This window comes from Mus caroli, chromosome 10, assembly GCF_900094665.2.
Source record: "Mus caroli chromosome 10, CAROLI_EIJ_v1.1, whole genome shotgun sequence".
Taxonomy (NCBI): Eukaryota; Metazoa; Chordata; class Mammalia; order Rodentia; family Muridae; genus Mus; species Mus caroli.
Window position 1 is genome coordinate 70,231,964 of NC_034579.1, and position 57,205 is coordinate 70,289,168.

Consider the following 57,205-nt stretch of genomic DNA (forward strand, 5'->3'; position numbering starts at 1 on the left):
ATCTTTCTGTTACTATGTCCATCCATTCCAATACATGAGCATCTTCCTGTTACTATGTCCATTCATTCAGATACACTAACATCTTTCTGTTACTATGTGCCAGCTGCTGAGATGGTGTTCAGTTACTTCATATCTTGTGATTAAGTATCTAACCCCAACTCCTCTCTAGCCTCACTTCTTACTATTCTTTCTAATACTCCATAGCCGGAGAGATGCTTCAGCTTTCTTTACATACACCAAGATTCTAGGATATTGTCACAAAGACTCCTTAAGACATTTTCATGAGGCAGATCATTAGAATCTTTGCCACCATTGTGACAACTGATATTGCAATAAAGTTTTAGTTTTTTAAATGAGCCTAGGATCAATTTTCCTTCTTATAAGTTGTCTGTCAATTCTATAGTATGTTTAAATGGATCTCTAAATTGTCTTCTTATTTTTTTAAGTTCAGAAACACATTTTGTATTGAGGCTAGTAAAGGCTCTGTGGGGTATTGTATGTAAATGCCTCCCACGTTACCCTGACTTTGTCTCTTATTTTCATTTACCTTTGGGGGACTCCTTTTCAGATCTTATATAGTCAAATGTATAAATACTTCATGATCCTTCTGGCTCTTGTAAAAATTGTAATCATGGTTTACAGATATCCATACAGTGTGGGTGAAGCATTCTACCCATCTTTGATACTAGTTTATCTTTCTTTGTTTCAGACCAAACCGAGAAACCTCGTGGATGTCTCAAGAAGACTTGTGACCTATTCTGTGGTTTGCAAAGAGCTGAATCCAAGCTGACTAAAGAGGAGGAGGAAGCCCTGAAGCAGCAGCTGACAGACACAACAGAGACGCCCTTCTGGCGGACGGTCATGAACGTCAATGTCATCCTCCTCTTGGCTGTAGCAGCGTTTTTCTATGGCTATTTTGCCTGAACTCGAGCTCGTCCACAGCAATATTGGTAAAGCAAAGGATCATTTTATGCATTTTTGTTTTATACTTTATTATCTTACAGAGGGCAATTAGCAATTGGTAATTTTATCTAGTAAGATAACGTCAGACTTGCCTTTGGGGGGGGTCCTCCCTCTATGTAGATAAAATAGAGTTTATAATTTATAAAACCACCAATGTGACTTCATGTAAGTATGTGAAGTAGGCAAAGGGTCCGAAATCCTTTGTTTTTACTTTTTAGGAAATATAATTATCAACTGAAATTTTAGAGGTTTAAGAAGTATAATGTGATGATTTCGTATACGTGCTGTGGAAGTATTGCCACAACCAAGCCAACCAGTGCATCCATGACCTAGCACATTCACTCTCATGTATGACACATGGGAAAAGCATTCAATCTGCTCTCAGTGAGTCTAAAATACCCAGTACATCTTTGTTATCCACAGGCGCAACAGCTGTGTATTATTAGATCTCCACAATGTATCCATCCTACAGCGGAAACCCCTGCACCCGTCACCAGCATCTCTCCTTTATCCCACTGGAAAGCACGGCTGCTCTAGTGTACTCTGTGCCGCTGTAACAAACATAAATGTTAGGAATTCTAGAGAGTGGAGACTTAGGAGTTTGTTTGGTTCTTTTCTTCTTCAGAAAAGACAATATTTAGGAGACAGAATCTGGAGGGGAAATTTTGCTACATCATTCATGGCAAAAGGTGGGCTGTCAAGAGCATCTGTGCAGAAGGGAAAGAAATGGGAGCAAATTTGTCTTTCTATCAGGAACTTGGTCTTGAAACAACGTTAATTCATTCCTGAGGGAAGAGCCCTCATGCATTGGTTACTTTGTAGCGGCCCCTCCTCTTCGCACAGACACTCGGAATTGGGTGTTCCATAGGTGAAGCTGGAGGGTCTATTCAACTGCAGAATTCTATCCCATTCCCTTGCATTCAAATTGTATCCATTTCACACTCCAGTGACACCAAAGGTCTCAATTTGTTTGCAGAATGACTCAAAGGTAAAAACAAACAGCTCATGTAAATCAGATATGAATGAGACTCACAGCATAATCCATTCTAAAACAATCCCCTGCTGTCATCCTGGGATACTTGACATGCTATTTCCAAAGCACAATGGTGGGGTAAGCATGAGATAGATACTCTCACTTCAAAAGGGAAACAACACAAGACGTAGGGAGTCACTGGTCCCTCTTGGTCTTTTTTTTTTTTGTATCTACTCTTTTTTCAATTTTTATTAGATATTTTCTTCACTTACATTTCAAATGCTATTCTGAAAGTCCCCTATACCCTTGCCCCACCCTGCAGCCACCAAACGCAGACACTATTGCATATGCCAGCAAGATTTTGCTGAAAGGACCCTGATATAGCTGTCTCTTGTGAGACTATGCCAGTGCCTGGCAAATACAGAAGTGGATGCTCACAGTCAGCTATTGGATGGAACACAGGGCCCCCAATGTAGGAGCTAGAGAAAGTACCCAAGGAGCTGAAAGGGGTCTGCAACCCTATAGGTAGAACAACAATATGAACTAACCAGTACCCCCGGAGCTCGTGTCCCTCTTGGTCTTAAGCCCATGAAGTAATTTCTTTTGATTTTATGCCCTACTTCTCAGGCACACTGGGGCAGAGGCTGGGCCCCTGGGGCCTCAGGCAACTTTGCCTCACCTATATCTGTATCCTCTAGAAATACAAACATCCATGGGGATCTGTGTGGAAAGATGATCCCAGCTGCACTGTTTGTGGTGTCCTAAGATACTAGCCATTGCCTTTCCTTTGGAAACAAATTACTTAGTCCAAACCATACTGAGAGAAGGGTTTACACTTGGATGTAAAGAAAAAGAACAGACTACCGAGACCTTTCTTAGAAACTATGAGCCATAACAGCAACACTCAAATTAGCCTATAAAGAAAACAGAATGGGCTTCCAGTTTCTGTCTGTGCCCTGGAGCTGACCCTGTGCCACAGCTCTCCATACCCAAACCCCACTGAGAGAGAGTTGGTCTCCCAGGAATACTGACACACCTGAGAGTAAAGGTGAGACCACCATGTCTGCTCAAATTCCTGGTCCAAGAGGCACCCACCTAGAGCCATCAGGGCACAGGAACCAAGGGACAGCTGGGGACAGGATCCTTCCAGTTCCCCTCTGCACCTGGAGCTGACCCTGTGCCACAGCTCTCCATACCCAAATCCGATTGGGAGAGAACCGGTCTCCCAGGAATGCTGACACACAGGCTTACAGGAGGGACAAGCCACAGAGATAGCAAGACCAGCTAACACCCAAGATAACAAGATGGCGAGAGGCAAGTGCAAGAACATAAGCAGCAGAATCTAAGGTTACTTGGCATAATAAGAACCCAGTTCTCTTGCCACAGCAAGCCCTGGATACCACAACACACTGGAAAAGCAAGATTCTAATTTAAAATCACATCTCATGATAATGATAGAGTTTAAGAAGGACACAAATAACTCCCTTAAAGAAATACAGGAGAACACAGCTAAACAGGTAGAAACCCTTAAAGAGGAAACACAAAAATCCCTTAAAGAGTTATAGGAAAACACAGCCAAATGGGTGAAGGAATTGAACAAAACCATCCAGGATCTAAAAATGGAAATAGAAACAATAAAGAAATCACAAAGAGAGACAACCCTGGAGATAGAAAACCTAGGAAAGAGATCAGAAGTCATAGATGCAAGCAGCACCAACAGAATACAAGAGATAGAAAGGATCTCAGGTGCAGAAGATACCATAGGAAACATTGACACAACAGTCAAAGAAAATGCAGAAGGCAAAAAGATCCTAACCCAAAACATCCAGGAAATCCAGGACACAATGAAAAGATCAAACCTAAGAATAATAGGAATAGAAGAGGGTGAAGATTCCCAACTCAAAGAACCAGCAAACATCTTCAACAAAATTATAGAAGAAAACTTCCCTAACCTAAAGAAAGAGATGCCCATAAACATACAAGAAGCCTACAGAACACCAAACAGATGAGACCAGAAAAGAGATTATTATGTGCTGTCACATAATAATCAAAACACCAAATGCACAGAACAGGGAAAAAGGTCAAGTAACATATAAAAGGAGGCCCATCAGAACTACACCAGACTGTTCAACAAAGACTCTAAAAGCCAGAAGAACTTGGTTAGATGTCATACAGACCCTAAGGGAACAAAAAAACCTCTCAAATACCATACAGGGAGAAACCAAGATATTCCATGACAAATCAAATTTACACAATATCTCTCCACAAATCCAGCCCTACAGAGGATAATAGAATGAAAAATTCCAACATAAGGAGGGAAACTACACTCTAGAAAAAGCAAGAAACCAATCACACAACAACCCCCCAAAAAAGAGGACCACACAAACATAGTTCCACCTCTAACAACAAAAATAACAGGAAGCAACAATTATTGGTCCTTAATATCTATCAACATCAATGGACTCAATTCCCCAATAAAAAGACATAGATTAACAAGCTGGATATCCAGGACCCTGTAAACAGGACCCAGCATTTTGCTGCATACAGGAAACCCACCTCCATGATAAAGACAGAGACTACCTCTAAGTAAAAGGCTGGAAATTTTTTTCCAGGCAAATGGCCCCAATTAACAAGCTGGAGTAGCAATTCTAGTATCCAATAAAACAGACTTTCAAACAAAAGTTATCAAAAAAAGATGGGGAAGAACACTATACACTCATCAAAGGAAAAATCCACCAAGAGAAACTCTCAATTCTGAACATCTATGCTCCAAATGCAAGGGCACCCACATTTGTAAGAAATATTACTGAAGCTCAAAGCACACATTGAACCTCACACAATAATAGTAGGAGACTTTAACACCCACCCCACTCTCACCAATGGACAGATCATGGAAACAGAAACTAAACAGAGATACAGTGAAACTAACAGAAGTTATGAACCAAATGGACTTAACAGATATCGACAGAATATTTCACCCTAAAACAAAATAATATACATTCTTCTCAGCACCTCACGGTACCTTTTCCAAAACTGACCATATAATCGAACACAAAACAAGCTTTTAACCAATACGAGAAGATTGAAATAATCTCATGCATCCTATCAGATCACCATGGACTAAGGCTTGTCTTCAACAACAACAAAAACACCTGGAAGGCCACATACACATGCAGGCTGAATAGCTATCTACTCAATGATAACTTGGTCAGGGAAGAAATAAAGAAAGAAATTAAAGACTTTTTACAATTTAATGAAAATGAAGGTACAACATATCCAAATTTATGGGACACAATGAAAGCAGCTCTAAGAGGAAAACACACATCGCTGAGTGCTTCCATGAAGAAATTGGAGAAAGCATACAATTGGAGAAAAATTGGAGAAAGCAGCTTAACAGCACATCTGAAAACTCTAGAACAAAAAGAAGCAAATACACCTAAGAGGAGTAGATGGTAGGAAATAATCAAACTCAGGACTGAAATCAACTAAACAGAAACCAAGAGAACTATACAAAGAATCAAAAAAAAACAGGGGCTGGAGCTGGTTCTTTGAGAAAATCAACAAGATAGACCTTAGCCAGACTAACCAGAGAGCACAGAGACAGTATCCAAATTAACAAGATCAGAAATGAAAATGGAGACATAGCAACAGAAACTAAAGAAATTTTAAAAATTATCAGATCCTACTACAAAAGCCTATACTCAACAAAACTGGAAAATCTAGATGAAATGGATGATTTTCTAGACAGATTCTAGGTACCAAAGTTAAATCAGGATCAGATAAACCATCAAAACAGTCCCATGACCCCTAAGGAAATAGAAGCAGTCATGAAAAATCTCCCAACTAAAAAATCCCCAGGACAAGATGGTTTTAGTGCAGAATTCTAACAGACCTTCAAAGAAGACCTAATACCAATACTTTTCAAACTATTTCATAAAATAGAAACAGAAGTAACACTATCCAATACATTCTATGAAGCCACAGTATACTGATACCTAAACCACACAAAAACCAAACAAATAAAGAGAATTTCAGACCAATTTCCCTCATGAATATTGATGCAAAAATACTCAATAAAATTCTTGCAAACAATATCCAAGAACACATTGAAATGATCATCTATGATGATCAAGTAAGTAGGCTTCATCCCAGGGATGCAGGGATGATTCAATATATGGAAATCCAGCAACATAATCCACTATATAAACAAACTCAAAGAAAAAAAACACATGATTATCTCATTAGATGCTGAAAAAGCCTTTGACAAAATACAATATCACTTCATGCTAAAAGTATTGGAGAGATTGGGAATTTAAGGTCCATACCTAAATGTAATAAAAGCAACATACAGCAAACCAATAGCCAACATCAAACTAAATAGAGAGAAACTTGAAGCAATCTCACTAAAATTAGGGACAAGACAAGGCTGCCCACTCTCCCCCTATCTATTCAATATATGACTTGAAGTCCTAGCCAGAGCAATTAGACAACAAGGGGAGATCAAAAGGATACAAATTGGAAAGGAGAAAGTCAAGATTTCACTATTTGCTGATGATATGATAGTATGTATGAGTGGCCCAAAAAAAATCCACAGGAGAACTCCTACAGCTGATAAATAACTTCAGCAAAGTGGCTGGATACAAAATTAACTCAAACAAATCAGTAGCCTTCCTCTACTCAAAGGATAAATGGGCTGAGAAAGAAATTAGAGAAACAACACCTTGTTTACAATAGTCACAAATAATATGAAATATCTCAGTGTGACGCTAACCAAGTAAGTTAAAGATCTGTCCAGTAAGTGACAAGAACTTCAAGTCTCTGAAAAAAGAAATTGAAGAAGACCTCAGAAGGTGGAAATGTCCCCATGCTCATGGATTTGCAGGATTAATATAGTAAAAATGGCCATCCTGCTGAAAGCAATATACAGATTCAATGTAATCCCCATCAAAATTCCAAATCAATTCTTCACAGAGATAGAAAGAGCAATTCTCAAATTTATCTGGAATAACAAAAACAAAAAACAAAACCAAACAAAATAGCAAAAACCATTTTCAACAATAAAAGAACTTCTGGGGGAATCACCATCCCTGTCCTCAAGCTATACTACAGAGCAATAGTGATAAAAACTGCATGGTATTGGTACAGAAACAGGTAAATAGATCAATGGAATAGAATAGATCTTCCAGAAATGAACCCACACACCTTTGGTCACTTGATTTTTGACAAAGGAGCTAAAACCATCCAGTGGAAAAAAGACAATGGTGCTGGTTCAACTGGTGGTCAGCATGTAGAAGAATGCAAATTGACCCACTCTTATCTCCTTGTACTAAGCTCAAGTGCAAGTAGATCAAGGTCCTCCACATAAAGACAGATACGATTAATCTAATAGAAGAGAAAGTGGGAAAGAACCTCGAACACATTGGCACAGGGGAAATTTTCCTGAACAGAACATTAATGGCTTATGCTCTAAGATCAAGAATTGACGAATGGAGCCGGGCGTGGTGGCGCACGCCTTTAATCCCAGCACTCGGGAAGCAGAGGCAGGCGGATTTCTGAGTTCGAGGCCAGCCTGGTCTACAGAGTGAGTTCCAGGACAGCCAGGNCTACACAGAGAAACCCTGTCTCGAAAAACCAAAAAAAAAAAAAAAANAATTGACGAATGGGACCTCATAGAATTGCAAAGCTTTTATAAGGCAAAGGACACTGTTAATAGGATAAAACAGCATCCAACAGATTGGGAAAAGATCTTTACCAACCCTACATCCGATATATATATATATATTCAAAATATATAAAGAACTCAAGAAATTAGACTCCAGAGAGCCAGATAACCCTATTAAAAATGGGGTCAGAGTTAAACAGAGAATTCTCAACTGAGGAATCTCAAATGGCTGAGAAACACTTAAAGAATTGTTCAACATCTTTAGTCATCAGGAAAATACAAATCAAAACGACCATGAGATTCCAACTTACACCAGTCAGAATGGCTAAGATCAAAAACTCAGGTGACAGCAGCTGCTGGTGAGGATGTGGAGAAAGAGGAACACTCCTCTGTTGCTGGTTGGATGGCAAGCTGGTACAACCACTCTGAAAATCAGTCTGGTGGTTCCTCAGAAAATTGTAAATAGTTCTACCTGAGAACCCAGTTATACCATTCCAGGACATATACCCAAAAGATGCTTCAACATATAACAAAGACACATGCTCTACTATGTTCTCAGCAGCCTTATCTATAATAGCCAGAAGCTGGAGATAACCCAGATGTCCCTCAGCAGAGGAATGGATACAGAAAATGCGGTACATTTACACAATGGAGTACTACTCAGCTATTAAAAACAATGGATTCATGAAATTCTTAGGCAAATGAATGGATCTATAAAATATCATCCTGAGTGAGGTAACCCAGTCACAAAAGAACACACATGGTTTGTACTCACTGATAAGTGGATATTAGTCAAAAGAAGCTTAGAATACCCACTCACAGACCATATGAAACCCAAGAAGAAAGAAGACCACTTTGTGGATGCTACAGTTCTATTCAGAAGGAGAAAGAAAATAATCTTGGAAAGAAGAGGGAGAGAGGGATCAGGGAGGGAGAGAGGAGGGGAGAGAAAAGAGGGGTGCAGTTCAGATATGGGAGGAGATGGGGGAGGAGTACAGAGGGTCAGGAATTTGAAAGGAGGTGTGTAGCAGTGGAAGAGGAGGAACGGGGTAGCCACTAGAAAGTCCCAAATGCCAAGGACCCAAGAGGTTCCCAGGCCCCAACAGGGAGGATATTAGCTGAAATACCCAACACAGGGGGAGAAAGAACCTGTAGAGACCATATCCAGTGGATAGGCACAGCCCCTGGTTGAGGGATGGGGACACCCATCCACGTTAAATATATTAATCCAGAATTCCTCCTGTCAAAAGAAAATGCAGGGACAAAGAGTAGAGCAGAGACCAAAGGAAAGGCTATCCAGAGACTGCCCCACCTAGGGATCCATCCCATCTGCAGACACGAAACCCAGACACTATTGCTGATGCCAAGCACTCACTGACAGGAGCCTGGTATAGCTGTCCCCTGAGAGGCTCTGCCAGAGCCTGACCAATACAGATGCAGATGCTCATAGCCAACTACTGGACTGAGAGCTGGGAACCCAATGGAGGAGTTAGGTAAGGACTGAAGGAGTTGAAGAAGTTTGCAACCCCACAGGAAGAACAACAATATCAACCAACCTGACCCCCAAACATGCCCAGGGACTAAACCACCAACCAAAGAGTACACAATGGGGGGAACCCATGGCTCCAGCTGGATATGTAACAGAGGATGGCCTTATTGGGCATCACTGGGAGGTGAGCCCCTTGGTCCTGTGGAGGCTCAATTACCCAGGGTATGGGGATGCTAGAGCACTGAGACAGGAGTGAATGGGTGGGTGGGAGAGCACTCTTTATAAAGGAAGGGATAGGGGGGATAGGGAGTTTGTGGGGAAACTGGGAAGGGGGATAACATTTGAAATGTCAATAAATAAAATAACCAATAAATTTTTTAAAAATTATTTTAAAAAATATTATGTAATTATGTAATATGTAATTCATGTAATACACAAGTGGTTCCACACTGCTAGCAGGAAGCCAGAAAGGATGCTAGAGAACAGAGCTGGAGAAATGCGCCAGAGTGTGGTCTTCAAATCCCCATGAGCCAAGCCAGCCTAGAGAAGATGCAATTCCTTTGAGCAACTGAAGCAGAAAAGACCCATCACACAACTGGATGTAATTTTCTTCAAGGCATGCTATTGGTTGGAACTTTGATTTTTTTTTCTCTTCAGTTTTTGTGGTTTCATTGAAACACAAAACATGCATGCAAGCCATGTATTCGTTTTCTTTGCTGCGTAGCCTGGCACTGGGATTGGTGACCCCCAAGGCCTGCTATGCTACTCTTTCTATGATGGCTTTGCTTTTCGGTTCTTAGAGGAAACATTGTGAGCAATCTCAGCACAGTAGGACTTGTCCCATGTCTTAGTTAGGGTTTTACTACTGTGAACAGACCCCATGACCAAGGCAACTCTCATAAGGACAACATTTAATTGGGGCTGGCTTACAGGTTCAGAGGTTCAGTCCCTTATCATCAAGACAGGAGCATGGCAGTGTCCAGACAGGCATGGCGCAGGAGGAGCTGAGAGTTCTACACCTTCATCTGAAGACTGCTAGTGGAAGACTGACTTCCAGGCAGCTAGGATGAAGGTTTTATAGTCCAGGCCCACAGTGACACACCTACTCCAACAGGGTCACACCCACTCCAGCAAGGCCACACCCACTCCAACAAGGTCACACCTTCTAATAGCACCACTCCCTAGGCCGAGCACATAGAAACTATCACATTATACAACAGCAGCACTTTCAGCTACTTGACATTGTGGACTAGAAACTTCTGGAATCTGCTGGGTCAAATATGCTTGGTTTTCTTGTTGCTCCTGTAACCAGTGTTGGGCATCAAGATCTGGCCCTTGAATCTTCTCTGAACCTTGTTGTCAATACTTCTGGGTTTCTGCCAGTTTTGCTTAATTTTGACATGTCGGTCTGACTGGTGCCTGATGAACTTCTTGTTCTTTTTTTTTTTTTTTTTTTTTTTTTGCTTTTGGGCTTCACCAGAGGCGAGAGGGCAGCCATGATACCACAAAATGGTGGCCATGATACCAGATGGCAGCCACCTCGCAGGCAGCGCCAAGCAGGACCATGATGCTTTATATATCATTGCTTCTTAAACTTTTTTTTCAAACACTACCACTTGTCACAGAGAAAACTTTTATATAAATGTTGAGGTTTAATCTTTGCTATGTATTGTAATGCTAAGAACAGGCCCCCAAGACCTGGTTGTCCAAGAGATGAGAGAGTCTGCACGTAGACCCAAGTGACACTATGTGTCCTTGCCCCTAAATTATTTCTGATTGGTGAATAAAGATGCCGGCAACCAATAGTTGGACAGAAGAGACCTAGGCAGAGTTTAGTGTTCCTGGGCTTGAGGTTGGGGAGAATCATGAGGGGGAGGAGAAGGTGGGAGAGGAGGAAGCCACTATGGATTAGGTGAGGCATGGAAGCATGGTCATGTGGGTCGGCTACCTGGAGTTAAGAGCAGCCCAGATGAAACATGGCACATTATATAATGGGATTATTGGCTAGGGAATAGACATAGTAGCATAGAGGATAGATATCTGCCCAGCTTGTGTGCTGATTAAGGCTTATTATAATTATAAAGGCTTTTATCTGTGAACTAAATGGCCAAAGGCAGGGTAGAAACCCCAGATTGTGATTAAATATTTCTACAACACGTAATCATATAAGATTTTATATCAACGAGAGTGTATATTCATGTTTTATAACAGTGATACTTTTGTGGGCATCTTCTACATTAGTAGGATCTTTAACTATTTCAATAACTGTCACATAATATATGCAGCATAATTTATTTAATAAATATCATATTTTAAGTTTTTCCTAATTGTACCTTTTATAAAGAACATGGTCATTGACTGTACACTTTCTTAAAAATTCTTCCCTCATGCAATACATCCCAGCCACAGTTTCCCCTCCCCCCAACTCCTCCCAGCTCCACCCCACCCCCTTCCTCTCCCCCAGATCCACTCCTTCTCCATTTTCCTTCAGAAAAGAGCAGGCCTGCCAGAGATATCAACCAACGGCTGTCTTAGTCAAGGTTTCTATTGCTTTGATGAAACACCAGGACCAAAAATCAAGTTGGGGAGAAAAGGGTTTCTTCAGCTTACATTTTCACATTGCTGTTCATCACTGAAGGAAGTCAGGACAGGAGCTCACACAGGCAGAGTCGTGGAGTCAAGAACCAGTGCAGAAGCCATGGAGGGCTGCTACTTACTGCCTGGCTTCCCATGGCTTGTTCCGTCTGCTTGTTTGCTTGCTTGCTTTTTAAAGATGTATTTATTTATGTGTATATGTAGCTGTCTTCAGACACACCAGAAGAGGGCGTCAGCTCCCATTTTAGATGGTTGTGGGTTACCATGTGTTTGCTGGGAATTTAGCTCTGGACCGCACGAAGAGCAGCCAGTGCTCTTAACTGCTGAGCCATCTCTCCAGCCCCCAGTCTGCCTTCTATAGACCACCAGCTCAGGCATAACACCATCCATAATGGAATGGGCCCTCTTCCATCAATAACTAAGTAAGAAAATGCCTTACAGCTGGACTTTATGGAAGCGTTTTCTAAACTAAGGCTCCCTCCTTTTAGATACCTCTAGTTTGTGTGTCAAGTTGACACAAAACCAGCCAGCACAAGTGACCCCCTTGTCAACTTGACACACAAACACATACCTTTTAAGCCATAACCTTTTTCTTACTCATCCCCCAAGATCTCACATTAAAAACATAAATAACTTTAAAAGTTCTCCACTCTTTACAAATTCAAGCACATTAAAATTCCAGTCTCTTTAAAATATCCAACCTCCCTTAAAACCCAAAATCTCTTTGAAAAGTTCAAAGTCTTTCAGTGTGGGCTCCTGTAAAAATCAAATTTAAATTAAATACCTTCTTCAAGAGGGAAGAACCAGGGCACAGTCACAATCTGGACAAAGCAAACCCAAACTCTAAGAATGTAAATAACTCAATGTCTAATATCTGAGATTCACTCACTATTTTCCGGGCTCCTCCAACGGGTTTGGGTCTGCCGTCTGCAGCACACACAGCTTGTCTTCTAGGCTCTGGCTGGCTCCACTCCACTGCTGCTGCTGTTCTTGGTGGTCATCCCATGGTATTGGCATTTCCAAAACACTGGGGTCTGTTGCTGCAACTGGGCTGCACTTTCACCAATGGCCTCTCATAGGCTCTCTTCATGCTGCCAACCCTCTATTTCTCTGCATGACCCCTTTAATCCTGGACCTTCAACTGCCACTGTGACTGCACCTTCACCAATGGCCTCTCCTGGCCCCTCACAGTGCCAAGCTTCAGCTGCTCTCCAGGAACCCTTCATGCCTTCAAACCAGTACCACCTGGGTGACTCTTACACATCACAAAGTGAGCCACCAACACGAGGTACGACGGTGGCCGCCTCTAGAACACAGCTCCTCTATGCCCTCAGGAAGCACTTCCCAGAAGATTTCACCTTGTGTTGCTCTTCTCTTAGTCACCACTAATTTCTTAGCTCCAGCTGGCCAGCACCAAGTCCCAGGAACACAAAGATTTCGGGTCAGTGGTGCAGGTTTCTTGTTAATTATAACCGAAGCTGTCTCTTTATCCTCAGCTGACCAGAATGACAGAATCTTAATTCAAAACAGCAAACAGCCGTGATAGACTTTGAACATCCCTCTGGAATTTCACAAGGCAATCCTCCATCTTTTGCATGCCTCAACGCTCAATGGTTCTTCTAGCCCAGAGTTCCAAAGTCCTTCCACAACCCTCTGCAAAACAGGGTTAGATCTGTCAACAATACCTCACCACTTGTCTGAGTTAGGGTTTCTGTTGCTACAACGACACACCATAACCAAAAATCAAGTTGGGAGGCAAAGGTTTATTTGGCTTACACTTCCATGTTACTGTTCATCACAGAAGGAAGTCAGGACAGGACCGTTAACGGGGCAGGATTGCAGAGGCAGGAGCTGATGCAGAGGCCATGGAAGGGTGCTGCTTTCTGGCTTGCTACCCATTCAAGCCTCTTTGCACATTTATTGGGAAGAAATCTGCATAGTAAAATTTGTGTTAGTGGTCCTCCCTCTTGGAGATTAGGTCAAAAGAGGAAAACATTTCAGTGAAAACCTCATTGTGTTTAGTAAAACATAAATTTGAGGGGCTGCCAGGAATGATAAATGTAACTATTTGTCAAAAGCTCTTGAAACAAGCAGCCAGCGCGCCCCCTGGTGGTGATAAGTAATTAGGGGGGATTAATTCTGCAGAAGTTCCTAAAACCAACCATGTTCCATTCCAGTTTAACGTCTCAGCCCACCCATCTAAGATAGCAGTTTTAAAATCACGCGTTCTTCGTCATTACAGAACAAGGCACAAAAGAGGGGCTGGTGAGACGACTCAGCAGGTAAGAGTACTGACTGCTCTTCCAAAGGACCCGAGTTCAGCAACCACATGGTGACTCACAACCATCTATAATGAGTTCTGACGCCCTCTTCTGGTGTGTCTGAAGACAGCTAGCTACTGTGTACTTACATATAATAATAAATAAATCTTAAAACAAACAAACAAACAAACAAAACCTAGCAAAGCATAAAGGATCATTTAGCAGCCACCTGTGTGCCCTCTTCTGCCACCCTCCTCTCTGGTGCTAGAGCCCTCAGCAGTGCACGGGGTCTTTATTCTTTCTGAAATCATTCTTTCTCTTCATCATGCCTGTTTACCTAAAAGGCATATGTGGGGCTGGAATGATGTCTCATTGGTTAAGAGCATTGGCTTCTGGCTGCTCTTCCAGAGAATCTGAGTTCAATTCCCAGCATCCACATGAAGACTGCTCAGAATGATTGTGAACCCCAGTTCCAGAGGATCTTACTCCCCTCTCTTTCTTTCTTTTAGATTTATGTATTCATTTATGTATTATATATAAGTAAACTGTAGCTATCTTCAGACACNCTAGAATAGGGCATGCACCCATAGACATAAAAAAAGTAAAATAAAATAAACAAAAGAAGAAGGCAGTTGTATCATCGTATCTATTTTTCTACGTAGCAGTGTGTCATCACTGAAGTTGATGGAGTCACTAACAAGTTTATCCTGAGCGCATCTTGGAACCCAGTGGCAAAGAGGCCTCAGCTATGATTATGACTTCGTGCTCCAACCTCATCCTCTCGTACAGGAGTTACTGGCAACCATCCCAGGTCATACGATGGGGTGCGGAAGACAAATTCCAGGGGGGAGCAGTTAGGGCTAAGGGCTAAGGTGGGGGTGGGCTGGGGGGGTGGAGTCTGAGAGAAAGGAATATAGATCTATGAGGAAGGGGCGATACTGTTCCTCTAAGTCGTTGCCCTCGGCCCCAGGAGGGATCTGTGGCTCAGATGACAGACAATCAAAGACTGGGACCTGAGTCGAGTCTGGGCCTTGGTGAGACCATGGATGGAGTTGGATGAGGGAGGTTAGGGAAACTGGATATGTCTCTCGGGAGGCATAGTGATAGCAACAGAGGGGAACAAACGAAGGGTAATAATAGAACCAGAACACAAAATGCGTTAAATACGGATGGGGTCAGGGTATGGATGTAGATGGGATGAACACGGACCTGCCTGAGGTTGGGGGAAGAGGAGGAATCTGGAAGAGGTGGGTCAGATGATAAAGGTTGTAGAACAGGGGAAGGGAGCCCTATAAAGGGGTCCTGTGTTTCCGAAAGCCACAGAACAGGCAGTGAGGTGGCCAGTGGAAGGAACCCAGCTGCAAAGCGGAGCAGACACAATCTGCCCGCCGAGGCCCAAACTGAGCAGGGAGCAGTGGCCCACCGTACCCCATCTGTCCCCCGGCAGTGGGGCGGGAGTCCCAGCACCCGGGATCATGTCTAGGTTCCGGGGATCTTGCCATGTGAAACGGGTCGGGGCTAGGGGCCCAGGTAAGGTTAGGAAACGACCCTCCGGTATAGAGCCCGGGGAGGAAAAGGTACCAGCGGGAGGAGCCAGGTGTGTGGCTCCAAGAGTGGATTGGTAAGACTGGAAATTTCCTGTCTGGGAGGAAAGATGTGCCATCTACTGGCAAGTTCGGGGGAAAAACAGCAGAATTTGAGACAAGGTTTCTCTGTGTAGCCTGGCTGTCTTGGAACTCAATCTGTAGACTAGGCTGGCCTTGAACTCAGAGATCCTTCTGCCTCTGCTTCCAGAGTTCTGGGATCAAAAGCACTCGCCACTACCGCCCAGCTAATACTATCTTTTAATAACCAAGTTTGTGGTCCTTTTAAGAAAATCTGAACAAGGCGGGATAGGTCAAAGAGAATCTTGGATAAAGGAGATCTGTTCTGGGAAAAGTGTGTATCAGCTAAGGACTGTTAAGGATTAACAGGGATTGAGGACTGTTGACTGTCATCATGGTTAACTTCCAGACTCTGCATGGGAGCACTGAGCCTTAGAACTCTTCTGTAAGTAGGAACGGTAATGATTTAAGGTTGCCAAGGAAAAATTGGTCCCAAACGGTGTGTGTGTGTGTGTGTGTGTGTGTGTGTAATAAATATGTCTATGTGGTAAAGCTATTGGGGAGATGATAGAATCCACACACCGCTTGCCTTTTGTTGGGAGCAACCCTGTTTGAATGTTAACTGCCTTGTCAACCATAAGTGCTTACTTACAAAGTCTTGGCCTTAGTGGAAAAGTACTAGCTTAGTTGAGATTTCTGTGGGAAAAGTTGAGGCCTCTGTAGGAAAGTACTACCCCCAGTTAAGAACAAATAGCTATAGATCTTGTGGACAGGTACCTAGCAACCCATTCTGTTCTGTTCCTTCTGCTGAACTTTTTACCTAGCCAATATCCTGCTTTTGGGAACAGGTGCATACTCCCAGAAACAAAGCGATTCTGCCTCATCCCCCTCCCATCCCCTGCTTCTGTGGGCATAAAACCTGCCTGGGAACAATAAAAATTTTACAGCTTGATCAATCAGACTTGCTGTCCTTCTTTGTGTTTCTCGCCTCCCATTCTCTCCACAGGTGGTTCCCCGGACCCTGTTAGACTGTCCCGCGGGCCAGAACAGCCTTTATTCTCCAGCATGTAATTATTTACATGTTTAAGTAACATTTGGTCAGGCCATGTGTGATGGTTCAATCTTGTAATCCCAGCATTAGGAAGACTGAGGCAGGATGCTTATGAAGATGACACAGGTAACATTCCTGATAAAGGCTTACTCCTCTATTGCCTGCAGTACCCAGGACCATACATTTAAGTAATACAGCATCTAGTCATAGGGGGAAGAGGCACTCCTGGGCACATGTACTCCAGACTTTGTTTTGCTCTGCATCTGGGATGAATCCAGCTCTAAATGGAAGAGACACTTCCTGATTCAACTCTTATGACTCAACATTCGGGACGCATGGTGCATTTTTCTCTGAAGGCTTCTACAAAGATACCAAAATGATTCAGGAAGAGGGATGATGGGCAGGGGCTTGGGAAGGCCACTATACCCGACTGAAACAGGGACAGCTGGCATCTAAGAGTCTCTACCAGAAACACTCACTGAAATACCTCCTCGGTGGCCTTGGATGAAGCAGGACTGTTGTTGAAACGGGGTGTCTAAAACTGCCACAGTCTCCTTTGTCCCCCTGAATTCAGACAGGGTTTCTCTGTGCAACCCTGGCTGTCCTGGAACTCACTCTGTAAACCAGGCTAACCTCAAACTCAAGAGATCCACCTGGCTCTACCTCCCGAGTGCTGGGATTAAAGGCGTGCGCTAGCACCACCTGGCTTATATTCTCCCTCTTAGAATGCATCCCGATGAATCAGGAACAATTGTGATCCTCAGAAGTTGAAGGCTAACTTTTTTCTCAAAGTGCTTGACCACAAAATGACCGAACCAAATGAAGAAAACATGGCATTCTCCTCCATGACACGTGGTTCTACTCACATGCCAGAGGCGTGATGGAGATCATGGTGCCTCTGCGTGTGGTTGTGTCTCAACCTGGGTATGTGTCCTGTGTGCACTTGTGTCTTTTTGGTTTTGCCTTGTTTATTATTGAGACAGGATTTCACTATGCAGCTCTTGCTGGCCTGAAACTCGGTAAGTAGACCAGGCTGGTCTCTTAACTCACTGAGAGCTCCTTGCCTCTGCCTCCTGAGAGCTGAGAATAAGGTATGCAGCTCCATGCCTGGCATGAGGCTCCAGCTCAACAATGACGTGTTGGACTTTGGGGGTTGGGGGTGGGGCAACAGTATACTTTAAAAGAAAATTCTAAACATCAAAACAATTTTTAAAAAAGCCCACAAATTTACATGTAATACTAAGAAATGTTACAAGGCAATAATGTGTAATGTGCAATCCTGTAAGGATCCATAATTCACTGAAGAACGATACCCTAGACTCAAATAGTAAACAAAAGCAAAGAGTATTTCCCTCTGCAGAAGTCCAACATGCTGGGGTCTACCACCTTCCAAGATGGAGGCACCGAGTAAACTTGAAGGCGCATTAGGGGAACTCACGGGAGTGGTAGGTGACTTTTATCTTAATCTCTTGGCTCTATCTCTAGGGACATCCCAGAACCACTGCTGGGGAATGGGGTCTGGAAACTGTTACTGAGAAAGTCTGGAAACTGCTGATACCCCATTGTCCTTGCCTCAGGCCAGGGGCCGGGCCTGGACTTGCCTAGCTCTTGGAAACAGGGATTTAGGCCTAATCTCCTGAACTGCCAGTTTGAAGCCTGTCATGGAGGCAGCCTAGCCTGTCTCAATCCCCTGTGTCTCAGTTGGGGTTTTATTATTGTAATGAGAAATTTACAACTCTGTAAAAGAAAGCATTTGACTGGGCTGGAGTACAGTTCAGAGGGTTGGTCCCTCGTTGGCATAATGGGAAGTGTGGTGGCAGGCAGGCAGGCAGGCGTGGTGCTGGAGAGGTATATCTGAGAGTTCTATATCTGGATAGGCAGGCAGCAGGAAGAGAGAGTGATACTGGGCCTCACTGAAGCATCTGAAACCTCAGAGCCCACCCCAGTGATGAATTTCCTCCAACAAGGCCCCGCCTCCTTCAATAAAGCCACACCTCCCAATAGTGCCACTCCCTATGGGGGTCATTTTTATCCAGACCACCACCCCATGCTTATGAGAAACAGTATATAGGCACAGAAACAGAACAAAATGAATTTGTTCATTAGAAAATATTTATTGAGCATGTACTAAGTCCCACATATAATTTACCCATAGACATTACACGCGGCTACCCATGCAGAGCCCACTGGGCACGCTGCCACCTCCAGTCCTTGCACCGAGACACGGGTGCATGGCTATCTCTCATACTGGAGCACAGCTCTGCAAGTCACAGTCCACAGGTATACAGCAGCTGGCAAAGGGCATCAAGGACACCACTGACACAAGGTGCGGACTTCACAGTCACAGGTACACGGGCTGAAATGTGTGTCTGGGGGATCTACAACTACTCCCAGCTGGGAACACGGTCACCGCTGACAGCCGACGGGTACCACAGGATGAACACCTAAATACACAGCCTACGAGAGACATGACACTGCGGGTGAGCTGTGAGGGGCCCGGTGTCAGCTGCCAGGTGGGAAGGGGTCAGCATGGAAGGGGTGAGTGTGGATGTCACAGTGGGTGGCCAGGTGCATCTTCTTCCATAGAGATGCATGCCGTGACCACAACTCCCACGCCCTGCTTCACTGTCACCTCCATATCGGAAAGACCTTCTCTCCAACCTGTAAAAGATCCGATTAAAAAGAATCGATTCACCATTTCTGTTTGATTGGCATGTAGCATTTCCAAATAATTTAACAGCGGGTGGAGTGGGTGGAGCAGCATCCTGTGCGCCCATGTTTAAATGACAAACATTTTGACACAATATAAAATTACCACAAAATAGAATCATTTCATTATTTTCCTTTTCTCTGCTACATTAATGCTGTATTCCAAAGCAGAGCTCTAATTTCCCCGTAACCCTTTAAGACCTGAGGCCTGACCCCCAATCCAACTCTATGCAGTTCCTGATCATTCCACATATGGAATATGTCCTTCACACCTCACACGTGGCTCTCCCGTGTGAGCAGGTAGCAACCCCAGACAGGCGTAGGACTTCTCTGAACAGCTACGTTATGTAAGTATTAGCCATTTACCCTCTTAAACGGTCCACCTCCCATAATATGAAATGAGGGATCTATCTAATAACCACCTTTGTCCTGTGTAAAGATTATAATGGCACGGGAAAGGCTAGGGCAAATGTAGCAGCGGACATGCATCTGAAACCGGTCTTAATAAGCACCCAGACTGCTCTCCCTGAGATCGGCCCAGACTGCTCTCCCTGAGATCGGCCCAGACTGCTCTCCCTGAGATCGGCCCCTACAGGGCCTAACTTAAGAAGCATCTTACTCTTTGAGACGTGGGATCGAGTGCGGACGTGACAACCCAGCTCAGAGAGACGGACATGTGCCTTCTCCATACCGGATTTCTTTGTAACACAACAGAACCCGTGACCACATCTCCTGTGTGGACCGGGACTGGGTCGTCCATCATGAACAAGGTCTGCTTCCAGTGTGTGGTGCTGCAAGACAGGAGCAAGCGGTCACCTACAAGCCTCATCTGGCAGCCCCAATGAGGTCCTCTGCACTGACAGCCTGTCCTGCCCAGGAACCTAGGGACACGGAGCTTAGTCTCATGCTACCCAGTGTCACCCTCCCACAGACAACCCTACAATCTGAAGTCTTTACAGGATCAGAACTACAACACAGACCCTGACACCCTGCTCCAGATGCAGCAGAGGGGACATTACAGAGATGGCTCGGGTTTCAGAAGGCGAGGAAGGTTCACCTGGGTGGCTCACATCGAACTGAGTGACTACATTGGGTTCTGTGTCCCCAGGCCCAGAGGACAGGAAAGGGCACAGTGACTGAGTGATCTTTGGTTCCAGTCACTCTTGTCCCTGTCCTTCCTCTCCTCCATCATCTGGACCACAGGGGTGAGGGTGGGGCATCCACAGCTGACTCGAGAGGCCTGATGGCATCATGCCACCCCAGTGATTTATCCAACCTCATGGCTGAGGGGTCAGGAGATGTCAGGGGAACAGAGCCTAGGATGCCCTTCTATACTAGGGAAACTTCTCAGGAAGTCTAATCCCCTGATGGAGGAATAATCAAAGCAGAGGTAAGAGGCATCCCTTACCATGCCAGGCAGCTGGCTTAGGGCACCTGGAACACAGTAAGCCAGCTTGCTTCCATCCACTCCTTATCCCCCTGGCTAGCCCCACCACCTCCCCCAGCCACCCCCCACCTCCCCAGGTAGGCTCACTTACGGGTTCAGCGGGCCTGTGCTGAGCACCTGCTGAGGCTGGCCCTCCTCCAGGCTCTGGAAGTACACACTGAACCAAGCTGTGAAGCCGTGCAGGGTCCCAGCCTTCTGGATGTCAAATCGCAGTTCACCACGCATGGTCTGCCCCCCAAACGTAGGATAACATGTTGGTGCCACAGACCAGTGCCAATCCCAATACCCAACCCTAACCTCAAAGGAGCAAGCCATCCTGGATCATGTGGGTAGTCTCACACGGCTTGGGCTCTGCTGACCATGTCCATCCCAAACCCCTTTGCCCACCCAGCAGTCATGGGACCTAACTAACCACGAGAAAGTGCTAATAATTTTTGTCATTGATAGGATGTAAACAGCTGAAAAAAATTGTTACTTAATTATGAGACCACAAAAAAAAATGGAATATAATTTGTATGGTTTTTAGGATGCCAAGAATATCAAATAAATATAAAAGAATAACTGGGGCTGACAAAATGGCTCAGCAGGTAAGAGCACTGACTGTTCTTCCAAAGGTCCTAAGTTCAAATCCCAACAACCACATGGTGGCTCACAAACACTCATAATGAGATCTGATGCCACCTTCTGGTGCGTCTGAAGACAGCTACAGTATACTTATGTATAATAAATAAATCTTTGGGCTGGAGCGAGCAGGGAGTACGCGAATGGGGCCGACCAGAGAGAGCAGGGTTGACCAGAGCGAGCAGAGGTCCTAAAAATTCAATTCCCAACAACCACATGAAGGCTCACAACCATCTGTACAACTACAGTATACTCATATACATAAAATAAAATTAATAAATCTTTTTAAAAAAAAAGAATAACTGAAGACAGTAAAGAGATTAAATATAAAGAATATAAAAACATGAAAGACAGAACCAAAATAGAACGTAAGGAAAAAAACGGTTCATTTATTGGTGTGATACAGTCATCACTAAGACACCCTCTCCCCACTGCCTCCCCTCCCCCATGACCCTTGCTGCATGTCTGCTATGGATACCCAGAGTCTCGTGCAGCAATTTAATGCCAGAGGCACGCCCATCTCTCACCTCCAGGTCAGGGACCTGCACAGTTCTCATGTCCAGCTGCAAGATTGTGCATGGCTCAGAGAGACAGTCTTCCGGCTTCAAGATATGATTAGACTTTGGCCTCGAAAAGAACTCCTTGATTGCTAAAGACCTAGCGGGAGAGTTAAAGAAAAGGTTTGAGGCACTGGCAGGATTTAGTCGTAAGTATACAGGTGGTAATATATGAGCGCTGAGGGCCCTGCCTGGGGGATCATCCCCTGCTAGCTGAGCTCATCTGCTCTGCAGCCTTGCTGAGCCTCTCTAGTTGGCCCTCAGAGCCTGCTGGTCAGGGGGTCCTTCCTTAGCACATCAAATATAGGGACCCGAGCATTCGGAAGCCAACTATGACAAGTTGGAGGAGAATTGGAGAATTGCAATGATGTATCAAGTCTTCAAAGCCAAGGATCTCAGGTTGAGAGCAGTAGCAACTGCTGTTGCCAAAGCTAAGGGTCCCTCATATAGGAAGCCCATATGTGGACTATAAAATACAGGTACCACTTTCTGATGCTTCCATCTGCTTCGCTGCTGTGAAACACTGGGAGACAGGAAAGCTATCAGAGGCCAACACAAGGCTTTCCCTTGTCTATTGACCCATGACTCCTGCCTGGGTATAGCCAAAGTGCTCTCAACATGTTACCATGTTTTTCTAGATGAACCAGAGAACCTCAATATGCAGGACGATTCCCTCTCTGTTCCCTTTGGGATGTTGAACGAGGGAACAATGATTCCATAATTAATGAGGGAGGACATGATGCTTTTATATTGCATTCTCTATTATTTTGATTTTTTGATTAAAAAAATTAAATACAGCCGGGCCATGGTGGCACGCACCTTTAATCCCAGTACTTGGGAGGCAGAGGCAGGCGGATTTCTGAGTTTGAGGCCAGCCTGGTCTACAAAGTGAGTTCCAAGACAGCCAGGGCTATACAGAGAAACCCTGTCTCGAAAAACCAATAAATAAATAAATAAATAAATAAATAAATAAATAAATAAATAAATAAATAAATACAATGCCTGTTGCTTTGGCCCCAGGACCCTACCCTCCAAAAGTATCAATAGGAGCGGAGGCTAGTATGGTCCGTCCTCCCTGAAGAAATCAGTAGTGTCTTGTGCTTGGTAAAGGGGTTTCCCAGACCACCACCTTGCTTTCAAGGGGAAGGAACAGCTTGCCACACCTGTCTAGTAGAGGCAGCTATAAGAGACCAAAGGCCTCATTCCAAGGATCAAGTGACTGGTGTCCATCGGACCAGGAAGTGAAGTCACCTACCTTCAGATCCTTCGTGAAAAGCCTGGGTATATCTGCTAATGCTCATTATGAAATTCAGAGCACCCGCTGGGAACTAAGGTGCGTTTCGACATCCCACACACTGCTGAAGCCTTCCTCATTACAAATGACCTTCCTCCGACTACACCTAGAGACCTAAGGCCGTGGGACCTGTCGCTACTGTCTTTAAAGAGGCCTGTGGCTATGAGGTGCTGCATCACTCTTCTGTTGCTGTGATACAACACCGTGACACAGGTGGCCCATGAGCAGGTCAGAGCCACAGGGCCAGCACTGAGCAGGCTGCACATGACCTCCATGCTCCCCTCACTGCTGAGCCTTCAGATTAGAAGCACAGGATTTTCTATTCGGGGAGCGGTGAGGTGGGGCACTGTCTAGCACATGGTATTGGATCTAGAAAGCTACACTTGAGAGTCATAATGCTTGTCACACGGGTGTGCAGCCTTCCTGAGGCCCCGGGTTGCCTCTGCCATTGCAGTTGGTGCCTTTCTAGTGGAAAACCGGGGTTAGGAAGCAATGCTGTCAGCAGCTCAGGGGTGCTCAGCGTTGTTTCTAGGGGTTTTGGTGGGAGTCCAAGAACATAAGCCTTGTTTCTGGGACAGGACTGAGGCAGGTGCGCTCGGGAGAGAAGCACAGGCAGAAGTGTGGGCTCTGCGCCTGTTGACAGTGGGCTCGCTCTACATTGTCCTAGTTTCAGATGCCTGTCTCAGGGTCTGTGCTAGCCCACCACTTTGTTGAATCCTTTCCCCTTCTTGGAAGGAAGCTCCCGAGTAGAGCTCACTGCATCCCCCCATCACTAGCAGCTGCTGCTCTTGCGGGGCATTGAAGGCTTGGGAAGCAGAGAGCAGTTCCTGTTGGTGCTGTAGAACCTGGCTGTGCATCCAAGTAATTTTCACAACTCCTCTTCCTAAACCTCAATCATGGGATTAATAATATACCTGTTTATTTATGACCTAATTGTGACTCTGATTAATAAAAGCTAGTGGGAAAGGCCCATCCAAGAAGCCGATGACCAGACTCACATTTAGCTTTCTCATAGCGTATGAAGCATCAGGCAGAGTATTAAAGAAATATAATATTTTACTGATAGACCTGTCCTTTAAAAGGAACGTAGTTTTGGGTGTCATCATTTTGGTGTGAATCATGTAAGGGTTGGCTGTTGGCTGTTTGCTGTTTAATACACTTTAGTGTCAGGAGACACACTCAGCTGACTTTCTGCCCACGCATATCGTGTGGTCTGGATTTTTAAGTGACATTAACAGAATAGTTTTTGTAGAGAAACTTCAAGTTGTTGGCTCCCCAGCTGTGCTGTGAGTGTATCTGCATACACTCCAGTGGATTTGTGAGCTTTCTGGAACTAAAAATCAGAAAAAAATCATTTTCTTGTACTAAAAAAAAAAAAAAGTGACAAAGCATGACTTATGGGAAAACAGAGTCTGCTTGAGATTTTGGCTCCACAGGAGTTTAGAGTGTTTCGTGGTGGGGAGGCGTGTGGCAGACACGGCAGGCAGAGCAGGAAGCTGGGAGCCCACGTTTACAAACGTAAGCATGAAACAGAAAGAGTGTCTTAATTAGGGTTTTACTGCTGTGAAAAGACACCGTGACCAAGTCAACTCTTATAAGGACAACATTTAATTGGAGCTGGCTTCCAGGTTCAGAGGTTCAGTCCATTATCATCAAGGCAGGAGCATGGCAGCATCCAGGCATGCATGGTTAGGAGGAGCAGAGGGTTCTATATCTTCATCTGAAAGCTGATAACAGAATACTGACTTCCAGGCAGCTAGGATGAGGGTTTTATAGCCCATGCCCACAGTGACACACCCACTCCAACAAAACCATGCCCACTCCAACAGAGCCTTCTAATAGTGCCACTCCCTGGGCTGAAGATATACAAACCACCAGAGTTTCATGGAAGTGGAGCAAGGCTAGCATCTTTCAAAGCCCGCCCCCAGTGACACACTTCCTCTGACAGGGCTACATCCAAAGGGTTCCCAACTCCAGTGCTACCAACTGGACACCAAGTGTTCAAATACCAGAGCCTGTGGGACATTTTTCATTCAAACAACCATATTCCACTCCCTGGCTTACAGTTCCAGAGGGTTAGTCCATGATTATCATGTCGGGGAGCACAGCAGCAGGCAAGTGGGGAAAGCAATAGGGTGGTAGCTAAGAGCTTACATCCTGGCTGGCAGGCAACAGGCAAAGAGAGTGATGGCCTGATGTAGGCTCTTAAAACTTCAAAGCTCACCCCAGTGGCACACCTCCTTCAATGAGGCCACACCTCCTTCAAACCACCAGAGATGACAATGTCAGGTTTAGCTGCCAGCTTGGGACTGATCCTGGCTCCCTTGGACCACATTAGCAGCAGTTTTGATTTATTTGTTTATTCGGTTGTTGCTCCATATGGGCAGAAGACCCTGAAGGTTCTCCTTCACAGGCTGGAAGCCTGGCAGGGTGGGTGTTCTTCTGAGTGCACTCTTCCTTTTGTCCCAGGACTGAGCAGGCCTCTCCACAGCCTTTCTCCCAGCACTGCCTTCGGTCTAACATTAACTTCATCAGCTCTATTTTCTGTAAACCTATGCTTTGTATTTTCATCTGCCCTGCTTGTTCTTTTGTATCACAGACCCTGCCCCTAAGTGCCATCAATGACAACCATGCCACAGATTCAATGTTATGCTCCTCAAGTTTCCTCCGCCAAGGAAACCGGTCCATTGCTTTTTCTTTTAGTCTCAGGCAAGTTCTGAAGACAAGGGTAGAAGGCGGCTAGATTCTTTGACAACCATAACAAGAATGACCTCTATTCTTATTACTGTTAAAGTCCTTGCTTCCTTCTGAAACCTCCCAGGGGAGGCCCCTAGAGTCTCCTTCGATCCTGTCACTACAGCACCACTGTCTCCCAGGTTCCGCTGAGGATGGCCCTGCAGGCTCTGCCTAAAGCAGTCAGTTGCTGTTCTGTTCCAAAAGTTCCACAGTCTTTCACACTCCCCAAACAACAAATAAACAAACAAACCAACAAAGAAGGTCAGACTCTTCACAGAAACAGCCCACTGCCTAGTATCAACTTCTGTGTCAGTCATTTTTCTGTTGCTTGGCATTGCATGGTATTAAGACACCATGACTAAAGTGATTTAGGGAAAAGAGCTCATGGGGCTTAGGGCCCCAGAAGAATAAGAATCCATCATGGCTGGGAGGCACGGAAGCAGGTAGCAGGAAAATCAGCAGGGTCAAGATGATGAGAGCTCACATCTTCAAATGTAAGTGCTCGTAGAGAAAGTGAACTGTAAGTGGGGTGGGGCCACCAGCACTTAAAGCCCACCCCCAGTGACAGACTTCCTCCAGCAAAGCTGCATCTCCTAAACCTCCCGAGCTGTGCTCCAGCTAGACACCAAGTATCCAGATACCAGAGCCTACAGAAGACAGTTTCTCCTTCAAACCACCCCAAAAGTTAAAAGGTTTGTCTCAGGGCCCATTCTAGAGCAGATTCATTTTAGGAGGCTCCGTCTTGACTCCAGGCCTGTTCTAGAACAGAGTCTCATTCTCAGTGGAGGGGTGGGAGTGGGAATAGGGGACTCTTTCCTCATTTCAGGGTCCACTCTCCAGCAAAGCGTCATCTCAGGAGGTCTTAATTCCTGTGTTTCAGGACAGCCTTGCTCTCAGAAGGGTTCTTCCCACTCCCGCCCGCCATGCCAAGGTCTGTTCTAGAGAAGAGCCTCCTTCTTGGGGCGTGAGGTTCTCTCTGGGCTCCTTCTGCCATATTTCCCCTCAATGGTAAGGAGCTGCTTGCTGTATTAGGTTCTGTTACAGTGAAAACCAGTGTTAGAGTCGAAATGGCCAGGTCTGCCGAGGAAGGTGTAAAAGCCGACATCTGAAGGCGAGTCAGCCAAGTGGACCAGGGACGAGGAAGAACAACCGGACAGACAAAGCCTTTCCCAGCAGGCCCAGCACATGCAATGTCACAGCTGCCCTTTCCTCTATTCAACTGCTCGACTTTATGGGTTACGCCTTTCGTGTGTTCTTTTGGGGGGAGTGGGGGTGCAGTCTTACTTCGTAGCCTTAGCTAGCCTGGAACTTGCTAATGTAGAGCAGGCTGACCTCAAACTCAGAGAGATCCACCTGTCTCTACTTCCTGAGCGCTAAAGGCATGCACTACCACGACCAGACTCTTTTTACATATTTTTGCATCTAACGCATCTAATTCTAACAGATTAAACTGTGGGTAAAGAAATCCTCCATCTATTCTTTCTTAGGAAAGGAACCTGCTTAGTTCACTCTGAGGGTGGGCAATGTGGACACTGGAGGAGCCCTTCACTCCAGCCACTCACCTGGGAGGGGGCACTTACGTCCCACTTTACTTATATATAGGCTGAAGTCAACCTTGACTGCTGGCTTGCTCTACCTGTGTTCTGAAGAGACTCCTCCAGGAATCCAAGAATGGAGATTGCTGCCATAGTTGAGGCTGGTGGGAAGGCAGAGGGAGACAGATCTCCCCACCTATAACAGGTTTCCCATACACATAACCACCTCAGGAGTCAAGAGGGGTAGGCAGGGGAAGGCAGAGAAGACAGAAACAAGAAAATCTCAGCAACGTTTCTGAGTTCATTCTGGGTCACTGGAGGATACGGAAGGTGTGTCGTTCATAAAGGAGGGGAAACTGTGTCTTCCACGAAATAAAGATTGACAGACAGGACCACCTGTGCTTCTCAAACACACTGAGACCCTCATCAACTGCCTGCACAGTGGTCAGCCCCGCAAGCAGTCTCACACACACCTACACAGTGGTCAACCTTAAAGCGGTCAACCCTGTGAGTGGCGCCACGCACACCTACTTGAGTGCACTGAGGTTGAACTCGTACGCGTTGTCCCAGAAGAGCACCTTGCTGTGGTAGTCTTTCTCGGCGCTGCAGGGCACCAGATGCAGTGCGGCCGTGGTTGGCCAGATGATGCCGTCACCCTTTAACCATGTGTCCCGGGCATACAGGATGGACTCGATCATGAACTCAAACTGCACGGGAGAAAGAGATGCAGGCCTGTTACCGAGGTCTCCCACGCCACAGCCAGAATGCCACAGCCCATCCTGGAGTTTCAGCCTTACCCTGAAACTATTCCAGCCGGGCCAGGGAAGCATAGGTGAGAACTAGGGTTTGTTCTACACTCTTGTGAAAAAAATGTCACATATGCGTCATGGCCTGAACTGGTATCCAAGGTGAGCTTACAACCAACAGACATTCTCACACTTGCACCAGACTGACACTTGGAGCCTCGATATTAGATTTTAAAGTGCCCACCCACCTAGGCGTAGCCTGGCTCTACATAACAAACAAGATTAGCTCATCTGTAGTCTTCCCTGTAGGTTCATAACCCTCTGGTCAAACGCATAACTGTGGGTCCCTTAGAAACACAGGTGCTCCCTCTTCCCCACCCCCACCCTGCCCCCATCAAGCCCCCAGGAAGTCCACCAGCGAAGTCTGTCACCTTTAGGACTCAGTAGGACCAATACAAACAGACCAGGCTTCCTTTTGCACCTAAACTTAGTTCAAACCCAGGAATGAGAGAGCCAGGGCAGGGGCTGAAGGCTAACACCAGAGGTCCCTCTGCCTTCTGCCATCTCAGATGGGAAGCAGCGGAAGGCTTCGCTTTCTGAATAATCTACCCAAGTTTTACAGCAAACTAAAGACCGTAAGAATTTATAGACTCTGGAAAATTCACAAGAAAACCCAGCCCCTGTAGGAACTGGATGATTTTCAAGTACTGTCCCGCACGCAGTCACAAGTATGTGCACATACGAAACAGATATGACCTTTACATTTCACTGTCTGTTATCTGGTAGAACTGCCCTGCCAAGGTATATGATCTACATGAACTTGGGTACCCCTGTGATGTGTCCCTAACAGCCAAATCAGCACAAGCAGTAGCTCTGTTGACACATCTACTAGTGGCCGGCCACACCTCTTGCCCTGGCATCCAGGAAACTGTCCGTCATCTGAATGGAGTCCTGCAGTGAAGGACAGCCTTCTGAGGTTGGCCTCCTTGCCTCAGTGTAGGTAACTGGAGCTGCCCACAGGAGCACATGCTGTGGCTGGCTGCTTGTATGGATTTGCCAGCATATCCATTAAACAGCTTAAGTTTATAGTCGTTTGTAGTTTGGGGTAATTATGACCAGAATTTGTACAGCTGTGCCTACAGACAGTTTTGTGTGAACACAGCTTGCACTGGTCTAGGCCCATTTAGGTTATTCATTGCATCTTAGTGAACCATGGGAAATGGTGACTTTCAGAGGAGCAGAGTCTGTGTCACCTAAGTTGCTGAATCTCTGTGCCCAGAGGGGCCTCAAACAAGAACACTCAATTAAGGGCCGGCTCAGAGCTTCTTTAGCTCCGCCCGGGGCAACCTTCCCTGGCATCTGCCCGGATCCACACCTGCAGCTACAGTGGGAAGGACAACCGGGGGCTCCCTCGATCATGTCTGGGATGGAAGTCAGGCCACCGCCACACATACTTCAGGGAGGCAAAGGCAAATGCATGTTGTCCAGTCTGTCTTTTTAAGCTCATGTTATTCAGCTTAGTAAAAAAATATATATATATATAAAATACATTCTTTTAACAATCATATGGGTTGTCATAACTGTTTCTCCTATTTCTAACTTTTTTCATTTGAACATTTTTTTCTTTTGTGAACATTGCCCAATCTAGCCTCAAATTATAATCGTTCTGCTTCCAGGCACCATGGGTTATGATGACAGACATATGTACCACACCCAGCTATCGTGAATGGTTCTGAATACCGATTCCTACTTACATCAGTTTCTATAGGATAATGCAATTGATGAACTGGACTAATTAATGTATACACGTGTGTGTGGACACAGGCAGAGGGACAGCTTAAGGGTTGGTTCTCTCCTTCCAGCTTGTAGTATCCAGGGATCAGACTTAGGTCATCAGGCTTGGTGGCAGGAACCTTTACCGGCTGGGCCATTTTGCTAGACCTTCATTTCAAGTTTTTTTTTTTTAAGTCTGTTTGTTTATTTGTTTGTTTGCTTTTTACAACTTGACATATCCTGTCTTATTCTGCCTTAAAGAATCATCCCAATCAATGCTGTTCAACGGCACACAATCTGATTCCTCAGACACTGTCCCAACACTCCCTAAAACATGGCTGCTGCCAGGAGCTGGCAAACCCCTGGCCTCTGGCTACTGCCCTACTGCCCTGAGAAAGCAGTCTCCATTTCCCGCCAAGCCGCCAGAGATGCCCCATCTAGCTAACACACAGGCTGACCCCCAGCACTCTCCTCTCTTCAGCCAACCACAAGGCTTAGCATCCTCCTCACACCCCACTGGAGACCCTGCCTCCTGATATCTCCTCATCAAGAAAGCAACATTCCTTAGACCCTACTGTAGGTCGGGTTCCCAACATAGCCTCCAAGTAGGCACCAGAGATGGAGTTCTAGGTCTTTGGATCAAGCCTTAGTAGGGAACTGGCCTCCACTTCTCTAGACCTCCGAGGCTCCTTTTCTCCTTCCTCCAATGCCAATTCAAGATAGACTGTAGCAGGAACCTTCCTGCGGCAGGCTTACTCTGCCCTCCTCTTGCCTCTCCAGCTGGGGCAGCAGCGAGTGGTGGCTAAATGAACATTTACTGGATTAATGCAGGTCTCAGGCTGAAGGCTTATGCCCACTGCATCATCCCTCTTTCCCCCATCATCCTATGAATCTTCAGATGGTATTAATAAATTAGCACATATCATAGACATCAAGTTTTCAAAAACTTCCACCTTCTGACAAAACAATCCCACCAGGCCCAACGACAACCCAGCGCTCCCTCCATGTCTGCACAGTAAACAGCAAGGCCACAGTCAACAACCAAAGGATCTTACCAGAGGCACAAATTACCACCCAGAGATTGTTTTTCTGGACTTCAACAGAAGGGCTAAATGTCAGGCTGAGATATTGCACAAAATGCCTTGGGTCTCACAATACTAGGCCCAGCAGGAGAGAGCTAGACACATAACCACCGCTGACACCACCTCCTACCTGAGCCACCTGGAAAGAAGTGATATTATACACATACATGGTATGAGCAATGAGGGTCATGGTGGATAAATGAACCAGGCCTGTCTGATCCCTTCTGTGAGGCCTGGGAACATGACAGGCTCAGTGAGAGTCTCACACTGCCAAGGCTAGCCTATAGCAAGAGGAGCCACAAAGGTGGAAACACTGCTGACTGAGAAACCAGCCCTGGAGGTCTGCAGATTCCCTAGGGAAGAGCAGATGATCTGGAGAGCTCTGGAGAATGTCACATTCATTCACGTGTGGAGCATTTTGTTGTTGTTTTTAATTGGTTAAAGATTCCCCACACTGAACTAGTATCATCCAATAAATTAAAAACCACCTCCCTGCAGAAAAAAAAAAAGTCCCAATAAATCATAATTTTTCAAGATTCCTCAGATGGGCCCAGGGTGCTAGGTTCAGAAGAAATGAGACCCCGCCACCATCCACAGACCACCACAGGCTGAGGCATTACCAGCAGACAGGTCCCCATCCACTCAGACACCAGCACATCCACCTTCTCGGGCAGCACCACGTCCTCCACCTTCTGCTGGAACACAGTGATTGTGTCAGCAAAGCCGTTCTGCAGGACCAGCTGGCTGGTGTGCTGGGCCATGTCACTGGCTTCCACTGCGTACACCTGCAGTAGAGAGGGCGTCCATTAGCATGTGAACACACACACAGGCATGTGACCTCTGTTCTCAAAAATCACAAACAGTGGTGGTGGCAGGGGACTCTGTGATGTGAACGGAGGCCTGTGGCAGGCCAAGCGCTCCTGAAGTCTGGATGGGATACTGGAGAAAGTACCACGGATTATTCTACCTGAGCCTCCTCAACAAATGCATTACAACTGCAGGTGGTCGGAACCTCAGCTCTGCTAGGTGGGCTCTCATATGTGACACATACATCCTGTAGCCACAAAACAAGTACCCAGGACAATAATGAACAGCATACACAGGAAACTGGCTGGGTTCATGTGTCTACTTGACACAAGCTAGAGTCGGCAGAGAAAAAGGAGCCTCAGTTGAGGGGATGCCTCCGTGAGATCCAGCTGTAAGCCATTTTCTCAGTGATCAGTGGGGAAGGGGCCCAGCCCCATTGTGGATGGTGCTATCCCTGGGCTGTGTGGTCCTGGGTTCTACAAGAAAGCAGACCAAGAAAAGCCAAGGGAAGCAAGCCAGTAAGCAGCACCCCTCCATGGCCTCTGTATTAGTTCCTGCCTCCAGGTTCCTGCCCTGTCCTGGCTTCCTTCATGAGGAACAACATTGTGGAAGCATAAGCCGAATAAACCTCCCCAACTTGCTTTTTGGTCATGGTATTTGGTCACAGCAATAACAATCCTAAGATAGACAGAGGCAGTATGTCTATGTCCTGGGGACAGCCATACAGATGCTCACGGGAGAACTGGAAGAGAGTATCTGGATGGGAACAGTCAGCACTGCCCTGTTAACTGGCTTCTTGGCTACCCTGTCAGGCTGTCATGAGGTTACAGCACAGCTCAGCACAGATATGCCATACAAGGGAGGAGAAAAAGGCCTACATCAGGGAGCCAAGGGCCTGCACCAGGGCGGGTCAACTACGTGTAGCCCGTCACAGCGCTATGCACCCACTTAAAACCATAGTGAGCTAAGGCAGCGTCTCACAGGTGTCCCACTGACAGAATCTCTGTCACTGAGGTTGTGTTTTGTCCCATTTAAATTGTTCACAGCCCGTACGGTAGGTCACAGTCTCAGCCATAGATGGCCCAGTGGCCTACTTCCCTCCCTAGAGTGGAAAGCAAACCACTGGCTGGGCACAGATGGGGAGCAGACATACTTACTGCCTTGGGCCGGGCATGGTGTGCGCAGAAGAGGCTGATGATGCCGGTGCCGCAGCCCACATCCAGGATGACCTTGTCCTTCAGGGACTCCTTGTTCTGCAGGATGACGCTGTGGTACTTGGTGGTCCGAGGCTGGTCAGCCAACATTTCCAGGTGAAGTTTCTAAAACCGGCACACAAAGAATCACACCGCGGCAAGGGCGAGTCCGGGAGCCACAGATGACAGGGAGCGCGGCTCACGCACCCATCCCAAAATGATTAGCCACTCACGGGCTTATAAAGCCAAAGGTCAACGATGCTCAGAGATAAAAGCAAGAACGGACAGTGTAAGGAAGCGAGGCTTCTGGACCTGCCCCAGATCAGTCCAGGATCACCTCTCTACCTTCAACAGACTCTTCCCCAAGTCAGTCAGATGAGCAGGAAATGGATGTGGACCATACAGAAGAGAAGAGTGACTAGCCCCATGCACACTTCCCAAGGCTGAAAGGACTCTGCATCTTCACCAGGTATCCATCAAGAGGAAACCCTGGACATCCTGCAGCAGGTATCAGTGAGGCAGCAGGGTCTTCCCAACAAGCTTAGTGCTGCTCAGTTCCTTGCAAGACCATAATGGGGGTCGGGGTGGGGCACCAATGCTCTGGCCAACCCTATTACACTTCAAGGTGAGAAAAATATCTGATCTCGGAGAAGCAGAGAAAGGCCCCTTCGGGGGCTAGCAGAACCATGGCTGAAGACGGGGCTGCAACACCATAGCTTACTCAAATTATAAAAGCAACCTTGAGGTACCACTGGAGGGAGACAAGCTACGGTATGCACACAGCACTGCAGCTGCTGCCTCCTGGGTGTCACCCAGATGACGCTCAGGTGGCACCAACAGTAGGTCTGGATGGGGCCTTCGGAGTCCCCAAGGCTGCTCCCAATAACATGACCCCAAATGAAAACAAAGTCTGTCCTCCCTCGGGAAGCTGTCTGTGTGAACTGAAAAAGTCAAAACTCACTATTCTGTCTACAAGCAACTTGCTTTAAATATACCAACTGGGCTAGAAAGGAGAAGATGGAGAGAGAACGTGATGTGCTCAGGTGGAGCTGCCGTGGGGTCTGCAATGACATCACACAGGGCACTTCAGACCGAATGATGTCCCAAGAACACTGAGGTTGGTACACAACCACATGGGAGCCCATCCATCAAACAGGCATCAAGTTCTAACTACATCTAGAGATGATAACAGAACTTGGAGAGATGCAGGCCAGCCAAAGGGAGCAGAAGAAGCAGTGTAGCTGGAGATCCCAGGGCCTTCCTTTCATCATCTGGGCAAAATGGACAGGGCAGTAGACGGTCATGAAGACCCAACAGTGACAGTGAACCAGACGTACCCAAGGGTGAACACACCCACACACACAAAAAGCACCTTAAAACTGCAACAGAGAACGAGATTTACAACCACAGGGAAGAGGAGGCCAATGTAAGCGCCACTGCTTCTTTCTAATCATGTACCCACCCTCATGGTACCACATTTGCTGTGGAAAAAGGGCACAAGATGGTAATAACTACAACACCGCCAACACCTAAGACTTCAAGGAGAATGCTAAAGATTGGACCTGACAGAGCTGTGGTTATTTAGAGGACAAACTAAGACACAATGTCTTATTCTTAATAGCAAGTAAAATCCGCATGAGGTTTTCATAGTTTAGCACAGAATCCTGGCTGTTCTAACAGAGCACTGTGCTGCTGAGGGAAGCTGAACAGCCGCCATGGTGTGCACAAAGCTGCCTTTGTCTTTCTTTCACCAAGTACCTTTCCTGAGGGACTAAAAGCTGTCTTGTTTCATTTTGTTTAGGGGAGGGATGTTTTTTCTTAATTTATATTATTTTATGTATATGGGTGTTGTGTCTGCATGCATGCCTGTACCCGGTACCCATGGAGGCTAGAACTGGGTGTCAGAGTCCCGGGAACTAGAATTACAGATGGTTGGGGACCACCATGTAGACACTGGGAATCAAACTTGGGTGTTCTGGAAGAGCAGGCAATACTCATATCTGCTGAGCCATCTCTGGAGCCCATGGACTAAGAGCTTTAATCATATACACACATCAGTGGCTTTTAGATTTAATCTTGACATATAACGTGTCCAGGCGAGCCCCTTGATTAGATGCTTGCCTTTGTAAGAGCTGCCTCAGTCATGGTGTCTCGTCCAGCACTGAGGACAGGGACCGAGGCAACTGTGCAGCTCTCCCTTTTGCCACTTGGCCTCAAATCTATAACAACACTGACCTTACAAGCAGCTCATTTTTACCTCATTTTAAGCAAGGCTGTACCTTGAGCCATAGGTTTACTGACCTCCACAGTGGGAGGATTAAAAAGACTATAGGTTGGTCAAATTATATAACTTTTCTACTTCAATTTTAAAATAAAACATAGTGCTTAAAAAAAAGTAGAGGGAAGTAAAATTAGGAATTTCTTGCTCTAATATTTAGCAAGGGTCAGCAGCCCACCAAAGGGGCTTTCACATTTTTAAATGTTCTTATTTTTAAGGAAAAGAAAACCATATAGAGATATATGAGAGGCATATGAATTTCAGATTCCTGAGTCTACGCGTAGAGCTCTGTGGTACTGCAAGCACACTCATGTCAGGTGTCACACGCCACTCCTGTCACTACATAGTGACAAAACAGAACATCCTACTAAGACCCAGGTGCCTCTGAGTCCACATGAAGGTCTGCATCTCCACCCTGAATACTAGGAGCAGTCCCACCCCCACCTCCACCCCTCCCCCACCCTATCCCCAGCTGAACAGAGGATCCGGAAGGCAGTACCAGAGTTCCATAGCTGTCGAAGTACTCCTCATCCTGCCAGGTGTCCTCCGGGTCGTATTCCTCCAGCTGCTTGCCTAGGTGGTTCGCAGGGATGTACCCACAGCAGCCTGCGCGCTCGCCCCACCACCAGTCCGCCGTGGTTTGTCTCAGGATAAGAATTTTTTCTCCTCTCAAAAAGCTGAGCTGGAAGACAGTCACCAAAACACAGGAAGGTTCAGTTGGACAGAGTCCAGTCGCCTGGCATCTAACCAATAACTGGGTAGTTAAGTCCCCACTGTTGGTGACCAAATCGCAATGACCCTCAGTGAGCACAAACAACCTGAAAAAAATAAAAAAATAAAAGCAATAGCAAGATAAAAGAGTTGTGTGGGGCCAGCCATCAGAAGAACACAGCCTAACTAACATTCTTTTCTTATAATTATGCATTCGGTGTGCATGCGTGTGTGTGTGTGTGTGTGTGTGTGTGTGTGTGTGTGTGAACATGTACATTTGACACAGTATATGTACTGAGGTCAGAGTGTTCCCTCTACCATGTAGGCTCCAGGGATCCCACTCGGGCTGCTAACCAGTACCTTTACCCACTGAGCTATCTTGCCAGACCTTACCTAATACTTAAATACAAAAGCAGGCAGCTATGTGTGGCTGCTTCACTTAGGAGACTCCACAGATGTGTTCCTACCAGACTCAAGAACATAGTGATGGTTTGATAGCCTCGCTGTTCTGTGACCAGGAGGGTTCTATACCAAGTCTTCCAAGCAGGGAGGTGCTTCCCCATCTTCCTGCAGGCATCTCTATATCCTGATGGGGAAGTCCGTTAGGCTAAGAAGTGAGCAGATCTTGCTTAATCTTGTGAAAGTGGATTCCGCCGTAAGTCACAGCCTGGGGAGCAATCACGGGTACCTGTGTCTCATCGGTGGCCGTATAGTCTGCAATGGCCACGAACTCCTCGGGTTGCAGCTGCAGCTGTAACTGTGCCCCATCCTGCAGGAGCTGCATCTCACAGCCATAGTCCACGGGGTCTTCCTCCTACCACCATCAAGGACAGACAGACAGAAGGACAACCCTGTGAGCTTTGTTGTCTGCACACGCCTCCCTCTCTCTCTACCAAGTGACTGCTTCAGACATCCACGTGAGCAAGCATTTGTCATTCAAACAATCTGAGCTACCTTCACCAGCATCCTTGGGGCTGTCACCTTCAGTCTATCACCTTCTGTCTGTCTTTGTATCTCCAAGGCAGGGTGACTTAGAGAGAATGTCCACCGAAGCAGGAAGAAGGAGGCGCTAGTCTTTTGCTTTATCAGCTTCCTTCCCAAGAGTGATACTCCGTTGGTGACAGAGACACCACTGCTTGTTGGACTCTAGAAACCTCTTCAGACCTAAGGACAGTGACACTAGGCAGATATACCAGGGCCTATGGAAGGCACTGGAAACTGGTAGAGCTCAAGCCACCCAGCTAGGATCTACGCTGCTGAGACTTAGCAAGCCCATGGCCTGTGCCCTACAGCCACTGTCTATTAAACATGTCTTAAAGACATACTGGGGGCTGAAGAGATGGCTCAGTGATTAAGAGCCCTGATGTTCTCCCAGAGGGTTCAAATTCAATTCCTAGCACCCACGTGACAGCTCACAACCGCCTGAAACTCCGGTCCCAAGAGATCTGACACCTTCTAGCCTCTGCAGGCACTGTATGCATGTGGTGCGTACACATACATGCAAGCAAAACATATGCATAAAATAAATAGATTTTTTTAAAGACAAAACAGTAACTTCAATACAACCAACAAACTCAAAATTGAGAGAGAATGTTTATCTTCTCTAAGATACCTCAAACAATGACACTAAAAACAGCAAACTATGCTTCTGTAGGACCTGAGGGGTCCTGGCCTCCAGACTTTACCATACTGATGCACTTCTGCCAAGCCTCAGTATAAGCAGTGTGGGTACCTCATAAGGCCACCTAGGACTGCAGTCACAAGAGCTCTTTTAAGAAAAAGAAGCCAAGAGGCTCATGTCTTTTTTTTTTTAACTCCACTTAATTGTTAAACCGCTTAATATCTAAACTTCCCTGTAAGTTATCACTTTAAACAACATAACTTCAAAAGCTCCGATGATCACATCTCCCCTCTCAAGAGGCTAGTGCTTTATCTAGCGTTTGAGTGCTTAGAAGATGCACCAACTTGGCTCTGCTCTGACTCATCCAAACATTCTTTTCTGCCTCAGCCAAGGATCTAGCTTTGCCTGAGTGGATGTTTGTCATGGAGAACAAAAATGTCACATTTCTAGGCTGGGAAGATGGCTTGGCAGTTAAGAGCACGGGCTGCTCTTTCAGAGGTCCTGAGTTGAATTCACAGCTACCACATGGCTGTCGTAACTGTCCGTAACTCCCCTTCCAAGGGAGCTGACAAACGTCACATAGATATATATGCAGGCAAACACAAATGCACAGGATAAAAAAAAATCCCATTTCTGGTACCTGTGTAATACTCTAGTGTATGAAGTATCTGGATTTACTTGTCCAATCTCCTTCATTTGAATATACAGACTACTCTCAGTTTCTCCTGTTGCCAATTATTCATTTTCTTGAACACAAATCATCTTCCGTGTGCCTGAGAAATTCCTGCAGATAAATCCTGAAGTGGAAAGCTGGCCAAGACGACCATCTCTACTTGTCTGAGGGTGTTAATTTGAGACAGGGGTTCGAAGTGTAGTTCTGGCTGGCCTAAAACTCACGATGTAGACCAAGCTACCCTCAAGTGCCGGCCTTTGCCTCCAAAGTGCCAGCAGTGTGGTGAGTACCCAGGACCTTCACTTCTATGTCTTTCATTACACCATGAAATGCACCCAGGACTGTACTACAACTCAGTGAGACCGAGACTTGTCCCACTGAGCATAAGTACGAGGAAGTCGTGTCCCCCATTAACAGCAGACGCTGATGACTTTATCTGTGCCTATCTGATGGGTGACGATTACTGTCCTGCATTTCCACCTGCTTGCCTTAGTGTGGCCATTCACGATTCTCCAAGCATTAATTGGGCCTACTATAACTTTGCTACGTGCCCATTTGCACTCCCAGCATTTCCCCTATTGCAGTAACTCGACTTACCTTAGTGTAGTGTGTTTGCCTTTGGCTTGCCCTCCACCCACTATGTCACTTTCCCTATGACGTAAGCCCTTTAGACCCACTCCAGGCTACCACAGCACATGTGTCTTCCCCCTCCCCCCGCCGCCTCCTTTTCTCAGTCTCTCCCTCCATCTTTCTCTCCCTCTCTCCTCTTTTTCTAAGTAGACTTTTCCCTTCTAACACAGCTTTTTTTTGGTGAATAATACCTGGCATAGCCCCCTTTTTACAGTTAAATTTTCTTATACAACTTGTAGAAAATGCTAATGTTTTCATAAACTACTGAATTCTGCTTGAGTCTTCAGCCAGCCTCTGAGTTTCTCCTGACATCATTTTCTATCACCATTAAAAAAAAAAAAAAAAGTCACAGAAAGCTTGTGCATGTGTACCCTTATACAAAGACTTTATTCCTGAGGGACAAACTGCCAGCTCAATGGGTAAATCGTTTCCAAAGATACATCATGCTCTTCCAACTCAGGGCCACCACAGCCTACTCTGCCACCAAGGGTACCCTTTGCCTCAACACTTGGCACCCACAGCCCTCACCGATGCTTCAACTCGTGCTGGAGACTAGTATAAAGGTTGTCTCGGGTATTCACTTCTTCAATCATCACGGTATCACCTTTATATATCAAGGCGGGATATCAAACCTCCGTGGGGTTGAAAGAACTCTTTCCACACTACAGATCTGCTCTGAGATCTCCAACAAACGTCTTTCCGAATATACTGTTCTCCTACTTACTTGTTTAGAATTTGTAAACAGTATGGTTTCCAGCCTCCACCAGCCCCGTAGCCCCAGCACTGTGGTTTTCAGCCTCCACCCCACCCCCAGCCCCATAACCCCAGCATCACCGGGAGAGAAGAGAGCGGGCACTGGAGCTTCCTGGCTGCCAGCTTAACCCTCAGTCCATCAAGAGATGGTGTCTTAAAGGAAGAGAACAAGAGAGGAGCAACCCCAACATAATGGGCAAAAAACGAGGAGACAATGGAAGAGAATTCACACCTAAAACCATCTTCGGAAATTAATGTAAAGACTGAGCCATGTCACTCGGGAGGCAGAGCAGGCAGGTCTGTGTGAACTCAAGGTTCCAGGCCAGGCTACAGTGCGTGTCAGTCCCCACACCAAAGAAATGAAAGCAAAATGGATTTCCATTCAAACCAACGTTGCCATAGCATATCACAAGAAACTCACGCTGCTAACCACAGAAAGGAGTTGTTGAGGCTGAAGAGACTGAGAATACATGGAAAATAAGAATGCAAGGAAGGGGCTGGAGGGGTGGCTCAGCAGTTAAGGACACTGGCTGTTCTTCCACAGGTTCTGGGTTCAATTCCTAGCATGATCATCTATAAAGGGATCTGGTGCCCTCTTCTGGCCTATAGATGTACAAGCACACAGAGCACTTCAACATTTAAGTAAATAACTTAAATTTATTTTCAAAGGTTGAAGAATGCAAGAAAAGACAGAGGAGGAACCACCTCTCATACTTCACTAAAAACCTTGGCTCCAGAGGGAGATTGCAACCCCACAGGAAGAACAACATTGGCTGGCCAGACCACCCAGTGCTCCCAGGGACTAAATTACCAACCAAGGAGTGTACAGGGAGGGATCCATGGCTCCAGATATATATGTAGCATAGGATACCCTTGTCTGACATCAATGGGAGGTGAAGCCCTTGGTCCTGTGGTGGTCTGATGCCCTAGTATAGGGGGATGCTGGAGGGGTAGGGCGGGTGAGTGGAGGAGCACCCTCATAGAGGCAAAGGGAAGGGAGGAGAGGGCACATGTGGGATGGGAGATTTGTGGAAGGGTAACCAGGAAGTGAGATGTAATTTTAGATGTAAACCAATGGAATGATTAATAAAAAAATACATGTTATAAAAACAAAACAAAACAAAACCTTTGCTCCATGTAAAGGCAGATGTGATCATCTCTCCCTGAGTTCATAGCACATGTGAATGAATGTTATAATTAACTGAAACTTGGAAATAAAAATAACTCGACTTTTACACGGTGAAGTAGAAAGTCTAAAATAGTCAGAGGATCAGAGGTGAGGAGGACTCAACATCTGTTCCCAACACCGGGAGTAACTGGGACCAGCGGGAACCAGGCACACAGGAACTCAGACAGACCAGTGGCACAGGTTCCTTCTGGTCTGTCTGGGCCTGTGCCCTGAGCAGACCTTGAGTGCTAACTCTGCAGCCAGCCCCATAACACCCAGACATAGCTCCACTCCCAGGCGCTCTAACATGCCCAGGATCCCAGGATCCCAGGAGCTTGGTCACACCAGGATCTCAAGGTCCCAAAAACAGCTTGACCAGGAGCTTGGACACAACCAGGATCTCAGGATTGCAGGATCCCAGAATCACAGGATCACACAGACAGCTTGACTCGGAGGAGTTCTGACACAACCAGGATCACAGGAAGGACAGGCTCCAGTCAGACATAGCCAGGGTAGGTAGTGCTAGACATAACCAATGGTGAGAGGATGCATAAGAACATAAGCATCAGAAACCAAGGTTACTTGGCATCATCAGAACCCAATTCTCCCACCATAGCAAGTCCTGGATACCCCAACATACCGGAAAAACAAGATTCAGGTCTAAAATCACTTCTCATGATGATGATAGAGGACATTAAGAAGGACATAAATAACTCCCTTAAAGAAATACTGGAGAACACAAGTAAACAGATAAAAGCCCTTAAAAAGGAAACACAAAAATCCCTTAAAGAATTACAGGAAAACACAATCAAACAGGCAAAGGGAAGAAACAAAACCATCCAGGATTTAAAAATGGAACTAGAAACAATAAAGAAATCACAAAGGGAGACAACCCTGGTGATAGAAAACCTAGGAAAGAGATCAGGAGTCATAGATGCAAGCATCACCAACAAAATACAAGAGATAGAAGAGAGAATCTCAGGTGCAGAAAATAACCATAGAAAACATTGACACACAGTGAAAGAAAATGCAAAAAGCAAAAAGCTCCTAACCCAAAACATCCAGGAAATCCAGAACACAATGAGAAGACCAAACCTAAGGATAATAGGTATAGAACAGAGTGAAGATTTCCCAACTTAAAGGGTCAGTAAATATCTTCAACAAAATTATAGAAGAAAACTTCCCTAATGTAAAGAAAGAGATGCCCATGAACATACAAGAAGCCTACAGAACTACAAATAGACTTGACCAGAAAAGACATTCCTCCTGTCACAGAATAATCAGAACACCAAATGCACTAAACACAGAAAGAATATTAAAAGCAGTAAGGGAAAAAGGTCAAGTAACATATAAAGGCAGACCCATCAGAATTACACCAGACTTCTCACCAGAGACCATGAAAGCTAAAAGATCCTGGGCAGATGTCAAACAGACCCTAAGAGAACACAAAGCCAGCCCAGGCTACTATACCCAACAAAACTCTCAATCACCATAGATGGAGAAAACAAGATATTCCATGACAAAACCAATTTTGCACAATATCTTTCCACAAATCCAGCCCTACAAAGGATAACAGATGGAAACCACCAACACAAGGAGTGAAACTACACCCTAGAAGAAGCAAGAAAATCATCTTTCAACAAACCCACACAAACACAATTCCACCTCTAACAAGAAAATTAACAGGAAGTAATAATCACTTTTCCTTAATATCTCTTGATGTGAAAATCAATATTACCAACAAACCCTAATCTATTGACATTCAAAAATATGAGGAATTAGAAATCTGTCAGCTGTCATCTCGTGGTCTCTCTAATTTGGTAATGGGAGAAACAGGTCCAATATTGTACAATCCATATACACTCTCTGCTTGTTTGTACATGACAGGGTCTTGCTATGTGCCACGTAATGGTCTTGAAATCGTGCGTCTCCTATCTTAGCCTCTCTATTAGTAGGATTGTTTATTTGATGTTTTTATACTACACTATGTACAATACTACATATACTACATATACAACAATATGTTAGCACAGCTAACATATTTCAAAATTTTTTTATACAGCCAAAAGAAATGTAGGCAGTTAATTTTGGAGGTGGCTTGTAAGAGAACAGCAAAGGGTGACACTGAAGGCTTTGCTTCATATTTATAATTGCTGTATCAATTTTGAAGAAGAGGACTTTATAAGTTACTCTTATTCTGAGATGAATGCTTTTCAAAATCATCACAGCCAATGAACCAGAATCTTACCCTCACCTAACATCTGTGCCACCCTCCAAGCAGAACCATTGTTCATTGAAACAGTTGATAAATGACTTCATGGATAGACCATCTTAATACACACACCATTTCTTAAATGAATGTAACCTGTTCCATGCGGGCTGAGTATGACGACAACCACTAAAGACAAAAAGCTTTGACCATAGCAGGAAATCTGTATCCAAAAATCATGCCCACAATTCATTCCTTGGCCCAGCAGAACCGTCAACTCTTAGCTTAGCTACTATGGAGGTAAAATCCTTTGGTGATGTGAGGGACATTCAAGAACAGCCTTATTACAATGAACTCCAATATCCCAAAACTGTTCTTATTTTGTGTTTGTACCACAGTAAGAGCCAAGATTTTAAGCTCTACTAAAAATAAAACAAACAAACAAACAAACAAAAAGACTTTATTTATGTTCATTAAAAAACTAATAGTGATAGATTATTTTAAAATATCACAGTTATTTGAAGTTATTTAAAATTTATATTGAGAAAAACTTATGTATTTTCAGTATTGCTGTAGACAAACATCTACATAAGACTGTTCAATTGATTGTTTTTTTTATATCAAACAACTTTTATTTTTTAATTATTTATTTTATGTATGTAAGTATACTGTTTGTTGTGAGCCTTCATGTGGTTGTTGGGAATTGAATTTTTAGGACCTCTGTTTGCTCCAGTCGTTCCGGCTCCCTCTAGCCAACTCCACTCCCTCCAGCCCAAAGATTTATTATTTTACATAAGTACACTGTAGTTGTCTTCAGACACACCAGAAGAAGGTGTCAGATCTCATTATGGGTGGTTGTGAGCCATGATGTGGTTACTGGGATTTGAACTCAGAACCTTCAGAAGAGCAGTCAGTGCTCTTACACGCTAAGCCATCTCCCCAGACCCTCAAACAACTTTTATAATACTCATTTTTATTGTTACAATATTTTGTAAATTTTAAAGAATATGGTAAAAAAATGAAAGGTATTGCAGGTTTTGAAGGGGTTATCTCTGGGAGGAGTTGGGGTACAAAAGGGAAAGAAGAATGTGATGTAAGTCTATTTGCTCAAAATATGTTTTTAAATGTTAACAAATTCAGATAAATTGAAATTATGTATCTTTTCTCATCATAATGCATTAATAACTTAAATCAGAAAGAAAGAGAGAGAGAGAGAGAAAGAAAGAAAGGAAGTCAGTCAGTCTAAAATAGGTGAAGAGTGTGCAGGCCAGCTCTCTTCTTAGCTACCAAGGCAAGATTTAAAAGGCACAGCTAGCAAACCAGTAAATGCAAGACATAAAATTCTATCAATTGTCTTATTAACCCAAAACTGGGCAGAAATAAAAAAAATGTATAAACAAGAACTGTAATAAACAGAAAATAAATAGCAATATGTTAAAACGGTCTCTCTCATTACATTCAGCCTTGATAAACTAAAATACTCCATCACAAGGGCAGAAACTATGAACAATATAAACAACCTAAAACTGGCAGGCACAGTGGTGTGTACGTGGAACCCCAGAGCTCAGGAGGCAGGAGGCAGGAGGATTCCTGGAGATCTCTAGCCAAACAGGTAAGGCATTAACTGTTGAGCTCTAGGCCAATGAGGGACCCTGCATCAAAGGACACAGATACTATTCTTGAGGATGACACCCAAGCTTGTTCCTCTGGCCTCCATTAACACACATATGTACACATATGTGTGTGTGTGTGTGTGTGTGTGTATATATATATATATATATATATATATATATATATATATATATACACTCATAAAAAAGAGGTATGCTAAAAATAAAAAACCAATTGATCTTTATGACTGGGTTGGAGCACTGCATCCAAAACAAGCAATTTCACAAAGTGGGCTGCAATAAATTTCACAATAGCTAAAATTATAGAACATGTCACAGTCTTCAGCCAAACGCAATCAAGCCAAAGCTCATAAAATAGTAAGCAGTAGATCCCAAATTTGGGGGCAGCAAGATGGCTCAACCTGTAACAGTGCCCCCTGAAAGGGTCAGGCAACGTGAGTTCAATCCCCAGGTCTTGTGGAAGGGAAGGATAAAGTCCTTTGACCTCCTCATATATGCTGTGGCATGTACATGCCCATACACGCACACCTGTGTGTACAAATCAACAATAATAAAGTAAAAACGCCCTAATATTTAGAAATCAAGATACTTCCAAATAGACTCGAAATTTTTTTCTAATTTCCATGATGATGCATTAAAAATATTTTAACAGTAATGGAAACATAGAACATTTAAATGGACGAGGTGCAGAAAAAGCAGTGTTTCAAGGAAAACTGAACTCTTTAAAGCTCAAAAGTTAGAGAAGAAATAGTCAGTGAGTGATACAGCCTTCCGTGTCAAATGTCAAATATATAGATATACATATATATATATATATATATATATACACATATATGATTCGATCTTAAAAGAAATCAAACAGAAAACAAAAGAGAAATTCAACAAAAAACTGATTCTTTAACAAGGTAAAATGGGCCCTGTAAAAAAGAAAATATAAATTCCTAGAACAGCACCTCTTCCCTAGTAGGATCCAATATTAATAGAACTGCTGAGACACTCCCGAGAGTCTTCTGTCACAGGGGCAATCAGAAGTCATTTCTAAGCTGCCTAACTGACCGCAATTAAGGTGTTATCTATGACACTGTTGGGCTACTGGAGACCGGTGATCATGGGAAGTCACTTGGAAACTCAAAAGTATGTGGTTCTTCCACCCTCAAAGCTCCACAGAGCCATCACTGAGCCTCTTATCTGAAGCACCAGCTATGGCAACAGGTACTCACCACAGCACCATGGGGAGGCAGGGGAGGGGATGGGGACTATATCTGAGCTCCCAGTGAAAGGTTAACAGTGAGACCTGATGCATAGTGGTTTAGAGACCACAGCATCCCTATGGCAATCCCTACGTCCCTACGCTGCTGCACATTCACAGACAGAGCACATGCAGGAGACAAACCGCCCAGGTAACACTCCATAGCTGCAGAAACAGCAACAGCACCAACACAAACCTCAGAAAACACACACAGCAAACTCAAACTTTTGTTCAGGGATCCTTCATTTTGTTTGATTGGACTGCTTAGTTCTGGCTGGCCTGGGGACCCTTATAAGTTCATAAGGGTACAGACGGTGCACAAGCAGACACAAAGCAGTTGTGTGCCTCTAAAAGTGGAAGGAACCGTTCTGGACTTATTATGGCGTTAATCTTGTGTGTGTGTGTGTTTGTGTGTGTGTGCGCGCGCACGCGCATGCTTTGAGGGAACTGTGACAAAGCATTACGTTTTCATCTCTGCATGACAGATCCTCAGTGTCTACAATATTATTTTAAAGTTGTCTTAATATTTACATTTCCCAAAAGAAACACTGGGCATTCGTAGAATTAAAACATTCTACAGCTGAAGATGGAAAATGATGAATGAAATGAAAAATAAATCCTACATATAAAAATGCCCAATACATACATACCCAGTCACTGGGCACGGAGGCTTTTAATTCCAGTGTTCAGGAGCCAGAGGCAGGCTGATCTCTGTGAATTTGAGACCAGTCATGTCTACATACCAGTTCCAGGCCAGCCATAGATGCACAGTAAGACCCTATATCAATAAGTTTAGTAATTGAATAAATTAAAACCCAAGGGAAGGCAAACCATTAAAAGGGGGAAAAAACTGGCTGATGCTGACACCACAGACATGAAAATCTTGATATTTTTAATAAACCTTTTTATTTGAATAGTCATTTCATTAATTGTACATAATCAATATTCCTTAAGATTGAAGGAGATCTTTTCTCTGGTAACACGAATCAAACTGTATATACGTACCCAAGGCAGATCTTCTCGAGTACCAAGCATTTTCCTGGTCCTATGCTAAGACCATCTAAGAAGAAGTACAAGAACCTGAAGCATGCTGAAGTGTCCCCTGAAGTGTTCATGACAATACTTAGCATGGGACCTAATGACCAGACCCATCCCCCTGCCTCAACGTTCTCTAAATCCAAGCATCCTCCTGTGAGCCAGGACCTTGAGAGACAAGGAGAGCGACATCACCCCGTAAGCTGGAACTGTTCCTCTGTACGATCATTACACGTGGCTCTTACGTACCAGAACCGGGATGACCTGTGACTCACTGCAGGGACCTTCTCCTGGTGCCTCCATAGTTCAATATGATCATGTCTCATAACTGGGGCTTTACTTCAGTTTCTCTCCCATGCCTACTCGAAAGAAGACAGAGAAACACAAAGTATTACACTGCCTGGTCATTAATCTCATTTCACGGCGACAGTTTACTGTATGCGTTAAGAAGGGAACAGGATTGGAGTTTTATCATCACAATTCATTAGAGGGCTTTTTAAATTAAAAACTCCAAATGCTGTGTGCTTCCTTTAGTATGCTAGATTTATTCCTCTGAAGTCTCCTTTTTTTAAGAGATATTTATGAAGCCTCTTTTTACTTAGAATAAATCAGTATCATTTTTTTAAGGAACGCTTAATAGCTTAAACTCAAATTAAAACACCTTGTCCAGTACTTGACCTAACCCACCCACCGGCAGAACTGAAATCCCCATGCCTGGGCACCCTCCTGTTCTTTAATTCTATTCCCCCCCCCAGGGGCAATGTAACCCTAACTGGCTCTGAGATTAACTTCAATTACATCGATTCTTTGTTTAAACGCCTGTTGTGCGTCCAGATCTGGACTTCATACTTACTTCGTAATAATTAGAATCACAAATTATTTACAATTATATTTTCAGTGAAAAGCCTGGGAGGGATCCCGGAGGAAGAAAGACAATGAATTGGAGGGTTCTCCAGGCCAAGCAGGTGAGGCCATAGAGGCCAAGAATATAGAGGCATGGGGGATGTGGCTCGGGATACAGAAGGCAGGTGGGCGTGGTCCTGGAAGGGCGTGGCTCTGAGAGCCAGCGGAGGTACGCAGGGGTAATTGAGAGGTGCCGCGAAAGGAGAGCGAAGAGGGCGGATGGTGCTGAGAAAGGGGAGGGGGTAGCTGGAATAGAACCTTCGAGAGGGCACTCTAAGCCTCCAGAGGGGGCGGAGGCCTCAGTGCGCTGGAGACACGCACAGGAAAGACCTTTTGCCTAGCTTGCCCTGCCTCACTTGCGATCCAGATGTCTAAGCTGTCCATTAAGAAACCTACCTCAGCCGCGTTTCTCCGCTGAATTCTAGGCTATACCAGAAAGGAACAGACGATGCCCACCCGAAGCCTGAGCCGCCGCCCTGGACCTGCGCAAGCGCGGAGCACTCCAGCTGGCCGAAGAGCACGCCCCGCCCAGGCCTGGGTGTCCTGCGCAAGCGCAATGTGTATAAACTCGGTGTTGGTAGCTGTACAGTCTTGAGACAGGGGTTTTCTCTAAGAGCTTGTCACTCAGCGCAAGCGCATTTTCAGTCCCTGCTTCCGGCCGGTCGCATTGGGCCTTAAGGCTGCAAGACGCAGGTGAGGAAGTGTAAGGATCGACTTACCGGGAGATTTTTGGGAAGACTGGACTTCGGGTCGGAGGCCACAGGTGGTGTAGACCGCGCCCCCAGCGGATTCGAACCAAGGCAGCAATTGGCAGGCTGAAGCAGGAGTGTGTACTAGTGCTGTCCTGAGTGTACCTGGGACTGCCGGTGTGTTTGATGCCCTTCTCCGAATGCCTAATAACCTAGTTTTGTTCTGAATCAGCTTCTGCAGAATGGGACCCCCTACAGGATCTTGGACCAAGTTTTGATCGTGGAACCAACATAGCTACTGAGACAGGAGACACACCAGAGCCCCCACATCCTGAAGATCCTGTGCTGAAGGGGTTGGGGGGCGGCGGGGGAGCAATGACACTGACATCAGGTGACCCTGAGCAAAGTTTCTTAAGCTTTCTCCACTAGCAATCCCATCCTACTCAGAAAGTTTTTCTGCGACTCTAGGTATCTAAAATAGGCATAAGAATCAAACATTTACTGATAAGTGAATCAGAAAAGAATTTATTGTAAAACTCGGCATACACACAATTTTACCACTTACTAGAGACAAAAGCAGATTTGCATACTAATTAGGTGGATGTGTTTGTCCAATATAATCTAGACACTCTAATACATGCTGAGGAATGATAGGAAAATATTAAAATTCTTTGTTTTCTATAATTAAACCATCATGCTTCCGTGCACGCAGTAGAAACACCACAGCTCATAACATAATCGTTCCAAACCTGCTGTGAGGCATCTCAGGGCTTGCAAGGCTTGTGCAAGCCACACCTGTTGTGCCAGTCCATCGGTGTAGTGGATTCCATTCTGCACAGTGAGCTGCAGCCAAGGGATGAAAAGTGTGTGAGGACCTGTCCTTTTTTAAAATCTGCCCAGTTTTCCATGTCCACCAGATGAGGAGGGCTGAAGCTCTGAGGCAGGATGCCACAGGTTGAAAAGAGTTTCCCACAGTCTTCCAGGGCAGAGAAAACTGTCCTCAGAGCCCCCAGTGTGGCAGGCCTGAGACCTATTCTTGAAAGCCTGCTGGTGCCACGAAGCTCAGGCTCCAGGCACTAGGATCCACCCTTGCTAACCTATCATAGGGTACCTGTGGTGGCTGAATGAAGAATGTGGCTTTGTGAGGGCTGGAGATGGCTTAGCAGTTAAGAGCAGTTACTGCTCTTGTAGAAGACCCAAATTTGGTTCCCAGCACCTATGTTAGGTGGCTCACAAACCACCTGTAACTTCCAGCTCCAGGGGACTCACTGCACTTGGGAGGCCGGGGCAGACGGCTCTCAGAGTTCAAGACCAGCTTGGTCTACGGGGTGAGTTTCAGGATAGCCAGAGAAACCCTGTCTCAAATAACCAGAAAAAGAAAATTCTTTTTGTAAAAAGTGGAGTGTGATGCCTGCAGAGTTGTCTCAGTGGCTAAGAGCACTGGGGCGCTTGCAGTGGACCGGAATTGAATTCCCAACATCTAGATTAGGCAGCTCACAAACACCTGTAATTCCAGCTCCAGGGGCTCTGATGCCCTCGTCTGGCCTCCATGGGCACTGGAATGCATGCAGTTATACATACAGCTAAGCAGGCACACCCAGGAGTTATTTTTAAAGTGGATTCTAATGCAGCTACCTTCCTTTTCATCCCTGGTTGGCTTGACAAGCTGTCTGTGAAAGAAGACACTGTAACCAAACGTGTAACGATATGCAATAAAGATAGAGATCTTGGTTAGTGCAAAACTACAGAGTACAACCGAGAGCAAGCAAAGGTATATTCGCCGCAGCAACTAAGGGGAGCACTGGAGTTATTCCCAAGGCAAGGACCACCCACCCGCCCCTGTCACACACCCCTCTCCTTACTCCCTCCCCTGAGAAACTGTAGGGATTTTACTCAAGGGGCCTGCAAACTTGATACACAGAAGCCCTTCAGAGACAGAGCACATTTCTGAGAGTGCACAGTTTAAAGTCACAGCACTGGGAAAGACAGTGGTCAAGTTCCTGGGCATAATTAGCCTGAGATCACGGCCCATCTGTGTATTCTAAGGTTAGGGTGCTGAGCAAGCGGTCAGGTGTGTGGCCATGCCTTTAATTCCAGCAGTCAGGAGGTAGAGGCAGACAGATCTCTGTGAGTTTAAGGCCAGCCTGGTCTACACAGAGAAAGCATGTCTTGAAAAACAAACAAACCCCTTACTCTTGCTCTCTTGCTTCTCACTTCTCTCTTGCCCTCTTAGGCTCTTCCCACCTCCCCTTCCCTTCCCCCTCTCTCCATGTGGTTGTAGCTGGCCTCTATTTCTTGCTCTCTCTGTCTCTCTCTGTCTCTCTCTCTCTCTCTCTCTCTCTCTGCCTTTCTCTGCCTCTACACTCTCCTTACTCCCCTCCCCATGCCCTGAATAAACTCTATTCTATACCAGAAGAAAGAAAGAAAAAAAAAAAAAGAAAAGAAAAGCAAACAAACGAAACAAGATGGACAAGCAGGAACACTTCTGAAAAGGTTTGATTTTTTCCGCAGAGTTTACCATGAAAGGACCCCACGAGCGTGTGCTTATATAAGTGTTAGCCACTAAAGGTGCCTTCCTTGCATGGCGGCTAACTAAATTCGGCATGGTTCCTGGGGCTTCGTTACAAGAACTCAGAAAATGTGTACCTGGTCTTCCTTAGATGGCCCTCACCCTCTGAGACAGCTCCGTGTAAAACAACCCAGCATGCTGAGACCACATTCCAGCCTTCCAACTATGTATCCTTCAGACCAACTCAAGTCCCAGGTCAGTAGTACCAGTGACCTCTGTTGACACTGTGTGGAGTAAGCCAGCCCAAATCTGAACTCCCTGAATTCATGAGATTTAATACAATGTAGTAGGGTCCCCCCCCCCCCACTCATCCACACATTTTGGGAAAGCTTGCAGCAATAGCAACTGTTAGTAACAATGTATGTTTCCTACTGGAGCCTGTAAGCCACTGGTGGCAAAGGTCTTTAATCATCTGACAGCTACGAGGAGAACTACATTTAACTTACTAAGTGGAAGACTTATGATTGATTACTATTTACGAGGGGCCCCGCAAAGCGCAGCGATATAGGCTACCATGGAGGTCATCCTACTGAATTGTCGAAAAGCTCTTAGAAAAAGTGAGGCTTGAGGATTCAAAGACAGCTCCTCTGTACTAAGCAATAGTGGTTCATTCGGCTCATGGTTCTGGAGGTGGGAAAGGCCAAGAACAACAGGCAGCAGGCAGCAGGCTTCCTGCTGTATCACAGCCGCAGGGGAGAAAGCTAGAGAATGCTGAATTCACTTTCATAACAAACATACTCTGGGAACACAAACACATCAGCAATACAGGCTCCAGTCCTTCCTTTCAGGGAAAAGAACTGTCAAGGAGAGCCACCCTTCCAGGCCCACCCTCGTACACATCTTCTCTCTTTTGGCCATTCTCTTTCTTACAGGACTTGCTTTAAGTAGAGAAAGAGGTTAAGGGCTGGGGACATAGTTTGGTTGGTAGAGTGTTTAGTGTTTGCCTAGCACTCATGAAGCTCTGGGTTGATTCCCCAGCAACTGCATAAAACAGGTGAAGTAGCTTATGCCTTCATCCTGGTCCTCAGAGGAGATGGGCTGGGCGGTGGTGGCACAAATAATCCCAGCCCTTGAGAGGCAGAGGCAGGTAGATCTCTGTGTTCTAGGCAAACCTGGTCTACAGAGTGAGTTCCAGGACAGTCAGGCCTATTCAGAGAAAACATGTCTCAAATAAATAAATAAATAAATAAATAAATTATTTTTTTTTAAAAAGCCAGGCGTGATGGCACATGGTTTTAACGCCAGCACTCAGAAGGAAGAGGCAGGAAGAAAATCTCTGGGTTTGAAGCTAGTCTAATCTGCTTAGTGAGTTCCAGGATAGCCAGGGCTATGTAAGGAAATCCAGGCTTACAAACAAACAAACAAACAAACAAACAAGATAGGCAGTGGTGGTGTTTGCCTTTAATCCCAGCACTCAGGAGGCAGAAGCAGGCAGATCACGATGAGTTTGAGGCCAGCCTGGTCTACATAGCTAGTTCCATGACAGCCAGGGCTACACAAACAAACCCTGTCTCGGGCTAGAGAGATGGCTCAGCAGTTAAGTGCACTGACTGTTCTTCCAGAAGTCCTGAGTTCAAATCCCAGCAACCACATGGTGGCTCACAACAATCGGTAATGAGATCTGATGCCCTCTTCTGGAGTGTCTGAAGACAGCTACAGTGTACTCACATATAATAAAGAAATCTTTAAAAAACAAAAACGGGGGGGAGGGTATGGGAGACTTTTGGGATAGCATTGGTAATGTAAATGAAGAAAATACCTAATTAAAAAAAAAACGCAGTTTTTATATGTGCTACTGGAGACTGGATCTAGGGCCACACATATGCTGGATCCCGTCAAGATTTTGTGTTAACAAGCAAGAGTCATCTTGGAAGACGACCATCAATTGATAAAACACTTACCATCATAAGTCTGCGGGCAGTTCTTGACTATGGATTGTTTGGGGAGGGCCCAGATCCCCGTGGGTGGTAGTGCTACTCCTGGGCAGACGGTTCTGAGGTCTATAGGATTGTATGAGTCAGACGATCAGGGAGTTTGCTGTGAGACTCTGTCTCCTCCTGATGTCAGAAGCTACACCCAGAAAGTCTCACCAACATGGATGCCCAAACATGAACTGAAGAAGGAGGACATGGATGGACATGCCGGAGTGGATGGGGGCAAGCCCAGGAAACCAGTCATATACAAAGAACAATAGACAGCTGAAGAAAGCTGGGAATGGGAGAAGTGGGCTATCTCAGGGAAGAGCACACTAACTGGTTGTCTAGTGTCCCGTGATCATCCCTGAGAACATACAAGTAACATTCTAGGGACTAAGTTATATTTAGAATATATCTTTATCTATATACATATGCAGGCAATAACAATTATTGAAACAAGAGGCCATGTACTTAAAGGAGAGTTGGGAAGGGAATATGGGAGGATTTGGAAGTAGGAAAGGGGACAGAGAATGGTAATTATATTGCAATCTCAAAAATAAAAACAAAAAGGGGGAAATGGGTTAAAGAATCCTATACCGAGAAATGATCTGTAGTGTTTGATTAGCTGGAGCTAAAGAATCAGACCAGAACCACTCCAGCGAAGCCTTTGTTTTAATGGGGACAAAAACTGATGCTGGTTAGCTGGGGTGAGAAGTTAGCAGTGATTAAGAGAACAGCATCATTAAAGTGAAATCTGGGGGTATTTCCTTAGGGTCAACACACAGAAGCTATGGTCCAGAGTGGGTAGTGCTACATCCTATGCTGTGGCTGAACTTGATATTGTGTAAGACTCACTCAGGCAGTGCTGGTAAAGGCATGAAGGGATCACGGAAAGCGGTTGAGGCATGGCACTGTGTGGTGGGCCTTGAGGTCCTGAAGAGAAGCCAGGAGAGGCCAATGGTAACGGTGAACTTCAACAGCCATGGACCTCAGCATATTGGAGATAGCAGTACAATGGGATGACTTCCAAGGACAGTGGCAGCCGTAGAGTGGAACTAGCCTGAGCCTGTGAGGTACGTGAGCTGTGGAGGGAGGACAGGGTTGAGGAAGCAGAGCTGCCCCAGGCCCTTTGGAGCACAGAGGATATGAATGGCTCCCAGACACCAAGCACAGAGCTTTTTATACTGTAGGACTGTAGGACTTTGATTTTGCTTTGGCCTAATTGTGACTGTGCCCTTGTCTTAGTTAGGGCTTTACTGCTGTGAGCAGACACCATGGCCAAAGCAACTCTTATAAGGACAACATTTAGTTGGGGCTGGCTTACAGGTTCAGAGGTTCAGTCCATTATCATCATGGCAGGAGCATGGCAGTGTCCAGGCAGGCATGGTGCAGGAGATGCCGAGAGTTCTACATCTTCATCCGAAGGCTGCTAGTAGAAGACTGGCTTCCAGACAGGTAGGATGAGTGTCTTAAAGCCCACACCCACAGTGACACACCTACTCCAACAAGGCCATACCTACTCCAACAGAGTCACACCTACTTCAACAGGGCCACACCTTCTAATAGTGTCACTCCTTGGGCCGAGCATATACAAACCATAACAGCCCTGGTTCTTCCTTCTTGAAGAAAGCCTTCAATGTATCCTTTATTTTATAGGGGCCCACAGTTGAGAGACCTTAGACTTTTAAAAAGACTTTCAAAATGACGCTTTTTAAAACTTGGATTTTTTTACATGCATTGGTGGTTTTACTTGTGCGTATGTCTGTGTGAGCGTGTCGGTTGCACCCCTTGGTGCTGGAGTTGCAGACAGGTGTGAGCTGCCACGTGGGTGCTGGGAATTGAACTAAGCTCCTGTGAGAGAGCAGCCAGTGCTCTTAACCTCTGAGCCGTCTCTCCAGCCCTCGACACGTGGACTTTTTAAAGTGTTGAAAATGTAAGACTATGGGACTTTTAAAGTTGTTTATGTTTTATATTGTGATGTTAATATGATACTGTGGGGAGAGACAAAACAGGAAGGGATATGGATTGATAGTAATGTGTTGGTGTACGAGACTAACAAGAGGTCAGTCATCCTGGTTAGATTTTTGTGTCAACTCAACACAAAACGGTGTCATCCTCAAGTGAGAAAAGTGCCTGTATCCATTAGCTTGATTATCAGTAAGTCAGTAGTTTAAAAAAATGTATCATTTTATGCATGTACATGTTTTACTTTCAGATATGTATATGCATACATGTGCACACTAATGTGTGTATATATGCACATATATATGCACATACATGATATGCATATATAGATACACACACATACATGTGTGTCTGTGCTTGAGAGCACATGCACATCACAAATGAATGCAATGCCTTCCCGAACAGGCTGTCAGATCCTAGCTACCATGTGGGTACTGGATATCAAATCGGGATGCTCCAGAATAGCAGCCAATACTCTTAACCACCCTGGGCATTTTATTAATGATTGATGTAGAAAGGTCCACTTCACTGTGGACGGTGCCACCTCTGGGAAGGTGGTCAATGGGTGGGCACTTTTAAACCTCCCTGTGGCCGGCACACACTTCCCTCCAGTATTCCTAACTTGACACCTTCTAAATCTATACTTTATCTTTGTTGCCCTGCTACCTTCTGGCCAAGCCCCCCCACAGAGTTCTTAAATCTGATCCCTCTGCCTGGAGTCCATTCACACACACACACACACACACACACACACCCCTTTGTCTCCTTGCCCAGTCATTGACTGTAAGGCAATTCTTTATTGCCAATAGAAGCTAGCTATGGGCAGGGACCCTCAGGTCTGGAAGGGGCTTTGGGAGCTGAATTCAGATAAAGCATTAGAACCAATTCCCAACACTGGGTTGGATATGAAAGCAGGCCGAGCAAGCCACAAGGAACAAGCCAGTAAAAAGGCTTCCTCCATGGCTTCTGCTCCAGTTCCTGTCTCCAGGCTCTTGCCTCGAGTCCCTGCCCTCAGTAATGAACTATTTCCTGGAAGCTCCTGAAATAAACCCTTTCCTTTCCAAGTTGCTTCTGGTCATGTTTATCACAGGAATAGAAACCTAGTAGGACAAGCTTTGACTTACAGCTCAGCCTTCTTTTTATTGTAGTTGTGTGTTCATGTGTGTGCACATGAATGTAGGGGTCAGTGGACAAACTCTTTGTGGACTCACCTCTTTCTTTTTCCTTTGAGACATTGTTTCGCATTGGCCAGGAACTTGGCTAAGTAGGCTAGGCTCTCCAACGCCTTCTCTAGTTTATTTTGAAACAGGTTCTTTCTTATGTGACCAGACTGGCCTTGATTTCATGATCTTCATGCCTCAGATTCCTGGGATCTGAGTAGCTGGGATTTCAAGACAGTGGGTGCCTAAAGACCCAGCATAAAAATCCTTTCTGTTCCCATACAGATGGGACATTTTTCTGGGTTGCAGTGTGCAGAGGTGGCATTACACCACAGTTGGAACGGGGACTCTAACGGAAGTCCCAAGCTCAGACCTTAGCTTTGACACTTACCAGTGAGGCAATGGAGTGATCGTCCTTTGAAACTCAGGTTTCTGCATGACAGGCCAAACCTATGACCTTCTTCCCCTGGCCAGGAAATGTCATGAATGCTTTGACAGACTGCACCATGAGTGCTTTGCTGCACTCTGGGTGCTCCTCTCTTAACAAATGGTGCAAAGCTCCCATGAGCAGCTTCAAGCCCAGGGATATGCCCATCAGTCACCATCTTTGTGGCTAGGACCTAGGGCTCTGCATTCCTGATCAGCTCTGCTGCCCTGATTGCTGAGCACATGGAGTTCCCTGCATCACACTATGCAGAACACTGGAGCCAGAGGTGGGGGGGGGGGGTCATCGTTACTCATGTTGCAAATTCAGCCTTGAACCTGACTTGCCTACTGGATTCAGTGGCCTGTCTTGTATCCCTACTGCACTGTCTAATGGCAACACACTCACACACACACCACATGCATTTAACATCCATAAACATATACACATAAACCACAAATGCACACAGGCGCGTGTGCACACACACACACTACCACCACCACCACCACCACCACCACCACCA

General features: G+C 45.4%; 2 protein-coding genes and 1 pseudogene across 4 annotated transcripts in view; 1 reads left to right on the forward strand and 2 right to left on the reverse strand.

Annotated features, from left to right (window-relative positions):
• Positions 1-1,020, forward strand: part of LOC110303537 (solute carrier family 5 member 4A) — a 44,366-nt gene extending 43,346 nt beyond the window's left edge. The window contains exon 15 of one of the 2 annotated variants that reach the window (XM_021174649.2): positions 710-1,020. In XM_021174649.2, the coding sequence (XP_021030308.1) occupies positions 710-924 (215 nt within the window). In that variant the 3' untranslated portion in view covers positions 925-1,020. The remainder of the gene's footprint in view (positions 1-709) is intronic. The other variant, XM_021174650.2, reaches the window with a different exon arrangement.
• An 8,529-nt stretch (positions 1,021-9,549) lies between these two features.
• LOC110302706 lies at positions 9,550-10,585 on the reverse strand (annotated as a pseudogene).
• An 8,107-nt stretch (positions 10,586-18,692) lies between these two features.
• Prmt2 (protein arginine methyltransferase 2) lies at positions 18,693-48,471 on the reverse strand. Of its 2 annotated transcripts, none has more exons than XM_021173876.1 (11): positions 48,356-48,471; positions 47,306-47,415; positions 36,776-36,901; positions 35,876-36,058; positions 33,063-33,224; positions 31,719-31,883; positions 28,029-28,204; positions 21,903-22,032; positions 20,846-20,982; positions 19,927-20,098; positions 18,693-19,259 (listed from the first exon to the last, which is right to left on the reverse strand). In XM_021173876.1, exons 2-11 carry the CDS (start codon positions 47,357-47,359, stop codon positions 19,227-19,229), a joined length of 1,338 nt encoding a protein of 445 aa, XP_021029535.1. In that variant the 5' UTR covers positions 47,360-47,415; positions 48,356-48,471; the 3' UTR covers positions 18,693-19,226. The 2 variants fall into 2 exon arrangements, with proteins under 2 accessions (XP_021029535.1, XP_029338761.1); XM_029482901.1 differs by having other exon boundaries at positions 18,699-19,259; positions 31,761-31,883; positions 48,356-48,457.
• Between the last annotated feature and the right edge of the window lie 8,734 nt (positions 48,472-57,205).

What these genes read in the sequence shown, in the direction of transcription:
- Prmt2 (XM_021173876.1), bottom strand. Translation starts at nt 47,359, where the DNA reads ATGGAGGCACCAGGAGAAGGTCCCTGCAGTGAGTCACAGGTCATCCCG. An exon ending in TCGACAGCTATGGAACTCTG is followed by an intron (nt 33,225 to 35,875) that starts GTACTGCCTTCC and finishes TGCCGGTTTTAG; the next exon opens with AAACTTCACCTGGAAATGTT. An exon ending in ACCATGCCCGGCCCAAGGCA is followed by an intron (nt 31,884 to 33,062) that starts GTAAGTATGTCT and finishes TCTCTACTGCAG; the next exon opens with GTGTACGCAGTGGAAGCCAG.